Source organism: Arachis hypogaea, chromosome 14 (assembly GCF_003086295.3).
Source record: "Arachis hypogaea cultivar Tifrunner chromosome 14, arahy.Tifrunner.gnm2.J5K5, whole genome shotgun sequence".
NCBI classification, from domain to species: Eukaryota; Viridiplantae; Streptophyta; class Magnoliopsida; order Fabales; family Fabaceae; genus Arachis; species Arachis hypogaea.
Genome location: NC_092049.1, coordinates 16446545 through 16518633, shown reverse-complemented (window position 1 = coordinate 16518633; position 72089 = coordinate 16446545). Strand labels below are relative to the sequence as shown.

General features: G+C 37.1%; 4 protein-coding genes and 1 long non-coding RNA gene across 5 annotated transcripts; 3 read left to right on the top strand and 2 right to left on the bottom strand.

Moving 5' to 3' along the window:
• Positions 1-5155: 5155 nt before the first annotated feature.
• On the bottom strand, positions 5156-6301 carry LOC112742314 (uncharacterized). The gene is made up of 2 exons (XM_025791550.1): positions 6247-6301; positions 5156-5877 (listed from the first exon to the last, which is right to left on the bottom strand). The coding sequence occupies exons 1-2, from the start codon at positions 6299-6301 to the stop codon at positions 5156-5158; spliced, it is 777 nt and encodes a 258-aa protein (XP_025647335.1).
• Positions 6302-26070: 19769 nt separating this feature from the next.
• Positions 26071-27242, top strand: LOC112741696 (anthocyanidin 3-O-glucosyltransferase 5-like). Its single transcript, XM_025790767.3, has one exon. It carries the CDS (start codon positions 26307-26309, stop codon positions 27060-27062), a length of 756 nt encoding a protein of 251 aa, XP_025646552.3. The 5' UTR covers positions 26071-26306; the 3' UTR covers positions 27063-27242.
• Positions 27243-28114: 872 nt separating this feature from the next.
• LOC112741695 (protein FAR1-RELATED SEQUENCE 5-like) lies at positions 28115-32609 on the top strand. The gene is made up of 3 exons (XM_025790766.3): positions 28115-28361; positions 29932-30097; positions 30217-32609. Exon 3 carries the CDS (start codon positions 30475-30477, stop codon positions 32440-32442), a length of 1968 nt encoding a protein of 655 aa, XP_025646551.1. The 5' UTR covers positions 28115-28361; positions 29932-30097; positions 30217-30474; the 3' UTR covers positions 32443-32609.
• Positions 32610-56846: 24237 nt separating this feature from the next.
• LOC112742313 (uncharacterized) lies at positions 56847-64079 on the top strand. The gene is made up of 2 exons (XR_011871638.1): positions 56847-57879; positions 63648-64079. It is a non-coding gene; the product is annotated as an uncharacterized lncRNA (long non-coding RNA).
• Positions 62427-63798, bottom strand: LOC112741694 (pathogenesis-related protein STH-2). The gene is made up of 2 exons (XM_025790765.2): positions 63615-63798; positions 62427-62847 (listed from the first exon to the last, which is right to left on the bottom strand). Exons 1-2 carry the CDS (start codon positions 63796-63798, stop codon positions 62549-62551), a joined length of 483 nt encoding a protein of 160 aa, XP_025646550.1. The 3' UTR covers positions 62427-62548.
• Positions 64080-72089: the final 8010 nt, after the last annotated feature.

Here is a 72089-nt window from a genome sequence, read left to right as displayed (position 1 = left end):
GTTGGTGGAAGTAAGTAATGAATCTATCCGGGCGGCGAGATCTTGTAAAGTGGCATTCAGACCATTTAGAGTAGAGTTCAATGTAGTCTGCATGTCTTGTTGTCCTTGTGCAAGAGAACAAAGCATCTCGTCATTTGATGAGGAAGTAGGATAAGTGATTTGTGGGACTTGTTGTTGGTTATGATAGGGTCCTTGTGACTGTCTTAGGTGAGGAGCTCTGTAAGGCTGGTTCTGATTCTGCTGTCTGTTGTTGTTATTCTACCTCTGATTTCCTTGGTTGTCTCTGCCTCCTCTATTATAGTTATCCCTCCAGCCATGGTTGGAATTATCCCTCCAACCTTGGTTGGGGTTGTCCTACCACCCTTGATTATAGTTCCCACCTTGGTTGTAGTTGCCGCCTTGTTGATTGTATCCTTGATTATAGTTCCCACCTTGGTTGTAGCTGCCACAGTGTTGTCTTCTTGTTGGAGTTGCGAGCATTCATCAGTATAATGACTATAATTAGCACATATTCTGCATACTCTTTGGGGAACTAACTGTTGGCTTTACTGAGGTAGGGAAGGCTGAGCTTGTTATTGTTGATTCAACTGCATTTGCTTCAGTAGGTTGGTCATTTCACATATACTCTGTGTAAGAGCAGAAGTCTCAGTGCTAGAGGAAACTTCTGCAACAGCTTTTGAGTGGCTGCTCCTGTGCCTGTGATTCCTGATGGACTCAGCTAAGTCGCTGATCAGTTGCAATGCTTCATCTGTGGTCTTGTACTTCTTTAGAGAACCATTACTAGCACCATCCAGTGTAGTTTTATCCCGAGGCTTCATGCCTTGAGTGAAATAGCTGATCAATACTAGCCTGTCAATCATGTGATGGGGGTCTTAAAGCGCTCCCAGTACTCATAGAGAGTTTCTGATTCACCTTGAACAATACAGGAGATCTCTTTCCTCAGTCTGTCTGTAACTTCAGCTGGAAAGTATTTTTCTAAGAATTCTCTCCTGAGCGTATCCCAGTTGGTAACAGTTGCTTCAGGTTGGAAGTAGTACCACTCCCTTGCCTTTCCCTCAAGAGAAAACGGGAAGGTGGTTAACAGAATAGAAGTTTCATTTGCACCATGACACCTAACAGTAGAACAGGCTGTCTGAAAATCTCTGAAGTGCTTGATGGGCTCCTGAGCGGGTAAGCCATGAAACTTGGGCATCAAGTTGATTAGTGCAGTCTTCAGTTCAAAATCTACAGCTAGAGTTGGATGATGCACTTGATACGGCTGCAGTGTAAAATCTGGGGATCCAGCTTCCTGGAGAGTGATCCTCCTAAGTGCTGCCATGTTATCTGCACGTGAATTAACTGAATCAGTAGTAAAGGAGCTTGTTTCACTCTCAGATGGCGGTTCAGATTCGCCCTCAGATGAGACTGGTGAATTGATAACAATCACTTCACCACCCTCAGAGGCTAACCTGCGTCGAGCTTGCCTAATACGTGAAATAGTTCTTTCAATTTCAGGTCAAATGCGGCTAAGCTCGGATAAGAAAATGAACGCATCATTCAATGAGAGAAACATATAGCTCATAGTAACAAAATAAAATAAAATATGCAAATAAAAATAAAATATGTACACTAATTAATAATTTAGTACACAATTGCAACGCCCCGGCAACGGTGCCAAAAATTGCTGCGAGGCAGAAATTAGACCAATTAAGAGATTGTAAGATAAGAACAGCGTTGCGAGTATAGCTCTTAACCAGCTGAAATCTGCCGCATCAATTTAGAAAGGTGTCACAAAAATTAGAATAAAAATACTGGGAGTATGAGTCCCAGGTCGTCTCCCAACGAGTTGCTAGAAAGGGTGCTAAGTTATTAATCAGGAGTTTTCCGAGAACTTTGAGAGTTGAATAACAGAAAATAAACAATTGTAGTTTAGTGCAATGAAAATTAAAAGAAATTTATATTATTCAAAATAAAAAACCTTGACTGGGGGAATGATTAATTGGAAGTTCTGTCCTTGTTGGAATTCTCTCAAGTGTATTGTAAAGAGGTTGTTATTTTTACTTAGTTAACCCTTACTAAATAAAGGAAAGTCAAGTGATTGAGCTAACTCTTATTCGCAAATCCTAGTCCTCTCCCTTGGAAAGGTCTAGCGTTAGTAAATACAGAATTAACCAACAACTTCCAATTTAACTAACCACTTGAGCATTCCAACTCAAGTGTCTCCTTTTAATCAACCCCCATGTCAAGTAGGGAATCTACTCTATTGACATGGATACCATCTTCGTTATTGAGAGTTTGGAATAGAAAAGAGACATAATAATTTAAATAAAATAGAGATTCAAAATAATTAAAAGTAAAAGTAATCATTTGCATTAACAATCCATGAAAATAATCCAATTACCACTCTAAACAAGAATTAAGAATATGGAATAAATAAATAAAAGAGTAAGGAAACAAACTAGAATAGTATCTTCAATGGAGGTGATGACTCTTCAATATCCAAAAGCAAAAGCAATAAACTAATAAACTATGAATGTAAAGAAAACCTAGAGGAAGGGTAATTTCTTTCTAGATTCAGATCTAAAACCTAAAAACTCTCCTAATGAAAATGTGTGAATGTGTGTTGAGTCTCTGCATGTTCCCTGGCTTTATTCTGTGTTTCTGGGCCGAAAACTGGGTCAAGACGCGGCCCGAAATTGCCCCCAGCATTTTCTGTTATTTCTACAGATCCCGCAGGTCACGCGTACGCGTCAGTCACGCGTTCGCGTCATTTGGCAAATTCCCTTGTCACGCGTATGCGTTGTCCACGCGTGCGCATCTTTTGTGCAGACTCCAATCCACGCATACGCGTCAGGCACGCGCACGCGTCGCTGCAATTTTCTCCATGTCGCACGCACGCGTGAGCCATGCGTGTGCGTCGATGCTCGCTGGTCATCCCCTTAGTTTCTTGTGTTCCTTCCATTTTTGCAAGCTTCCTCTCCATTCTCTAAGTCATTCCTACTCTATAAAGCCTGAAACACTTAACACGCAGATCACGGCATCGAATGGTATAAAGGAGAATTAAAATACACAAATTAAAGATCTCTAGGAAGCAAGTTTTCAACCATAGAATAAAACTAGGAAGGGAAATCTAAAACCATGCAATTAGTATGAATAAGTGGGTGAAGACTTGATGAAACCACTCAATTAAACACAAGATGAACCATAAAATAGTGGTTTATCATTGCTATTGCGGCCACAGGTCATTGTGGTTCTCATCCTGATGACAAGTTTGATCCAAACGCTCTTCCACATTTGGATTTTATCACCTTGAAGGGTGTTATTGGCAGAAACATCACTGTTGCCGGAAGCTTTGCTAGAATAGAAGAATCCCCTTTCAGCAACATATGCCTTTCCAACATAACCTTGTCTATAAACTCTATTTCAAGGGCCTGGGAATGTTCAAATGTCTTAGGATCTTCGGATTTTGTCAATCCTGAACCTTGTCCAGAACTTTGGAACCCTACAAACTCTTCCTTGTCGTGTTTCTACTTACTGAGTACAAGTGGAAGAAAAGCCTCGGCACTGTGATTCTCTTTTACTTCACCAGAAGATTCAATCTTCTTGGGTATCTTGTTTGATTGATGTCGATGAAAAAAGTGTATGGTCATCCACCTTCTAAGATTTTGGTTCAATATTCTTTGAAAATAAGACAGTCCAATAATTCATTTGTTCATCCCTTAGATTTACATTCTTGCATGTTGTGCGAAAACACATTATTTGTACAGTTTCATTTCTTCATTCATGTGTAAGGAAATTTTGGTAGTGTCATCACAGGAGAACTCAAAATCTAATAGTTTTGTTTTTTCGTGTAAAGCATGAGGTGGATTTGGATGATACTTCGATTAAAGAAAATATATTTTGAGCCATAATTCTGCGTTCTAATAGCTTGATCAAGCGATGCTATTCTCCTAATTTTTAATCACAATTTTCTTTTTAAAAATGTTCTTTGCTTATTTTTTTCTTTGTTATTTTTTTCACATTGAAATTTATGTTAATTTGTGTGGCGCAATCAATTTGTCTTGTACTAAAAGATCACAAGCTCAAAGGTTTAATTTCCGCACTTAATTGTTTCACACAGGTTCCATTCTGTGGTTTCTCAAGTGTTTTGAACATCTTATGGATGTGAATTGTAGCTTGCATACATAGAATCAGATATGAAAAGTAAAATATACACAGAATAAATATTATAATAAGTGCATGCAGAAATTAAAGGGTGAGAAACAGTGCAGAAATTTATTTCATTGAACTATAATCATTTTTATCTGGAGATTTTAGTATGGTCATTTTCTATTTGATGCATTTTACGGCATCACAAGCATGATTATGCTTACCCATAGAATCAGAATGATGCAATATATTAACTGAATGGATTCAGTAGAGATAGCAATCATCATCATTCTAGACTTAAAATTCACTAGGAATCTAGTATTCTACTTGTTGAGCATGTTCTCATTTCTAGGATTTGCAAAGATAAAGTTTTCAAATAAGGAAAAACATGGGACTATGGGAATAGTACTGCAAGTCATCAATAATATCTTTGTGACTATATGATTATGTTTTGTTTTATGAAAAATAAGGTAGCATGCATTGTTTTCTCTAGGGAAAGGAATCTAGAATCAGTTCTTCTGGCACATCCAAAAGATGAGAATCCGATTCTTGTTTTCATCCCTCACTTGCAAAACCAAAAATACATTATTTTTTGGTAAAGTATACTTTTTGTCCTTAACGTTTATGATTTTCTTTAAAATTATCTCTGATATTTAATTTCATTCAATTTTGTTCCTAACGTTTTCAGATCATTCAACTTAGTCCCTAACGTTTTTTATTTGTGTCAACACTATTCCTGGATGTTTTCAATTTTATCCCTAACATTTTAGATGAAGTTAATATTTAGGGACAATTTTGACACATTAAAAACGTTAGAGACATGAAATTAAACGTTATAGGTCTTTTTGGAAAAAAATGCAAATATGAGACAAAAAACATACTTTATCCCATATTTTTGTTTTTCTGAGCTCAAATTTTGTTGTTTTACCGAATTGCCATGAAAAACTTGATGGCATCGTCTCAAGTTAATATTATTTTTGTCTTGAAAGTTGAAACACTTACCAAGAACAACCTTAATGTTCTTCTCCTACACTATCCTACATGAATTTGGGTTCTCATCACTAAACATGGATGTGATGTTTCCATTTTTATTGCCATTGTAGTAGGAGTGATTGTAGTCTCTAGTAGTGTAGTATTCCATCCTATTATAATGTATGTACCTTGGCGATGACCTAACATACTCATATTCAGTGACATAAGGTGATGGCCTATAAGCATTGTAGCTATGTGTCACATGAACATGTTGGGGTGGCTCTCCTAGAAACATTGGCATATTCCTATTCTGGTATTGAAATCTATCCGAATATCCTACATAGTTATGGCCAAAATCATATCTGTTCACATAGTTATATGGGTGATGTTGGTGCATCACATGAACCTCTCCAACATCTCTAGTTTCTGGGGTGCTAGGTGGTGGATTCTGGCAATGACATTCATTATTATTCTCTGGAGGTCTTGGTGATGTTACCTTGGTTGGTGGTTCGCCTTTCAGAGGTTCCTCTGGTAGTGGTGATGCTTCTTCTTGTGCTGGTTCAGGTGCCTTTTTTGAATTTGCTTCAGGTTCTGGTTGTTGTGTTGGTTCTACTTCTTCTTGTGGTGGTGGTTGCGGCTCATCGGTTAGAAGATCTATATTGGAAATGGTGGCGATTTTCCTTGTCTTCTTGATCACCTTGAGAATCTTTTCTAGATCTGCCCAACCTATGATTGTTATCTTCTGTTGCGGGTAATCAATATATAGATCATATATACCTTCATGAACATGAAAGCTTTATCTATCAAATTAGGGGTGGGATAGGGTAAGGTAGGGTAAGATTTAAGCTCCACTGTAATTCTACCATGAGTTTAAACCCCTCAATCTGTGTTCTTATCAAAAGAGAAGAATTTGGATTTAAATCTCCACTCGTTCATCATATGTAAATATATATTTTTATGACCATGCATATTATATATTAAGAGTGCCGGTTGGACAGATAGGATTGGCCCTATTGGATTGCCAACCCACTGTGATCGGATTAAATGAATGGTTAATGATAGTAGCATTGTTGCTTTATCATATACAATAGTTTTGTTGGTTAGGGAAATTAATCATACATCTGGCATGCATGCAAGTGTTCTTACCATTGATGCCGGAGAGTGCTTTCTTGATCTTCTGCACGCATCCTTGACAGTCCATTCGAACATGTACCTATGTTACTCGAGGTTTCTGCAGCATCTGCATTATTTCATGATGGGTTAGTAGTGTGAATGAAAGACATAATTGCATTGACATGTTTATAATCAATTATATGTTATGTACCTACAATTCAGCTGGAACCATGGAAGTGTAGATTGGATTGAATTGAATTGAATTATACAAGTATATTCTCAGGAATTTTGATATGGGAATATCTTATTCCCATGTTTGGTTCAAGATTTAAAAAATTATTCTTGGATATGTTTTATTCCCTGGAATCAAAATCCAACCCATTTCATTCCCATTTCTCCCCTAATTATCTTTAATTCCAATGGGAATGGAATATGTATAATAAAGTGAAAAGACCAAAATACCCTTGTTAATTTCACTCCAACCCTTGTTTTCAGATTTTTACTCCTCGGTTGACCAGAAACCCAGACCCTAGCAGAGCCCCTCTCCCATCGAAACTAAAACCTAGCCGAGCTTCTTCCCCAAATATATGGAAGCTCCACCAGCGTCAGACCGTCTCGCCGCCGATTTGAGTTTGCACGACCACCCCTTACCTTATTCTAGAAGGAAATTCACTTCAATAGTTCGTTTGCGTTCGTGTTCTGATGAGCGGATATTTTATACGCTTTTTGGGGTTAATTTCATATAGTTTTGAGTATGTTTTAGTTAGTTTTTAGTTTATTTCCATTAGTTTTTAGGAAAAATTCATATTTCTGGACTTTACTATGAGTTGTGTGTTTTTCTGTAATTTCAGGTATTTTTCTGGCTGAAATTGAAGGAGCTGAGCAAAAATCCGATTCAGGCTGAAAAAGGACTGCTGATGCTGTTGGATTCTGACCTCCCTGCACTCAAAGTGGATTTTCTGGAGCTACAGAACTCGAAATGGCATGCTTCCAATTGCATTGGAAAGTAGACATCCAGGGCTTTCCAGCAATATATAATAGTCCATACTTTGCACAAGGATAGACGACGTAAACTGGCGTTTAACGCCAGTTCTCTGCCCAATTCTGGCGTCCAGCGCCAGAAAAGGATCAAAAGCTGGAGTTGAACGCCCAAACTGGCATAAAAACTGGCGTTCAACTCCACAAATGGCCTCTGCACGTGAATTACTTAAGTCTCAGCCCAGCACACACCAAGTGGGCCCCAGAAGTGGATCTCTGCATCATCCATCATAGTCTACTCATATTTTGTAAACCTAGGCTACTAGTTTAGTATTTAAACAACTTTTAGAGACTTATTTTGGATCTCATGACATTTTAGATCAAAACTTTGTATTCTCTGACGGCATGAGTCTCTAAACCCCATTGTTGGGGGTGAGGAGCTCTGCTGTGTCTCGATGAATTAATGCAAGTATTTCTATTTTCCATTTAAACACGCTTGTTCCTATCTAAGATGTTCATTCGCGCTTAACTGTGATGGAGGTGATGATCTGTGACACTCATCACCTTCCTCAATTCATGAACGTGTGTCTGACAACCACCTCCGTTCTATATACGATTGAATGAGTATCTCTTAGATTCCTTAATCAGAATCTCCGTGGTATAAGCTAGAATTGATGGCGGCATTCATGAGAATCTGAAAAGTCTAAACCTTGTCTGTGGTATTCCGAGTAGGATTCAAGGATTGAATGACTGTGACGAGCTTCAAACTCCTGAAGGCTGGGCGTTAGTGACAGACGCAAAAGGATAGTAAATCCTATTCCAACCGGATCGAGAACCAACCGGTGATTAGCCGTGCTGTGACAGAGCGCGTGAGCGTAGTGTTCACTGGAAGGATGGAAGGTAGCCATTGACAACGGTGATCCACCAACACACAGCTTGCCATAGGAGGACGTGCGTGCGTGAATAAAAAGACAGAGGAAAGCAGAGATTCAGAAGACAAAGCATCTCCAAAACTCCAACATATTCTCCATTACTGCATAACAAGTAACCTTTAATCCATGCTCTATTGTCTATTTGCAATTCAACTGATAAACATAATTGCCTTCCTGACTAAGATTTGCAAGATAACCATAGATTGCTTCAAACCAACAATCTCCGTGGGATTCGACCCTTACTCACGTGAGGTATTACTTGGACGACCCAGTGTACTTGCTGGTTAGTGGTATGCGTTGTGAAAAGTGTGATTCACAATTCGTGCACCAAGTTTTTGGCGCCGTTGCCGGGGATTGTTCGTGTTTGAACAACTGACGGATTATTTTGTTGCTTAGATTAGGAAAAATCTTTCTTTTTTTTGTTTAGAGTCTTTTATTATTTATCCCTTGTTAAAACACTTTAAATTTATAACTCAGTTAGTTAGAACGTGGTGTTTATGTTCATGGTAACTGGCTATCATATTTTTTAAACCTTTTTCAAAAATAATTTTTCTATTAAATCCTGTGCCAAACTTTAAGTTTGGTGTTTTCAAAAATAATCTTTCTTAAAATTTTCGAAAATTTCCATAACTCATTTGGCTAGAGCGTTAATCTGTGTCCTTGGTAATTGGGTTAGAGTCTTTTATATTCTTTTCAAAACCTTCTTTTTCATAAATAATATTTTCTCTATTAAATTGTGTGCCAAACTTTAAGTTTGGTGTTTTTCAAAGTGTTCTTAAGTTTTCCTTCTGTCTTGATCTTAAAATTTTTAAGTTTGGTGTTCCTTGGTGTCCCCCCCCCCAAAATTTTTGAAAACAAGGAACCTCAGATCTAAAAATTTTAAATCCTGTGTTATCTTATTGTTTTTCTCTCTCCTTTAAAAAAAATTCAGATTTTTATTTCAAAATTTAAAACCTTTTTCAAAAATCATCATATCTTTTTCAAAATCTCCTAACCACTTTCTCTCTCCTCACTTTTTCGAAAATCATAATTTTTGTTATTTTTATTTTTGGTTAAGTTGTCCTCTTTCTATAAAATAAAATAAATAAAAAGGTAAATCAATCCAAGTTATATCCCTTTATCCATCATGGACATAAGTGGAAATGAACAGTCCAGGAGGACTCTGGGGTCATATTCTAACCCCTCTACTGCTTCATATGGGAGTAGCATCTGCATACCCTCCATTGGAGTTAGTAGCTTTGAGTTGAATCCTCAGCTCATTATCATGGTGCAGCAAAGTTGCTAGTATTCCGGTCTTCCACAGGAAGAACCTACAGAGTTTCTGGCACAATTTTTACAAATTGCTGACACAGTACATGATAAGAAAATAGATCAGGATGTCTACAGACTATTACTGTTTCCATTTGCTGTAAAAGATCAAGCTAAAAGGTGGTTAAATAACCAACCTAAGGCCAGCATAAGAACATGGAAACAGCTGACAGAAAAATTCCTGAATCAGTATTTTCCTCCAAAAAGGATGACACAGCTAAGGCTGGACATCCAGGGCTTTAAACAAGGAGATAATGAATCTCTTTATGATGCCTGGGAGAGATACAGAGAGATGCTACGAAAATGCCCCTCTGAAATGTTTTCAGAGTGGGTTCAGTTAGACATCTTCTACTATGGGCTTGCAGAAGGAACTCAGATTTCTCTAGATTACTCAGCTGGTGGTTCTATCCACATGAGAAAGACAATTGAAGAGGCTCAAGAGCTCATTGATACAGTTGCCAGGAATCAGCATCTGTACCTAAGCAGCAACCCTTCCATGAATGAAGAGGTTAAAACAGTAACTGCTGAATTCAGTACTGTAAAACAAGCTGCTGAATTCAATCAGCAATTGGATTTTCTAACAAAGCAGCTAGCTGAATTCAAGGACAGGCTACAAGAGACAAGGATAGCTAATATACATATGGACGAACAGTTTAAGCAAACAAAGCAGCAGCTATCAAGGCAAATAGCAGAAGAATGCCAAGCAGTTCAATTAAGAAGTGGGAAAACATTAAATACCCCACCTCAAGGCATCAAAAATTCAAGAAATGAGCAACCCACCAAAAATTCACCTGAGGACAGTAAGAGCCCAGGGAAAAATAATTCTGGCACTAAAACGCCAGAAAATGGGTGGAAGGCTGGCGCTGAACGCCCAGACCATGCCCAAAACTGGCGTTCAGCGCCAGAAACAAGGTAGGATTGGCGTTCAACGCCAGAAATGGGCAAGAATCTGGCGTTGAACGCCCAAATGGGGCAGAATCCAGCGTTGAACGCCCAAAATGGGCACATTTCTGGCGTTCAGGCGCCAGGAACAGACAGTGAGCTGGCATCTAACGTCACTCCAGCTTCTGACTCAGGCACTCAATTGCCAGTGAGGGATCAGACACACACAAGTGCTGATAACAACCCCTCTAAAAAGGCTTCTTTAACCACTAAGGTTGAGGAATATAAAGCCAAGATACCTTATCCTCAAAAACTCCGGAAAGAAGAGCAGGATAAGCAATTTGCTCGCTTTGCAGATTATCTAAGGACTCTTGAAATAAAGATTCCATTTGCAGAGGCACTTGAGCAAATACCTTCTTATGCCAAGTTCATGAAAGAGATCTTGAGTCATAAAAAGGAGTGGAGAGAAACAGAAAGAGTTCTCCTCACTGAAGAATGTAGTGCAGTCATCCTGAAAAGCTTTCCTGAAAAGCTTAAAGACCCTGGGAGTTTTCTGATACCATGCATATTAGAAGGTGATTGCACCAAGACAGCTTTATGCGATCTTGGGGCAAGCATCAACCTAATACCTGCATCCACTATCAGGAAGCTTGGCTTAACTGAAGAAGTTAAACCAACCCGGATATGTCTCCAACTTGCTGATGGTTCCACTAAATACCCATCAGGCATGATTGAAGACATGATTGTCAGAGTTGGGCCATTCGCCTTTCCCACTGACTTTGTTGTGCTGGAAATGGAGGAGCACAAGAGTGCTACTCTCATTCTAGGAAGACCCTTCCTAGCAACTGGACGATCCCTCATTGACGTCCAACAGGGGGAAATAACCCTGAGAGTCAATGATGATGAGTTTAAGTTGAACGCTGTCAAAGCCATGCAGCATCCAGACACATCAACAGACTGCATGAAAGTTGATCTCATTGACTCTTTGGTAGAAGAGATCAACATGGCTGAGAGTCTCGAATCAGAGTTGGAAGACATCTTTAAAGATGTTCAGCCTGATTTGGAGGATTCAGAGGACATGAAAGAGCCTCTGAACTTTCTTCTGAAAGAGGAAAAACCTCCTAAACCCGAGCTCAAGCCACTACCACCATCCTTGAAATATGCATTTCTGGGAGAAGGTGACACTTTTCCAGTGATCATAAGCTCTGCTTTAAATTCACAGGAAGAGGAAGCACTTATTCAAGTGCTAAGGACACACAAGACAGCTCTTGGGTGGTCCATAGGTGACCTTAAGGGCATAAGCCCAGCTAGATGTATGCACAAAATCCTATTGGAAGATAATGCCAAACCAGTGGTTCAACCACATAGGCGGCTAAATCCAGCCATGAAGGAAGTGGTGCAGAAAGAGGTCACCAAATTACTAGAGGCTGGGATTATTTATCCCATTTCTGATAGCCCCTGGGTGAGCCCTGTTCAAGTCGTCCCAAAAAAGGGAGGCATGACAGTGATTCATAATGAAAAAAATGAACTGGTTCCTACAAGAACAGTTACAGGGTGGCGCATGTGTATTGACTACAGAAGGCTCAATACAGCCACCAGAAAGGATCATTTTCCTTTACCATTCATAGACCAGATGCTAGAGAGACTAGCAGGTCATGATTATTACTGCTTTTTGGATGGCTATTCAGGCTATAACCAGATTGCAGTGGATCCCAAGGATCAAGAGAAAACAGCATTCACATGTCCATCTGGAGTGTTTGCTTATAGAAGGATGCCCTTTGGGCTATGTAATGCACCTGCAACCTTCCAGAGATGCATGCTCTCTATTTTCTCTGACATGGTGGAAAAATTTCTGGAAGTCTTCATGGATGACTTCTCAGTATATGGAGACTCATTCAGCTCCTGTCTTGATCACCTGAAACTTGTTCTGAAAAGATGCCAAGAAACCAACCTAGTTTTAAACTGGGAAAAGTGTCACTTCATGGTGACTGAAGGAATTGTTCTTGGGCATAAAATCTCAAACAAGGGAATAGAGGTGGATCAAGCAAAGATAGAGGTAATTGAAAAATTACCACCACCTGCCAATGTTAAGGCAATCAGAAGCTTTCTAGGGCATGCAGGATTCTATAGGAGGTTTATAAAGGATTTTTCAAAAATCGCAAAACCTCTAAGCAATCTGCTAGCTGCTGACACGCCATTTGTGTTTGACACAGAGTGCCTGCAGGCGTTTGAAACGCTGAAAGCTAAGCTGGTCACAGCACCAGTCATTTCTGCACCAGACTGGACATTACCATTTGAGCTAATGTGTGATGCCAGTGATCATGCCATTGGTGCAGTATTGGGACAGAGGCATGACAAGCTTCTGCATGTCATTTATTATGCCAGTCGCATTCTAAATGATGCCCAGAAAAATTACACAACCACAGAAAAAGAACTACTTGCAGTGGTTTACGCCATTGACAAGTTCAGGTCATACTTAGTAGGATCAAAAGTGATTGTGTATACTGACCATGCTGCTCTTAAATATCTACTCACAAAGCAGGATTCAAAACCTAGGCTCATCAGATGGGTGTTGCTTCTGCAAGAGTTTGATATAGAAATAAGAGACAGAAAAGGAACAGAGAACCAAGTAGCTGATCATCTATCCCGGATAGAGCCAGTGGAAGGGACGTCCCTCCCTTCTCTTGAGATCTCTGAGACGTTTCCTGATGAGCATCTATTCGCCATTCAGGAAGCACCATGGTTTGCCGATATCGCAAACTATAAAGCTGCAAGGTTCATACCCAAGGAGTACAACAGAATACAAAAGAAGAAATTAATTACTGATGCAAAGTACTACTTGTGGGATGAACCTTATCTCTTTAAGAGATGTGCAGACGGAATTATCCGTAGGTGTGTGCCTAGAGAAGAAGCACAGAGGATCCTGTGGCATTGCCACGGATCTCAATATGGAGGCCATTTCGGAGGTGAGCGAACAGCCACCAAGGTCCTCCAATGTGGCTTCTATTGGCCCACACTCTATAAAGATTCCCGAGAGTTTGTACGTAATTGTGACAGTTACCAAAGAGCTGGTAATCTGCCTCATGGTTACGCCATGCCTCAACAAGGAATCTTGGAAATTGAGCTGTTTGACGTATGGGGAATTGACTTCATGGGACCTTTTCCACCATCATATTCAAACACTTATATTCTGGTGGCAGTTGACTATGTATCAAAATGGGTTGAGGCTATTGCCACACCCACCAATGATACTAAAACAGTGCTGAAGTTCCTCCAGAAACATATCTTTAGCAGGTTTGGTGTCCCTAGAGTGTTAATCAGTGATGGGGGCACTCACTTCTGCAATAAACAGCTTTACTCTGCCATGGTTCGGTATGGAATTCGCCACAAGGTGGCCACTCCATATCATCCACAAACCAATGGGCAAGCTGAAGTCTCTAACAGAGAATTAAAGAGAATCCTGGAACGGACAGTAAATACCCGTAGAAAGGATTGGGCACGGAGCTTGGATGATGCTCTGTGGGCTTACAGAACAGCATTCAAGACCCCTATAGGGACCTCTCCATACCAACTCGTGTATGGTAAGGCATGCCACTTGCCCGTGGAACTGGAACATAAGGCCTACTGGGCAACCAGATTCCTAAACTTTGATGCCAAATTAGCAGGAGAAAAACGATTGCTTCAGCTAAATGAGCTAGAGGAATTCAGATTCACAGCTTTCGAAAATGCCAAGCTTTATAAAGAAAAATAAAAAAAATGGCATGACAGAAAGCTGTCATCTAGAATCTTTGAACCAGGACAGAAGGTCCTGTTGTTTAACTCTAGACTCAGGCTATTCCCCGGGAAACTGAAATCCCGGTGGAGGGGACCATACGTGATTACAAGTGTGTCACCATATGGTTATGTGGAGCTTCAAGATATTGATTCTGATAAGAAGTTCATTATCAATGGACAGAGAATCAAGCATTATCTTGAAGGCAACATTGAGCAAGAATGCTCAAGGCTGAAGCTAGATTAAAAGCTCAGCAAGGTCCAGCTAAAGACAATAAAGAAGCGCTTGCTGGGAGGCAACCCAGCCATGGGGCAACAATCCTCTAAGCATTTTGCCCTATTTCTAATTTTATTTTTTTATATAGAGTTCATTGACAACAGGGTAAATAATCATTTACAGAAGACCTCGGCACACAAAACAGAGAAAAAGATCTCACTGGCAAGAAAACGCCAGTAATGATAGCAGTTGGGCGCTCAACGCCAGAAAGGGGCACCCACTGGGCGTTGAACGCTAGTAATGGCAGCAGCTGGGCGTTGAACGCCCAGGAGAGCAGCAATTGGGCACTGAACGCCCAAAACAGGCAGTGTTTGGGCGTTCAAACGCCAGGAATGCAGGGAGGAGCCAAATTCATCTTTTCCACACGTATTTCCATTTTAATTTCAAATTTCATGCTTCAATGCATGATTTTTTTTTTTACATAAACATGTCAAGAACCCTGATTTCTAAATTCCATAATTTCTAAAAACCCTACCACAAAAAAAATTTTTTTTTAAATGTATTTTAATCCATAAGCACCAGGCATCTTTGCAAATTCAATCTAACTCTTTTCAAATCTTTTCTGAAAACAAATCCATCTTTCCAAATCAAATCCATATCTTTTTCAAACCTCCATATTATCTTTTTCAAAATTCAGATTTATCTTTTTCAAAAATCTATCATATCTTTTCAAAATTAAATTATATCTTCTATCTTATCTTCTTCAACTCAATCTTTTTATCTTATCTTTTCCAATTTTTCGAAAACCCACCCTCCCATCCCTTTAAATTTGGGTTCGGCCACCCCCTCCTCCATCAACAATTGCACTTAGCTCTCCTTCTATCCCTCTCCTTTCTTTTCTTTTGCTTGAGGACAAGCAAACCTCTAAGTTTGGTGTGATTATCCGAGATCACTAAGATCATGGCTCCCAAAGGAAAACAACCCACTCCAAGAGGAAAGAAAGAGAGCGTTCCAAAACCACTTTGGAATCAAGGGAAGTTCTTATCTAAAGAACATTCAGACCATTATCTTAAAGTAATGGGTCTGAGATCAGTGATCCCGGAAGTTAGATTCGATCTGAAAGAAGATGAATATCCGGAGATCCAGAAGCAAATTCGAATCAGGAACTGGGAAGTCCTAGCTAATCCTGAAACGAAAGTAGGAAGGAACATGGTCCAGGAGTTCTATGCTAATATGTGGCAGACTGACAAGCAAAAACTATCTGGAACTGCCTTCTATGAATTTCGGACCATGGTCAGAGGGAAGATTGTTCATACCACCCCTGACAAGATCAGAGAGATCTTAAAGCTACCTCAACTAAAGGATGATCCAGACTCCTTCAACAGGAGGATGATGAGAGCAGACATTGACCTGGATAAGATTCTAGAGGACATATGTATCCCTGGAGCCAGGTGGACCACCAACACAAAGGGTGTCCCAAATCAACTCAAGAGAGAGGATCTCAAACCAGCCGCCAGAGGATGGCTGGACTTCATTGAGCGTTCTCTGTTGCCCACTAGCAACCGATCTGAAGTCACAGTTAAAAGAGCAGTGATGATTCATTGCATCATGATGGGGAAGGAAGTGGAGGTTCATCAGCTGATTTCCACTGAACTCTACAAGATTGCTAACAAAAATTCAAAAGAGGCCAGGTTAGCTTATCCAAGCGTGATTTCTCTGCTCTGCAAGTACGCTGGAGTAAGGATGGGAATAACTGAATATATCCTAATTGAAAAGTCAATCACGAAAGCATCAATGGAGAGACAACAAGCACAGGAGGATCCCATCAAGAAGAGAGCACAGGAATTCCTCCCAGAGATCCCTCAAGCTGAATACTGGGAATATCTTGAGACGTCCGTCACCAAGATACGGGAAGCTATGGAGCAAATAATAAAAGAACAGAAGGAACACAGTCAAATGCTGACCTATATGTTTAAAGAACAAGAGGAGCAGGGGCGTGACTTAAGGGAACTGAAGCGCCAAAAGTCTTCTCTTGTAGGACCAAGCACCCCAAGGATCAGAGGAACCCCCGTGCCCCCAGAATAAAGGTTGTTAATTTCCAATTTATGCCTTAACTCTGTGACAGTGTCCTTATAAAAGTTTACCTTAGAAGTCATATAATAGTAATTAGTATCTATTTGATTTTATCTCCAATTAAGCTATAGTTTATTTTTCTCATCATCATTAAACATGAATAAAATAGTAGATCTTTTGAATAAGAAGCAATAAAATTTCGAGTTTTAATAAGAGAAATTCTAATTAGTTAAATGTGGTGGCAATGCTTCCTATCTTCTGAATGAATGCTTGAACAGTGCATATGTCTTTTGAATTTGTTGTTTAAGACTGTTAAATATGTTGGCTCTTGAAAGAATGATGAACATGAGACATGTTATTGATAATCTGAAAAATCATAAAAATGATTCTTGAAGCAAGAAAAAGCATGCAAAAAAAAAAAAAAGCAGAAAAAGCCAAAAGCTCTTAAAACCAAAAGGCAAGGGCAAATAAAAAGGATCCCAAGACTTTGAGCATCAGTGGATAGGAGGGCCTAAAGGAATAAAATCCTGGTCTAAGCGGCTAAACCAAGCTGTCCCTAACCATGTGCTTGTGGCGTGAAGGTGTCAAGTGAAAACTTGAGACTGAACGGTTAAAGTCAAGGTCCAAAGCAAAAAGAAGAGTGTGCTTAAGAACTCTGGACACCTCTAATTGGGGACTTTAGCAAAGCTGAGTCACAATCTAAAAGGTTCACCCAATTATGTGTCTGTGGCATTTATGTATCCAGTGGTAACACTGGAAAACAAAGTGCTTAGGGCCACGGCCAAGACTCATAAAATAGCTGTGTTCAAGAATCATTATACTGAAATAGGATACTCAATAACACTATCTAAATTCTAAGTTCCTATAGATGCCAATCACTCTGAGCTTCAATGGATAAAGTGAGATGCCAAAACTGTTCAGAAGCAAAAAGCTACTAGTCCCGCTCATCTAATTAGAATATGAGCTTCACTCAAAAACTCTGAGATATTATTGCTTCTCAACTTATTAGTCTTCTATTTTATTTGTCTAAGTTGCTTGAGGACAAGCAACAGTTTAAGTTTGATGTTGTGATGAGCGGATATTTTATACGCTTTTTGGGGTTAATTTCATATAGTTTTGAGTATGTTTTAGTTAGTTTTTAGTTTATTTCCATTAGTTTTTAGGAAAAATTCATATTTCTGGACTTTACTATGAGTTGTGTATTTTTCTATAATTTCAGGTATTTTTCTGGCTGAAATTGAAGGAGCTGAGCAAAAATCTGATTCAGGCTGAAAAAGGACTGCTGATGCTGTTGGATTCTGACCTTCCTGCACTCAAAGTGAATTTTCTGGAGCTACAGAACTCGAAATGGCATGCTTCCAATTGCATTGGAAAGTAGACATCCAAGGCTTTCCAGAAATATATAATAGTCCATACTTTGCACAAGGATAGACGACGTAAACTGGCGTTCAACGCCAGTTCTCTGCCCAATTCTGGCGTCCAGCGCCAGAAAAGGATCAAAAGCTAGAGTTGAACGCCCAAACTGGCATAAAAACTGGCGTTCAACTCCACAAATAGCCTCTGCACGTGAATTACTTAAGTCTCAGCCCAGTACACACCAAGTGGGCCCCAGAAGTGGATCTCTGCATCATCCATCATAGTCTACTCATATTTTGTAAACCTAGGCTACTAGTTTAGTATTTAAACAACTTTTAGAGACTTATTTTGGATCTCATGACATTTTAGATCAAAACTTTGTATTCTCTGACGGCATGAGTCTCTAAACCCCATTGTTGGGGGTGAGGAGCTCTGCTGTGTCTCGATGAATTAATGCAAGTATTTCTGTTTTCCATTTAAACACGCTTGTTCCTATCTAAGATGTTCATTCGCGCTTAACTGTGATGGAGGTGATGATCTGTGACACTCATCACCTTCCTCAATTCATGAACATGTGTCTGACAACCACCTCCGTTCTATATACGATTGAATGAGTATCTCTTAGATTCCTTAATCAGAATCTCCGTGGTATAAGCTAGAATTGATGGCGGCATTCATGAGAATCCGGAAAGTCTAAACCTTGTCTGTGGTATTCCGAGTAGGATTCAAGGATTGAATGACTGTGACGAGCTTCAAACTCCTGAAGGCTGGGCGTTAGTGACAGACGCAAAAGGATAGTAAATCCTATTCCAACCGGATCGAGAACCAACCGGTGATTAGCCGTGCTGTGACAGAGCGCGTGAGCGTAGTGTTCACTGGAATGATGGAAGGTAGCCATTGACAACGGTGATCCACCAACACACAGCTTGCCATAGGAGGACGTGCATGCGTGAATAAGAAGACAGAGGAAAGCAGAGATTCAGAAGACAAAGCATCTCCAAAACTCCAACATATTCTCCATTACTGCATAACAAGTAACCTTTAATCCATGCTCTATTGTCTATTTGCAATTCAACTGATAAACATAATTGCCTTCCTGACTAAGATTTGCAAGATAACCATAGATTGCTTCAAACCAACAATCTCCGTGGGATTCGACCCTTACTCACGTGAGGTATTACTTGGACGACCCAGTGCACTTGCTGGTTAGTGGTACGCGTTGTGAAAAGTGTGATTCACAATTCGTGCACCATGTTCCATCATCGCAGCTCACGTCGGTTCACCGCCACTGTATGCTTGCCGTCATCGCTGCCGCGCCTCTAGCCGGATCCTCCGCGTTGCGTGCTCGTGTTTGGTCTCCCTCCTCCGTCTGAGCTCGATTGCTACAACATTTTCTGAGGTTTTCGGTTTCTACTAGTTCATTCAAAATGAATTTATTTACGTCTTTGAATTGTTGTTTTAATTGATACATCCTAATTCCTTTTTCATGATATATAGATGCTGATTTGTTTTTTCAGTGGTAATATTTGTTTATCTTTGTAATTTGAACTATGTTTATTTTATTTCTCAAATAAATTGCTAAACTCTATGGATTGAACTCTATTTATTTTTTTCTGAAACTCTTATTTGAACTATGTTTATTTTATTTCTCAAATAAATTGAGGGTTTTTTAATTGTTGTGGTGCATATAGTGTTATAGCATATATTAATCTGTAAATTGTTGTGGTGCATATAGTTTCAGCTCTTGATCAAAACTTGAAGATCACTTTCTGTTTGTTGTCGTTTTTCTTTGAATCTTATATTATATAATAATTGCTGAATTTTGATCTTTTGAATTTGTTAATGTTTCTTTCTTTGTCTTGTTCTGATGCCTAATATCGTTGTTACTTTGATGTTTCAAGAACATTTGATTAGCCATGACATTGCCATTAGTTTCATATTGAAAATTGGGTTTCCATGGTGTAAAAGGTTATTGGTTGTGGTATTGTTTAGTTTTGATGGAAGCTTTTATAATTGGCATAACTATTTGTTAATATTTGTTATTTGTCTAAGTTGCAGCATATCTGTCACAAATTCTAAAATTCTCCTAATAGAAGATAGCCAACTCCAGAAAGCCAGTTTTGATTCTAACAGATGCAATCGCATGCATATTGTCTACAATCCTAGAACATCCGATATTACCTAAATTTTATTGCATAAGGCATGATTTTCATTAAAATGGCATAAACCTACAATGTGAACTTTGGCTTCTCTTTAGTCCTGTACCTACTAACACAAATTCTGTATAGTTCGGCAGTGAAGGAAATTAACTCTACAAACAATAAAACATTCTTTCCAGTTCTCTTTCTTCCTTCAATTATGGGCTGTCTTAATATGAGAAATTCTCATGGATTGATTCTATTTTCAATTTGTCTTGGAACATATTGGGAGAGGGAAGGGAGAAAGCAATACAGTACTTAAAGGAGAACACACACATTTTAGAGGAAATCGAAAAGGTTGGACAGTCTGAACCTTCCATATGCTATTTGACTTAAGTGTATGGTAAACTAGGTTCTTGTTTTTCTTTATGGCCATGAAATGTGAGCTTGCCTTCTGATTTATTCATAGCTTGTCTCTTTCTTTTTCCCCACCATCTGATAGAAAATTGCAATTTGAATTTACCTCGGTAGCCGAAAATTAGATATTAGTTATAGTATTCTAAATACATTGGTCACCAAGTGATAAATTGAAGCATTATTCTGGTCTCAGACAACAGTTGCTACATTATGTGCATATTTGTTTAGCATTGAAAAGCTAGGAATGTTTTTGAAAGCACCTATAAAGATATACTTTTCAAAAATAGCTTGTGTTTTTCAAAGTTAAAATATCTAATATAGCCTTATAAATTATTGAACATTTAATTTTTGTCTTTGTTACATTTATACCTACTAAATTCATTTTAAATATTAACAACAATTTTCCCAAACACAATTTTTGTAGCTTATGCTTATTGAAAGTCACTATCATTTTTATTTACCAAATATAGCTATTACAATTTTGGGAAAACTAAATAAGCCACTTTTGAAAAGCCAAATCTTTAGGTCATGAGCTTGTCTATGGTTAGAAAGAATTGTAGCCTATGAGGAAGAAGAATGGTTTTCAATTCCTAAAATAAAATTTAGAAGTGGTCTCGGCAGCTGTCAATTAGTCGGTTGGTTTTAAGGGAAAGCTAGGGTTAAACAGATTAAGCTTTGTGAAGTTTGGCACTAGAATTCTTCCAGATGAAAGTTTGCACATTTGCTTTATTCCCTAAAATATAGCAGTAATAACACTCACAACGAAATTAGGAGGGGTGTCTAATTAATCAAATGGCAATAACCAATAATGATAACGGAAACTGTTTCACCATGATGAGTTGGGGACATCATTTGGAACAGGAAAGCACTAATGAGTAATTACTTCAATTATGACATTGTATACTCAGGAAAGTTTTCACTGTTTGTATATGCTTCAGTTTTGGATGATAGTTTTTCTGCTTGATTTATTTTTGCTGATGCATCTTTATTTTAGTACACATTTTTGCATAACTGGGTTTCCACAAACAATTTCAGAATTTTAGCTCCTTTTGAGTATCACAATTTGTTAGCAGCCATTGCTCGTATCTCCTTCCTACTGTTTTTAAAACAAGTGAGAAAAAAAATCATTTTTAAAAGTTAATATTATAATTTTCCTGATCTTAGGAGATGAAAAGGCCCACATGAGGGATTGCTGACAATGGCCTCTTTCTGATTTACATTTTGCACATTCATGGAGTGCACCTTTACCTCCTTTTGTACATTCATCCTATGCCAATACTCTGCATCATTAATTATCAACATAACTCCTCCTCCTCCTTTTCCCCTTCATTCATTTCATATTTATTGTATGCTTGTTATAAGATACTGTAGAATATTATAATTTTCACTTTAAATGTAATATATATACTACAAACAAGACCACCTAGTACATCTTTGTTTTATTTTATTTTATAATTACTGTTCTTTTCATACTTGTGTGATTCCTTGCTTCAAGATGATGAAAATGGGATTGCAGTGATTCTGTGATTGGCCTTTAATTACTGTTCTTTTCATGCTTGTGTGATTCCTTGCTTCAAGATGATGAAAAATTGTCTTGTGTTATTTTCTGCTTCTATAGAAAATGAAAGAGAATACTCGACCTAATTCAAAGCAAACTAAGCGTCAATGGACGCCACACGAAGATGCAAAATTAGTTGAGTGTTTGGTAGAGCTTGCAACTACTTCTTGGAAGTGTGACAATGGCACATTTAAATCCGGTTATGAAAAACATTTGAAAAAAATGCTGCATGAAAAGATCCCTGGATGTGATCTTAAGGTACAGTTTTTTTACATAATACTTGTTTTCTTTGTTTATAATTCTATATTTGTGTTATAATTGTATAGTTTACCTTATTTATAATAAGTTGGTTATTCAAAAACTGAATGATTATTATTGCTCCATACATTCACTATATTTAGTTATGCTTGGATGAATTGTGGTGTCATATACAGAGTAGTAATAATTCTAAATTGTTTTGCTATGTTTAGGCTAATCCACACATTGAATCAAGGGTGAAATTACTAAAAAGACAATATTTTGCAATAGTTGAGATGATGGGCACGGCTGGGAGTGGATTTGGTTGAAATGACAAAGATAAAATGATTGTAGTGGAGCGACAAATTTTCAATGAATGGAAGAGTGTAAATTCTAAATAACTTTTTTAATACAAGTTTATTTATCTTAGCTTTTTAATATTAATTGCTTATTTATTTTCTTTTAGTTTTAGTCCCATCCTAATGCTAATGGCCTCTATAATAAACCATTTCCACATTTTGAAGAGTTGGGAATATCATTTGGTAGAGATAGGGCTCAAGGAGGCAATGCAGAAAATGCAACTCAAGCAGTTGCTACAATGGAGGCTGAGCGCAAAGCAACCTTGAGTGATCGGCAAGTGAATGAAAACACCCAAGTAAATTTGGAAGAGACCGAAATGGAATATGAAGCTGATTCTCAAGTACGTAAGCATTTAACTCTAATTCATGTACATAAATTCACTTATTGTTGATCCTGCTACTATGTATTTTCTTGGATTTTGGAGTGATTCTTCATTATTTCATTTACTTTAACCTGTGCCTGTGACTAGCCTTAACTATTCCCATCATGTTGAGCATTTAGATAGAAATACTGATCTTCATTTCTGTGGAGTATAATAACAAAGAAAAAAAGGATATGAATGTAATTATGCAAACAAAATTAGAATCAGGGTAGTTAATATTCTATTAGGTTCTGTTTAGTTAGTTAATATTGTTAGTCTTGCTGGCCAAGGCAGAGATAATGCTTGTATATACAAGTGTAGAGCATGTACAATCAGTTAGGCTACTTGTTCTTCATTTCTATTAATATTGAATAATCTTCTGGTGTTCCTGCTGGTGTTGCTTTCAATTTTTAGGAGCCTTCAACTCCTGGTGTTCCTGCTGCTCCCAGTGCTTCTGCTCCTAGTTCTTCTGCTGCTCTTAGTGCTTCTGTTGCTCCTAGTGCTTCATATATAGAAAGGAATAAAAGAAAAAGAGGGAGCAAAAGTGAGGAAGTGATTGACATAGTAGTAGAATCAATGAGAGATATGAAAGGTGCTTATCAAGAACACACAGCTGTTTTAGTTGATATGGTTTCTTATTTTAAGCATGAGAAAGAAGGAGCTGATGAGCGCAGAATGAAGCTAATGACACTGTTGAGAGATATTCCTGGTTTGAGTGGTGATGATAGAATGAAGGCTGACCTTAGCATTCTAAGGGACAATAGTCTGATCGACATGGTGTTCCAACTTCAACTGGAGGAACTTTTGCCATTTTTGAAGAAATTGCTTTAAATATTGCTATTTTTGAATTTTTATTGAATATTATAGTGACTTGATAGGAAGACATTTGTGCCAATTGTTGCTGTTGTTTTGTGAGGAATATAAGCAGCTAAAACCCTAGTTCCTGGTGCCATTATATCAGGTTTTAAGATCCATGGAAAACTAGGTAAGGTTCCTCTTGAACTATAATGTGCAGCAACTGGTGATGGCTTGATTGATCTAAAAAATGTTTGTTGAAAATTGATGGTGGCTTTTGGATTCTTGTTGCTCTTGGCTTTTCGATTAGTTTTATATTTAATTTTTTTAAATTTACTAAAGATATTTGATATTAGGGGTATTTTGATAAGTTTAAAAAAATTTAGAGTCAATAATAATTTAACTAAAGATATTTGTTATTAGGAGTATTTTAGTAAATTTTAAAAAATTTAGAGTCAATAATAATTTAACTAAAGATATTTGTTATTAGGGATATTTTAGTAAATTTAAAAAAATTTAGAATCATAATAATCTTAATTAAAGATATTTGATATTAGGGGTATTTTAGTAAATTTAAAAAAATTTAGAGTCAACAATAATTTAACTAAAGATATTTGTTATTAGAGATATTTTAGTAAATTTAAAAAAAATTTAAAATCAATAATAATTTTAATTAAAGATATTTGATATTAGAGGTATTTTAGTAAATTTAAAAAAATTTAGAATTAATAATAATTTTAATTAAAGATATTTGATATTAGGAGTATTTTAGTAAATTTAAAAAAATTTAGAGTCAATAATAATTTAACTAAAGATATTTGTTATTAGGGATATTTTAGTAAATTTAAAAAAATTTAGAATCAATAATAATTTTAATTAAAGATATTTGATATTATGAATATTTTAGTAAATTTAAAAATAAAATAAAAATAATATTTTATTATATTTATATTTATTTAAAAAATTAGAGTCTAAAAAATTTAATTAAAAATATTTTATTTTATTATATTTATATTTTATTATATATATTTACTAAATTTAATCATTAATATTCTAATTAAAAATTATAAAGGTATTTTAGACAAAATATTCACAATTCCCAAATATATTAAATATGAACCAAACCAAAACTAAAATATTTCTAAGCATATTATTAATATTTCATAAATTTTATTTTTACAAATCAAACATAGAAATACTATATACTTGATAATATTATTCCAAGAAATTATATTCCTAATAATGATATTTTTAGGTATAAAAATTAATCCTCGAACCCACACACGTAAGAGAAACCAATTGAGATTTGAGTTTGAATTATGGTACTTGAGAATATTGTGAGTACCATTTATTTGTATGGGGAAGGGAATAAGTAAAAGGCAAAAATATATGTAAGAGTATGCAAAGAATTAGGAATTTTTTTTTTTTTTTTTTTTGTGGCATGGAGAGGGAAGAAAACAAAAGATAAATTGTATTGCTTCATTGGTCCAACAAAGTCATTGTCTAAAGTCAAAGGCTATAAGAATATTTAAAATTTTAAATACAATACCTCTTTAGATTTGAATGTTTAATACAATTTGGAAATAATTAATCTAAATTCTAAAGGAAACAAGTAGTCGAAAAACTAAGACTCTTCAATTAACCAATAACTTTTGTAGAAAAGTGAAAAATTTTCTCACCTCTTTCTTGTTTTTTTTCCTGTCTTTTACTTTTGACTTTTTGACAAGGGCTATTAGTGGTTTGATTACTTCTAAATATATACATAGCATTGTTCTAGTCTAAATACATATTAAAAAATAATAATAATAATAATAATAATAATAATAATAATAATTTATTTTAAATTTTAAATTTTAAATTTTAAATTCTAATCTTAAATATTATTTTTTTAAAAATAAAAGTTAAAAAATAATTTTACAATAAAAGTAAGCTAATTTAGAGCATTTTGTATAACAAGGGAAGCAAAGGGATTTCACTTTTATTATGGATGGCATATTGGTACTAATCTTGACATGATTTATGAGTAAAGTTGGATGGATATCCAATGCCCACTTAATTTTGAAAGGATCCAACATTGGCAAACACTTGCTAGTTGCTACACACATCAGTCACAATTTTTTTCATTTTCAGGCAAACTAATGCTGTTGTTTGTGTCTTAAGCAATAAATGTGGTGAGTTATAACATGCACCTATCAAAATGAGGTGAATAATACACCTTGTCCTTTTTGTTTTGTTGTCCCTTTCAAATAAATGACACGTGTAAAAATCTTTTATCATGTGACAAAGTACAAGTTGCTTTATTATCGTTTATCGGGTGTGCAAGTTTTATATGAAAATTTTATTTTTAGTCCAGTAGTGTCTATTTTGTAAATAATAAAAAAATTATAATACAAAGTTCGAAAATAGAAAATACATGTTTTTTGGTATCGTATGAAATACATATTTATTAAAACATTTCTTCCAGCATCGTTTGGGTCCTTGTTGTTCAAATATTGGCTTCCTGTTTTTTGAAGCCCAAATCAACCCATTGATCCGCACTCTTCTTATCCTTCTCCTTGTTCTTCCGTGACAGCGCTGATAATAACAAAGCCTCCGGCGAGTTTCTCCGATCCAACTCCCCGGCGGTTGCAAACCTCTCATCATCAGAACTGCTGATCTCCCCCTCAAGTACAATCTCGATGATGAATGGTACCGTTATCACATCAACAGGATGTCCAAGGTTTCTGGAATCTTGCTCAACACTTTCGAGGAGCTCGAATCGGAACCACTTCGAGCCATCGGAGAAAATAGTTTCTACAAAGAGATAGATACGCCACCGACTTTTCCGATCGGACCATTGGTAAAAGAAATCGAACCGGTTTCCAGAAGTAGAGAAGAATGTATTATGAATTGGCTTGATAAGCAGCCTTCGGGTTCTGTAGTGCTTGTGGCGTTTGGAAGCTTCGGGAGGTTATGTGCAGAGCAGATCAGTGAGCTAGCGTGGGGACTGGAGCTGAGTCAGCAGCGGTTTCTATGGGTGGCGCGTGCAGAAGAAGAGAAGGATCTTCCAGAAGGGTTTGCTGAGAGGACACGTGGGACGGGGATGGTGGTGGATTCATGGGTCCCGCAGGTGAGGGTGTTAGGGCACGTGTCAACGGGTGCGTTCTTGTCGCACTGCGGGTGGAACTCGGTGATGGAGAGTGTGTGCAACGGGGTGCCATTGATTGCATGGCCACTTCACGCTGACCAGATGATGAATGCCACCATGATAGCGGAGGAGATTGGGGTGGCTGTGAAGGTGAAGGTGTTTGGGAGGGAGGAGATAGGGAGAGTGGTGAGGGGTGTAATGGAGGGTGAAGAAGGGAAGGCGGTGAAAGAGAGAGTCAAAGAGGTCAAAGAGAGTGTGTTGAAATTGTTGGCCAAAGGTGAGTCAAGTTACGAGGCACTTGATTCTCTTATGCTTCTACACCGGAAGCTAATCACATGACAAATTTAATATTATGCATCTATTGATTACGGGAGTGTTTGGTTTAGCATTTTGAAAACACAGCAAGTATGTTTAATTTTTTTTTTAACGTCGGAACTTTTTATATGGTTATTTTTTCTTTTTCTGAACGCAAATATTATGCATCTATCGATTAAATCATCCCAGCAAAGTTTGCGACTATGTTACTCTATCTACAAACAACAATAATCAGCAGATATAATTAGACAATTGAATTAACTTTGAGTTATTAAGACAGCAGTATTTTTGTTCCCAAATTTTATATTATTTGGCTGCATAATCAGCATTCAGCAAGTCCATTATAATGTCTAATTAAAAAGTATATAAGTTATTATTGTGAACAAATAAATGTTACCAAATCATTTATCACATATAAAAGAAAATATTTATCACATATATTTATTTTTTGTTATGCTAAGTGTACATTAAATAAATTACCAAAATTTTATCTATATTTTGTTGGATCATATGAATGTACTAATAGTTACCCAAAAAAAAATATGAATGTTATTCATTATCAAAAAAATGAAGGAACACTCAAATATGACACTGTTTTTTGGGTTTGATAGCTGGGTATGACTAAACAAAAATGTTTTAGTTTGTGTTTTTGTTCCTCTAAGCAAACAGTCCAACTGTTCAAAATGGGGTATTTATGCAAATATTAATTTTTTAAAATGTCACTATATAATATATAATAACTACAGAAGTCTTTGTTTAAATAATAAAAAAAACCTGACAACAAGGCACAAACAGATGTCAGAAATTATTGGTGTATCATTCACCTCATCTTGTCAGGTGACAGGTGTAGGTTATAACTCACCCAATAAATGTACGGAAAATTATCACCTGTTCCACGGTATCTGACTGGAACATCAATGTTTCCAGTACGGACAGGTCAACCGGTTAAATTTGTCGTTTAGGAAAATAAGAAATTACTATTTGGTCTTTTAAATGTGTAATGGAAAAGTCTTATTTGGTCAGCTGGTAACATTGTTTAGTGATAAATAAGTTAATTGGCTCGGCGAGGCTTCTCTAACAAATAAACATATTTAATAAAAAATGAAATTCCCTTGTGAGCGCGCTGTACTCGGTTTTAGAGTGGTGTCAGAGTGAGTTTATTGAAAAAGATAGATGATGATTTTAAGGATACTCGTGTTTGGCCATGAATCGGAAGGTGAAGAATGCTATTAGGAGAAAATATTACCGCTCCGGCAATGTTACCTGAAGAGTGGGATATTATTGAAACCAGAAAAAATTTAGTATGATGCTTGGCGATTTGAGGTTAGTAAGGCAAATAAATGGTCATGAAAAATGATGAATGTAGTTAATTTTTCTGTTAATGTTTGGGTATTTTTTCAGAAATTTAGTTGTTGTATGAGCGGTGTTTTGGGGGTTAGGTTTTTCCTGTAAAAGAGTTGTTTAATGGGAATAAGGCGTGAATGTGAAAAAGTTCATTTTCAGATATACTGTTTGGATTTGAATGATTAAGTTTGGTGTTTGCATTGAGCAATTGGTTTTATGGCCATAGGCTGAATTGATAATAGGGCAATGTGTGAGTCATGTTTTAGCCGATACTGTACTAGTTTTGTGGCCATTGGGGTTGTTTTAGATGTAGTTTGATTTGCTTAGTTTTGTATTTTTTAGTAGTTTGGGGTATTTGAATAGTGTATTGCAGTCATGTAGGTATTTTTTAGCAGTGAATTGCATAAATAGAACAGTTATGAAGTGGTATAAAGATCTGATTTGTTTATTTCATATATTAGCTCTGGAATTAGATCTGTGATTTTTATTTTAATACCAGTGAAGACAGCGTGCATAGGTTGATTTAGAAATAATGATATTTATGAAAATATTAGAAATGTTGATATTCAGAGAATTTGTAATGCTTTAGTTTGAGTTTATTTTGCATCGTATAAAGTGTTACATAACTATTTGTGAGACTATTTATCATAAAAGTTGAGAGAGAAACTAAATTTGAGATTTGTTACTGTAATGCTTGTCTTAGTTGAATTTAAATTAAAAATATTTATAGTTATTTTAAATAATTTGAATTAATCAATAGCTGCTAAATCTTCATTGTGAGAAAATCCTGAATATTGTGTGCTGTATTAATTCAATTGTAGTTTGGATCGATGAATTAGAAATTTTAACAGCTTTAGTTTAAAATGTATTAGTTGGTGTACTCATATTTTCGACTATTGAATTAAATGGGGGTAGATAAAGAAAATGGAGGTGATTCTGAATTTTGATTATTTGAGAAAATATAACTTGTAAATTGGATGGGACTTGAAATTGAGAAAGAAAATGAGTATTATAATTTTGTCTCATTGGATTAAAAAAATTTTAATTGAAAAATTTTAATTTAATGGATATGAGGAATAAAAATTTTGTGAATTTATTTTGGGAGGAAAATTTTAAATTTTGTAAATAGTTAAGATAAGAATTTGAGTTAAATAGATTTGGATCTATTTTTTTTTTACCAAATGTATATGAAGATGATAAAAAAATAGAATAATAAATTATTAGAATACAGCTGAGTACATGTAATATATTTAAATATATTTTGATTGAGTCTTCGTTATAACAACTTTAGAATAATAATGTTTTGAAGTTCACTTAACGAGTTTAATGGAAATTGCAGCATTTGAAAGATCTATCATCAAAGTGATAGGGTCTCTTATTACTTATACAAGTATGATTTCGAAAATATATGAAATGTAAACATAAATTTTAAATTATTTTGATCATTAAGGAATTCAAAAGTGATACTGACAATGTTGGAGTTGCATTTATGATGGAAATGATAATTATGCATAAACAATTAACGTCTCAACATATTGTGAATTTACAGGTATATTAAAAGGGAAAACTGAAGGCACCTAGATCATATCGTTGGACGTTTGTGGAGGCAGGGGAAGGCACTGAAGAAAATGGAAGATGGTCCGACAACTATAGTTGACAATCTTGCGGGCATTTCAGATGCATTTGATACGGTTGATAGTGGTGGCTACTCAGAGGTGCATGTCATAATTATTTATAAATCGAATGTTATCTGATTAAATTTGTGACATTGTATTTGGCTTTAGAATAATTAACTCCTAATGAGTTTTTTTTGGTTTAATTCGTATATGTGCAGGACGTGACATCAGAAGCATTGAAGCAGACGCAGGAAAATGGCAGTATGTCTGTTGAAGGAATTTCTTTAACTGCCGATGATATTATACAGATGGAGTTTAGTGATCCTAAGCAGGCAGCACGTTTGTATGAGGAGTACAGCCATGTGAGAGGTTTTGGTATCTGACAAGGGAAGAAAATAAGAAACAAGAAAGGTGAATTTTTGCGATTCACTTATCTGTGCAACCGCGAAGGCTTTAGAGATAAGAAATGGCTTCAGATGCATCATCGTAAAAGGGAGCATAAGGTTGTTACTAGGTGTGGGTGTCCAGCTGAGATGCGGATAAAACCAAGAGATAGCACCGGAAAATGGTACGTGTCACGTTTTGTGGACAATCACAACCATGATCTTCTACCTGCCAAGTTTGTTGAGTACTTGCCTTCACACCGTAAAATTTCAGATGTTGACATAGTCCATTTGGATAGCATGAGACAAGTTGGGATATCAATTCCAAAAATATATGAGTCGATAGCTGCACAAGCTGGTGGTTTTAATCGAGTTTCATTTACTAAGCGAGACATGTACAATGAAGTTAGGCGGCAGCGAGCCCTTCAAAATGGCGATGTGAATGCTGCCTTGAGGGCGTTAGCCAATGCATCAAGGATTGATGATAGAATGTTTTGGCGGTATGAAGTTGGGGTTGGGAATCACATGTGTGATTTGTTTTGGAGCGATGGACGTAGTCAAGAAGACTACAAATTATTTGGAGATGTTCTTGCTTTTGATGCAACATATGGACGGAATAAATACAATCTTCCGGTGATTGTTTTTTCCGGGGTGAATCATCACATGCAAACTTGTGTTTTTGGCACTGCAATGGTTTCCTGTGAATCACAATCTTCATACGTGTGGGTCTTGACGAAGTTCCTCGAGTGCATGGGTGGAAAACCACCTACGGCGGTTATCACTGACGGGGATAGATCTATGCATATAGCAATCCAGCAAGTGTTTCCCGAAGCTCACCATCGGCTCTGTGCCTGGCATTTGATAAGGAATGCGACAACCAATGTTTGTAATCCAAGATTCACATCTTTGTTCAGACATTGCATGCTTGCAGACTTTGAGGTTGAAGAGTTTGAAATGCACTGGCAAGCAATGGTCGAAGAATGTGGGACAAGTGACCATGAGTGGGTTAAGGATTTGTACACGAAGAAGTCTAGCTGGGCAACGGCATACATTCGTGGTTCTTTCTTTGCAGGGATAAGGACAACCTCCCGGTGTGAGTCATTGCATGCAAAGCTTGGTCGCTTTGTTGAGAAGAGATATGGAGTCCTAGATTTTGTCACAAACTTCCAGCGATGTGTTGATTTTCTCAGAGACAATGAGGACGAGCTAGAGTTTCGTTCATCTTATGGCACCCCAGTCATTCAGACTCAGTTTCCAGAGTTAGAAAAGTCAGATGCGTTGTGTTATACAAGGGAAATTTTTGTTAGATATCGTGAGTCTCTAAAACGGTTGGTTCGTGTTACGATTGTGGAGTGCATCGAAGCAGATGATATTTGCGTTTACATCACACAGAAATATCGTCGGCCGGATAGGACATGGAATGTCACGCAGAATTCATCACAGGACACATTTCATTGTACTTGTCTCAGAATGGAGTCCTTTGGCCTCCCTTGTGTACATATCATTGCTGTTCTTGTTCGGTTAGACATTACTTCGCTTCCCAATAGTCTGGTTCTGCCGCGGTGGTCCAAGATAGCGAGAATGGATTTGTGCCGGGATAGGGTATGTAACCCACACATTGATCCAGAAGCAACTTATCGGGCAAGGATTAGAGCCCTACTTCAACACTGTAAGCAGCGTTTTGCAAAGGTTGCTTGTATGAGGGAGGAAGACTATAAAACATATTGTCAAAAGGTTGTGCATGAGACAAATATGTTGGAAATAAAGAATGGATTGCAATGTCAAGCTACAAGCACGCATTCTGTACCCTGGGAAGGGGGAGTAAAGGACCCAATAGGCGTTAGGACGAAGGGAACCGGCAGAGGCAACGAACCTGCAGGGTCTAGAGGCATTAAGCGAAGGAGATGCAGCACCTGCGGCGTTCTCGGGCATCGTAGGACGCGATGTCCAAATGGGCCCACACCATCGCGGCAATGTGCTCAGGAGCCGGATATACATCCTTCAACAGAGACATTTGAAACAGCAAGTCTAAACCCATTCAGAAATGATACTACATTCTAAGTTTCCTGAGGTTTACGTATTGGAATTGGATACATATTTATAAACTTCGCACTGAGTGGTAGATTTTAAGGACAAGGTAATGTGAATCGCGTATCTTGTGGCCATGTAATGGCTATTACACTTTTTCAAAACATTCTCAATTTTAAAATGCAGCTATTATTCTGCTATCTTGTTGTTAATTGTTTTCAAAATGATTTTAAATTTATAACTCTCTTGCTACTAATCGATTGATTTTTTCTTTTGGTGATCACTAAGATAAAGACGTCTATTTCATCTTTTGCTAAAGGTGTTTTCATGTTGTGTTTTAATTGGTTTCTGTATAGTTTATTCGGTGTTTCTCATCACATATCATTAAATTCCTCAAAAAATTCTTTCCAAAAAAATTACAAAACATTTAATTTGAACTAAAACAAAAAATGTTATAGATTAACTATTAGATTTTTTTAAAAAATTATTTATATACAAAAATATATCACATTCATAAATATATATATATATATAAAACAAGCTCTTAAAATTTTTATAAATAAAAAAATAATTAATTTATATTCGTACAATATATAAAACAATTACTATATTAATATTACATTATAGATTAAAATTTAGTAATTTAAATTTTGTTTTTATTTTTAATATAAGCATTAAAAATAAATAATTTTTTTATAACAAGATTTAGTGTAACAAAATATATATAATATTAATTAGTTTTTAAAAAATTCTAAAAAAATGGTATTTTCTAGTAAAGTGTTATTAGAAAATTAACATTATAAAGGCTAACGTCAACTAATATGATATAATAGGTTATTAAATAAGTTTAATACAAAACACATTGAATATAAACTTTTTTTTGAGTTTAAATTTTAAATAATTTTGAATTGAATTTCGAATATTTTTATTTTAAAGAGTTATAATATTTTAACATCATTTTTTTGTATCTTTTTAATTTAGTCTTTGATTTTTTAAATTATAAACCTTATTTATAATTAATAGTAATATTTTAACACCACCAATTAGTAACACATATAATAATATAAGAATAATTCTATTGTCATAATTATAATCTAACTTTATAAGCAATACAATATAATGAGGTAATATATAATTAATATAACTAAATTTTATCATCATCTATAGTCGCATTTCATGAATAATATAATTAAATTATATTATGTTTATAATTAAAATATCATTAAAAATACAAAAAATTATCATGATGGTTACTTTTTTCGTTCATAGGTTTTTAATTATTTTTGTTGTGAAAAGTCTATTTATTTTAATAATTAATTTTTTTCAAAAAATATAATCGAATAACACAAAAAATTCTAATGAAGAGTAATTTATTTATATATGATTAAAAAATAATTGAGTAATTATATGCGGTAAAAAATTAATATTATAAAAAAATTAAATTAAAATTTATTTTAAAATTAAAAATATTTTTTTTAAATTAAAATTAAAAATCCTGTTTTAATTTTTCAAAATTTATCTACAAGTAATTCTATAAATATTTTAGGATGAATAAAAATATTAAACTCGTAATAAAATTTATTCTAATAACATTTATTTTTATTGAAAAGAATTTTGTTTCCACCATTAGAGAAGAATGTCAAAGTTCCATACTTTTTGCCGTTCAACTTAATGCAGTTAAAATTTTGAATACTTTAAACTAAATCTTCCTCAATTCAATCTGGTTCTAATTTTCTTTAAATGGTTTATTTAATATTTCTAATTCCAATTTGTTTTGTATTTTGTATTGTTCAATTCATTTGACTTGTTACATATTTTAACTATATATCATGTATATGTTGTCGATTTGATTAAGATATTCGTACTCTAAATTTGTTTGACGGAGTACACTTTCACCCACCAGCAATTCATAGGTGGCAATTGATGATGAGATTTTGCATAGGACCACAACTTCTTATGGGCAACTAATTTATAACTAGTTTCTTAAATCATTAATTTTTTAGGATAATGTTAAAGGTTTAAAGTAAATCATAAAATATGTAACTTAAAGAAATTTAGTAGACAAAAATCAGCATTCAATTTTCATTGAACATGTTTACATAAATTTATATTATTTTTTCAGAAACATTCAATATAACTAATTGCCTTTTCATGAATTAAGATAAAAAGATAATCCAAGAATATATTATATGGAGCCACAAATTATAACCGATTTTTCTTAATGTATTGTAATCATATCTTACGCTAATAGTAGATAACAAAATAACCTAGGCTGTGAGTAAGAGGCTGTTCTATGTATAAAAAAAACCTTGATTTTTTTCTAATTAATAACAACCAGAAAATGACGTTACTTTACTTTTATAATTTTTTTTACCATATTCATGCTTTTGTTTTTTTAAATATATGTATATAAATATATATATATTCGACATCACTTCTATAAAAGCAGTGGTTACATGATACTGATATTTTAAAATCAATATAAGGTGATTTTCCAACAAAGTCACATTCATACTAAGTCTTGTTCAACACAAGAAACAAGTTTTACAATAAATCTTTTTCAACACAGTAAAAAAGTATACAAATTCACGTGGCAAGTTTTGAACTGGCCTTTTCTCAAAACAAAGAGAATAATTTTGTTTAAGAAAAAAACCTTTTGAGAATGTTAAATATGTTTCGATAACCTTGTTGGAGTAACTTTGTATTTGCTTCCACGATACTCACACATTCCATATAAAGTCAGTTATACTCATATAAATAAACAAACTGCACACCATCAAAATGCGCAGATGCTACAAAACCATGCACACTACCAAGATGTGGTAAGACTAAAGACTGAGAAAGCTGCCTCTAAGCAAAATAACTCCGTCAACTCTAAATCACATGGCCACTACCATGGCCATAACTATTCCAACTTACGTTAAACACGTAAAACCGCTCAGTGAGAGCCAAAAGAAAGAGACACGATTATTTCATTAAGCATAACAGCAAATTTTGAAAGAACTAGTCTTCCAAACCGTCTCGGTAGTTGTGAAAACTTATTTGTTTGGACCAGCAAGGTCACGCCAAGCCAGCCCTGCCTTCACCATAACATAACCTCTATGATGGTTGCCGTCCGACTGGATTATCTTGATTGCTGTCTTCATCCTAATGGTGTTAGTGTTCACCTAGTTTTGTTCGACGAATGTCCCCGAATGGTACGTTAATAATATGAAACATTCAAAGACAAAGATGGATCTAGCAGTATGACAAAACCTCCACAACAGAGTTATCTTACCTTTTGAGTTACTTTGTAGGTGTTGAAGGCTCCTTCATGTTGTAGCCAAGACAAACACCAGATGCCAGTATCCTTGCTACAGTTCGAAACATTTGTTTTATAAAAAATCTGTTTAACAATTCAATTTGGTTAACAATTAAAGTTTGACATACCTGCTTAGATTATTTGGGAGACCATCCGGGTAATGGAAGTTGCCCCAGGTTGTTGGGTCTGGGTTGGCATGCCTGAAGTTGCCGATGTTGCGGCTAATCATGAAGATCCTTCCCAAAGCTTGACACTGTAACCACATAATTTATCATAATCATTTTTTGGGTAAATTCAACAGATGTGAAAATAATTTTTAGCATGATATACTTAAGTATGAATTAATTTTTTAGTTACTCACGATGCGCCTCATATTAGCCTCTCTCCTAACCATAGTCTCCTAACCATAGTCTCAGTAGTTCTGCAGACGTCCAGTACATGTACTTTCTTATCCTTTACATCTATAATCATCAGATACCAGTCATCAGCAGCCTCGCAAATCGGCACCAAGACCTGCAAACGATACGTACTTAGAAAGATGCAAACATGATGTTGGAACTCATTATATAGATGTCTTCAACTTACATGGTGTAGATCGTTTGTCTCGTGCATCCACATCTTCTGGTAACTATTTTGAAGCTGCTCAGTCGATTTCTCACACAAGGCATCTCGGGCAAACACAGAGGGAAGGTACCATGTCTGAGGCGCCGTGTATTTAAGTGCTGCAATTGACCCCATCATGCATGTGGTGTTTAGAATCTGTGAAAACGAGTGATGTTACTACCAACCAGAGTGGAGTGCGTGTGATCATATTCGAGCTATGGTAGAAAATAGGAGTATCAGTTCGACGGATCAGATATAACGGCTTACTGACATCGGGGTGTACCGCGTGCTCTGGGCACATGAAAACTCCTCTGGCCATCTCAAACTCGTTGTACTTGAAAAGCACCTCCCTAAATTTACATAGGTAAAGGTATCATACATGGCTACTTTAATTTTGCTATGTGACAACAATATTAGAAATAGATGGGGACGTGAGATACAAAAGGGCAATACTTCGTACCCTAACTGATGTTCTCCTCCGAAAATATATGCAGCCACCTTATTTTGAACCATGGTGAGACACATTTCATTTGTAGGCCTAAAGCGCATCTCATAACTCTGGAAAAAGTTGACCATTTAAGAACATGGATAAACATAACCAGGTAGTTAAATTCATGTAACGTACAAAATGATAGATTTGGTCAAGGAAGGCTACCACCGGGATGGTTGGAAGTGCACAGATTAGGAGTACTCTTGCGTTGACGAAACCCTGTTGTTTACCTAACTACAGGAAGCATCTCCATTGGTTTCGCTTTGGACGCCGCCATGATCTCACGCAGCGCAGAAGATGGAGTCCATTCATTACGTGTGACAAAAACGCTTTCCAATTTGGGTGACTTTCGTGGCCTAACTGCACCTGGTGTAGACGAGTAAAGTCCAGCAACCTCTGACGTCGGCTCGAATTCACGCCATAGTGGCAGATTATGGAGTTCCTATACAGATGACACACCGTTGTGTATTACAAGTTAGTTTTTAGATAATTAGCAGATAATAAGACAAATGAAATTAATTTCAATAGACACTTAGAAATTGCACAAACCTTGTCTTCTAAAGATCTCTGCTTCGGTGAATTTCCATCAGTAGGTGAATTGAACATCTTCGGGATACCCCCGGCCTGTAAGGGTTCATGTAAGTTGGTTGAGCTACATCGGTTGAGCTGGTGATAATCCTTGGCGTGGACCTCAGCTCGTCGATGAGAAGATCATCATCTCCGTCGGGTGAATCACGGGCAATCATATCCAAAATTTGACCTTCTGGTGTAGCGAGCATCTGGCCTTTACCTTTATCCCGTGAAGAAAGAGTATGTGTGTAAGCCCTCCGTTTATGTGATGCTCCTTTCGTGTGGCTTGCATCAATAATAGCTACATTTGTGGCAGCGTTTGTTAGGTGTATCCCTTTCAAAGTCATGTCTGACTGGGCGGTAGGCATTTTAGATTGTGGATTTGGAATCATGACAATACTGTCATGGCGCTCGATATGAGTCCGGAGAAGTGCCACTACTTGCAACAATTGACCCTCCGTAGTCGTGCTACGCTTGTCCAGGATGTCATGATATTGCTAATGTCTTCAGTCTTGGTGTCCAGTGTCTGTGGGTAAAAGACAATCAAAGTTAAACCGTGTGGTGTTCCTGCTACACCATGCAATTATAGTTAAAAAAATGAAATGCTTCACGTTGACTAACTTTGTAACCATCTTTTGAAAATGTTGTCATCGCCTTAATTAGTTTGTCAGAGTACATGGTTCGGAAGGGAAAAAAGCATTCTAAGACAATTATTGTAAGATCCAAGACGAAATGAAAACAACGAAAGCCTTTTTTTGCAGGCAACAAATAGTTGTACCATGACAGTCATAAAAAAACACCTCATACAAGGGAAGAAAAATGTGAGTACTCAAATTTTAATTTATATGGTATAGCCATTGTGACACACTAAATCGTTTCATATACTTCCATGGGTGAAGTGATTCAGGAAAACCTTATTGGTTGCTTGTTTTTTCTACGAGACGACATAGTTTAACCTACCTTGATGGCCATCATAACTCGGTTTAGTAACTCCGTTGTAGCTGGATCTTGCTCTGTATGCATTGGGTTCTGCGTAAGTTGTTCTGGTAGTGGCTGAAAAAAGTAACATCATTAACTCGGTGAATATGTTGAAGGTGGTGGCGTAGGACGCACAGTATACAAACAAGAAGAAACTTTGGTAATGACATTAAGACCCCTAACAATGATAAATTACATGAGCTGCTTGGTTATGGTGATGACAAAACTGACTTACAACATCAATAGTGAGTTCAAGGTTCATTGAAGAGGTCGCATCTTGAGTTGGCTGAGGCTGATTACGAGTAACATTCTCATCGGGGGAAACTACATCAACCGACACTTGAGGCTGTGGCTTTCGTGTATGATGAGAGGGGTTGGAGTTGGAGTTGGGTTTTATAGGCATCAGACGATGGGTGACAGAATAAGATATGATCAATGCCCCATCCCCCTAACTACAAAGGAAAACCACTTAATTTTTTTACGTTCAACCTAGGTTTAGGTTATTTCCCGCCAATCGTAGTGTACAAGCCTCCTCAGTTACCAGATTGAGGCTTCTCCAATGGTAGAGAATGGTAATCATTTCATCAAGTTTCCCTCGACTGATAAGTTGCATTAAATGCAAGCTATCATACGGTTTTACTTTCAAGGCACGTGTAGTTAGTGAAGAGTCATGCGTAATATATGAAGAGAAGATGTTGGATTCGCACTGATATACTTTCAAATTCAATTACGATTATATAATAATTAAATTCAGTTTTATATAATAGTGAAAAAATTTGGATATAACATCACCTTAGTTCTATTTTCGCCGAATCCTTAGACGGGATACGATGAACGTTAAAGTTAGATGCATAAATTGAATCGTGCATAACCATAACCTAATGGCAGTGTCATTAGAACCCACGCATGGCACTTGTTATGAAATTTGCATGGAAGTTCATCCTGGATGCATATTTTGGAAGAGTGGATCTTTACCGTATCGAAATGTCCTTGAGAAATCAAAGCCAGCTGAAACATGTTACAGCCACAACAAAAAAAACACTATGGAACCAAGCACAACATAAAGCAACCTAGGTAACTCATTATATTTTTTGGAAATCTGAAAAAATAAGGTACTGTGGAAATAGATCTTGATCTTAAAATTTAATTTTTATTTAGGAGTCATTTTTTTAATATAAAAATTGATTTACTTTTTCAGAAAAATGATTTCTTATGTATATTATACAAAAATCATTACGACCAAAAATTTATTTTGTAACATTTTAAAGGATTAATCTTATTTTCAGTAATATAAATCTCTCCAAATTATACAGACGAATTATCTTTGCAATTATTTTCATTATAGTAAAAAAAATATTACAAAAAAATAAAATGTTGAATTTAAAAAAAAAAAATATCAAAATTTACTAATGTAAAGGGTGTTGATCATACATTTATTAGAATATTTTAATTAGTAAAAAAACATGAAAATATCAAAGAGAATAAACAAAAAATTAATGTAATTTATTATAATGTTATTTTTTAATTAGCGTACTCATTAGCGTACTATTGGTCAATACATTGGTAAGCACCTTGTAATTAAAGGAAAAAAATGAGACATTTTTTACTTATTATTCTTTTCTTTACTAACTCCTTTGTACTAACATAACATAAGTAACATTTACCTTGTAATGTTGAGATGATTTAAAATAAATGTTAATTTTTTATGAATAACTGATGTCACCGCCGTTATACTATAATTATCATTATTGTAAAAATAAAATAAAGCATTAAAATTTATGAGATACGAAATATAATTCCATGTAATATCGATCTATATATATTAATGCAAGAAAAAAACTTTTATAGAATAATAAACTTAGGTGATGAACCTAAGTATATTAATTGGAATTATATCATTTTAACCAGTTGAGCTCATTTGTTTTGTTTAAAATGGAAATACTTATAAAAGTTTTGTGGGGCAGTGGCCCTATTGTCCCAACAAAGCTTCACCAATGGTTCAACGTCGAACAGAAAAAAATATGGAGCTATGTTGGATATAAAATTTTCAAATGAATGGATTATTTTACTAATTTAAAATATATTTTTTGTTTTTAAAATTAAAAATAACATATTTAAATTATAATACATAATCAAACAAATGCATAAAATCTTTCGTCTAATGTTATATCTGCATTAAATTAAAAAATATACAACAAATTTAATTATTTTAATAAAATAAAGAAAAAATTGTAAATTATGCTTCTATTTTCTTATGAAGACATACTTTTTATACACAAATTTTTTTTTATCATTTATATAGAATACATTCATATTATAAATTTTGGAGTATTATTAGTTGCTATACTGTGTTAATTGATTCATCTCATGGTTTTTATTTATACATTCAAATTTAAATTTAAGGTTCCAACTCTAACTCCACACCATCTAGGGTGAGCATATTGAAAATTTGTATTGTGACGTTTGAGATGATCATGGCAGTTGGAAACTCTCCCAAGAAGAAAAAAGATTTCACAAATCCTTTGCAATCTTTAAAATAGTACCCTATGACAATAGGCTCTACTTAATGATTCGGTTAACGTGAAGATCTTTTTGGCACGCAAAATCAGCACATACACCAAGAAAGCTCCGAAAATATAAAAGGGTGTGTAGTTAAATACTCGTGACTTGCTAAACTATACATTGGTTAACTCCATATTAACGGCCCAAGGTTGACGATTGTCTATGGTTAATATTCTTTTTTTTAATGGAGTTCTACTTGTCATGTAAATCACTTTAACTGAGAAAATTTGTATTAATCGTGACAAAATCGATGCAAGTTGAATTTTTTAGAAAGACAAATTTAACTTTTTAAGTCAAGTGAGTTGCACTTAAAAAAAATAATATCACCTGTAAAAAAAAAATTAATTTCTCCAATAATTATCCATTGTTTAGTAATGTATTTAGTTTTTATCCTAAATTTGTAACTTAAAATTATAACAGTTAATTTCTAAAATTTTACAAAAGAAAAAAAAATTTTAAGTTGGTATTATGTTTTAAAAACGAAGCTTTAACAAAATCTCAAATAATGTATCATTTGGAGAAATACAGATTGACATATTCCATTTGCAATAAGATTAAGAATTATTATAAATATTAGTAATAGTAGGAGAGTTACTTAGTGTTACGGATCCGGCCCACGGATCCCGCGCACCCGGTCATCCGGGAACAACCCGTTTCAACCCGAAGGCCCAGAACCGGCCCTTCAAAGCTCCTAACCAACTTTCGAATTCAAATATCTCTCTTATCTTAATCAAGCAAGATAAGATAAGATAATGGCCATCGCCTATAAAAAGAGGACCCAAGTCCCTCCAGGTATTATTCATTCCTCACACCTTCTACCTCTTAGATCCATTCTGACTTGAGCGTCGGAGTGTCTTTGCAGGTACCACCCTCCATCACTCCAAGTCAAGCGATCCGGCTCCAGCCTGGCCCGTAGGTTCCCGATCCACCCTTCAAACCCGTACCGGAGACATCTCGTACATTGGCGCCGTCTGTGGGGACCTGCGCCAGCTGGGCCCGATGGGGGACGTCCTGGAGGAAACTCCCTCAAGCCAGGATGACTCTCAACCGATTAACCCAACCCCCGAGCACCGGGAGGTCACAAACCAAGCAAGAATAGCGAGTACTGTCCAACACGCGAACGACCATGACGTCACGGACCGACGACATCCCGAGAAAGCTAGGGACAAAGCAGCACAGATCATCCAGGATCTCTGCCTCCGAGTCCAGGAACTCGAAGGCAAATTAACCAGCAGAGAAAAACATAACAACGAACGCGGAAGCCACGCAACTTCCAGATCAAAGTCTCACCGCGGCAGATCGCCAACCCGACTACACGACAGTAGAAACGATCGCAGTGCCTCACGCGACCACAGACACGAGAAATCGCCAGAACGGCGATACAACAAGAAACACGACCGCAGCGCTTCCCGAGAACCGAGTCACCAACACTACTCGAATGAAGATCGGAGGTACCGAAACACCAAGCGCACGAGAAACGACCATATAATAATGGGAGCTACACCCTTCACAGAGAGAATCTTAAGAGCAAAACTCCCCAAAGGTTTCGACAAACCTACTGACATGAAATACGATGGAACCAAAGATCCCCAGGAACATCTAACGGCCTTTGAGGCCAGAATGAACCTGGAAGGAGCGGCCGATGCGGTCCGATGTAGAGCATTCCCGGTAACCCTGGCAGGATCGGCGATCAAATGGTTCAACGCCCTCCCAAACGGATCCATAGCCAATTTTCACGATGTAACGCGAAAATTCATGGCCCAATTCACAACCAGAATCACCAAAGCCAAATACCCCATCAGCTTACTAGGGATCACGCAAAAACAAGACGAATCCACAAGGAAATACCTCGATCGCTTCAACGACGAATGCCTGACGGTCGACGGACTCACGGACTCCGTCGCAAGCCTTTGCCTAACCAACGGACTCATGAATGAAGATTTCTGCAAACACCTCACCACTAAACCAGTATGGACCATGCACGAGATCCAGAACGTCGCAAGAGATTACATCAATGACGAAGAAGTCAGCCAGGTCGTCGCCGCCAACAAACGGCAACACGGCAACACCCAACACGGCAACTCGGTTTCTCGCCAAAACCCACCACCCAGGGAAAACCAAAGAGACCACCCCAGACCGACAAATACCAGCCGACCACCAAGAATCGGCAAATTCTCTAACTACACGCCCCTAACAGCACCAATTACCAAGATATATCACCAAATAGCAGACCGAGGTATAATTCCGAAAGCCCGACAACTCAGGGAAAGGATAGGAGGCAACAAAACCCTCTACTGCGACTACCACCGGGGTTACGGTCACAAAACACAAGACTGTTTCGACCTTAAAGACGCCCTCGAGCAAGCCATACGAGACGGCAAACTCCCAGAATTTGCCAAAATCATCAGAGAACCAAGACGCGCGGAAAGAGAAAGGTCGACGGAAAGAGAAGGGCGTAACCCAAGAACCCAAAAGCAACCCCCCAGGGAAAGCCCGGAGGAAGATCCAACCATCATAGTAAACGTCATCACAGGCAAGGACGTATCAAGTAAGTCAAAACTAACAATGAAAAAAGACCTCAAAGTAATGGCCGTCAGAAACCACACCCCACCTGCTGCGGCCGACAACATGATAACTTTCTTACCCGAGGATTGCCAGCACGGCACCTCGGCCGAGGATGCCCCCTTCGTCATCTCGGCAAGAATCGGAACAGGACTAGTGCGAAGAATACTAGTAGACACCGGGGCAGACTCGAACATCCTTTTCCGAAGAGCCTTCGATAAACTTGGGCTCCACAACGGCAACCTCCAAACACACCACAACGGCGTCACGGGACTCGGAGACAACTTTCTCAAACCAGATGGCTCAATCACACTTCCCATCACCATAGGAACGAGCAACCAGAAAAAGACAATCCTATCTGAATTCGTAGTCCTAAAAGACTCCACAGCCTATAACGTGATTCTCGGAAGAAAAACAATCAACGATTTCTCTGCAGTCATCTTCACCAAATACCTCCTCATGAAATTTAGAACCGACGACGGCTCAGTCGCTACCATCCACGGGGACCGAGAGGTCGCAGCCGAATGCGACAACACCAGCCTAGCCCTAAGGAAAAAATCCCGAGACGCAGTCGGAGTATTCCTAGCCGACCTAGATGCGCGACAAGACGGCCAACCCAGGCCAGAACCAGAAGGAGACATGGAAAAGCTACAAATAGGGCCAACCAAGGAAGAATACACCTTCATTAATAGGAACCTCCCATACGATCTTAAAGAAGAACTCACCCAACTCCTGAAACAGAACAGAGACTTGTTCGCATTTACACCAGCCGATATGCCGGGAATAAACCCCGACCTAATGTCCCACCGTCTAGCCGTGGACCCCAAAGCTAAACCAGTAGCATAAAGGAGAAGAAAAATGTAATCAGACCGAGCCACCGAAGTCAAAAAACAAGTTAAAGCCCTACTTGAGGCCAACTTCATCCGGGAACTCCCCTACACGACCTGGCTAGCCAACGTCGTACTAGTGAAAAAATCTAACGGGAAATGGCGAATGTGCGTCGACTACACGGACCTCAACAAAGCTTGTCCGAAGGACGCCTTTCCCCTACCAAATCGACGGATTGGTAGACGCTGCATCCGGTCACCGATACCTCAGCTTCATGGACGCATATTCCGGATACAACCAGATTCTGATACACCGACCAAACGAAGAGAAAACATCGTTCATCACCCCGGACGGGACGTACTGCTACACAGTAATGCCCTTCGGCTTGAAAAATGCTGGAGCAACCTATCAAAGACTTGTTAACAAGATATTTCGAGACCTGTCCGAAAACAAATTAGAAGTCTACATAGACGACATGCTCACCAAGACCGAATCCGGCGAACAACTAACCAACAACCTCAAGGTCATAATGAACACCCTACGAAAGCACCAAATGCGACTCAACCCGGCAAAATGTGCCTTCGGAATGGAGGCAGGGAAGTTCCTCGGCTTCATGATTACGCAACGCGGAGTTGAAGCAAACCCAGAGAAATGTCGCGCCGTCCTCGAGATGACAAGCCCCAAAAACCTTAAAGACATCCAAAAGCTTACCGGCCGACTGACGGCATTATCGCGCTTTCTCGGGGCATCGGCTCAAAAGGCGACCCCTTTCTTCAAACTAATGAAAAAGGAGCCCCTTTCAAATGGGAGACGGAATGTGAAGAAGCATTCCAACACTTCAAGAGGGTCCTAGCGGAACCACGAATCCTCGCCAAACCCCAAACAGTGGAAACACTCTACCTATACCTCTCCATAACGGAAGGGGCACTCGCAGCAGCACTCATCCGTGAAAACGAGAAAAAGGAGCAAAAACCCGTATACTTCATAAGCAAAGTCCTACAAGATGTGGAAGCTCGCTACTCACGCTTAGAAAAGCTAGCTTTCACACTCCTTACAGCCTCCCGGCGCCTACGACAATACTTCCAAGCTCATCCCATGACGATTCGAACCGACCAGGCGGTCAAGCAGATTTTGCAGAAACCCGACCTAGCGGGAAGAATGCTAGCGTGGTCCATCGAACTATCTCAATTCCAGATCAAATTCGAACCCGAAATGCGATCAAAGCACAAGCTATGGCCGACTTCATCGCCGAGATGACTCCGGGAAAGCTCACCCCCGAATCATGGAAACTACATGTCGACGGCTCATCAAACTCCACCTACGGAGGCGCCGGAGTCATACTCGAAAACCAAGACGGGATCACGATCGAACAGTCGGTACGATACGAATTTCCAGTATCAAACAACCAAGCAGAATACGAGGCCCTCTTGGCAGGCCTATCCTTAGCCCGGGAAGTCGGAGCAAATGTTCTAGAAGTAAATATCGATTCACAGGTAGTCAGTTCCCAAATTAACGGAGACTACCAGACACGAGATCCTCTACTCCAACAATACCTCGCCAAAGTAAACGAACTAAAGGAAGGATTCGAACACGTTACCATGCAGCACGTCCCTAGGGAACGAAATGCCAGAGCAGACCTACTCTCCAAGCTAGTTAGTACCAAACCCGGACACGGTAACAAATCGCTAATCCAGGAAGTCATTAAGACACCCTCCGTGTCAACAACAACCAACGCTCACCTGACAATCTCAAACCAGGAATCTTGGACCTACCATATCCTGCAATACCTCCTCGATGGAACACTGCCACCAGACCCCAAAGAGGAAAAACGAATAAAAAGGGAAGCCGCCAACTATACCATTATCGCAGGACAGCTACACAAACGCGGATTCTCGCAACCCCTGCTCAAATGCATCGACCCGAGAACACGGAGTACATACTCCATGAAATCCACGAAGGCTGCTGCGGTCACCACGTCGGAGGCAAAACATTAGCCCAAAAAGTCATCAGAGCAGGCTACTTCTGGCCCACGGTTATCCGGGATTCCATACAAATAGTTAAAAACTGCGACAAATGCCAAAGGCACGCCAATATCCACCAAGCCGCACCACACCAGCTCAACACCATATCGGCAGAACGGCCGTTCGGCACCTGGGGCATCGACCTCGTCGGACCCTTCCCTACGGCACCCAGCCAGCTTAGATACCTCATCGTCGCCATAGACTACTGCACTAAATGGATCGAAGCCGAACCCCTGTCCTCCATAACGGCAACCCAATGCCGAAAATTCCTCTGGCGTCAGATCATCACCCGATTCGGGATCTCCGAGATCGTTATCTCGGACAACGGAACCCAATTTACCGACAAAAAATTCAGAGAATTTTTAGAGGGGCTACGTGTATCTCACCGTTTCAGCTCGGTAGAACACCCTCAGACAAACAGACAGGTGGAATCCGCGAACAAAATAATCGTCAAAGGACTTAAAAAGCGGCTCGACGAAGCCAAAGGACTTTGGGCCGACGAACTCAGATCGGTCCTATGGTCATACCGAACCACACCTCAGACGAAAACGGGAGAAACACCTTTCCGACTAACATACGGCGTTGAGGCGGTCATCCCGGTAGAGATCGAAGACCCAAGCCCCAGAAAAACGGTCGGAGGTAACGACGAGGAAGCAGAACGAGACCTCATCGACGAAACAAGAAGCATAACCCATCTCAGGGAGCTAGCCCTAAAGCAAAGAATCAGCCTAAGATACAATCACGGAGTCATCCGGCGAGAATTCGCGGCCGACGACCTCGTCTTACGACGAAACGATATCGGTCCCCCGACCCCAGGAGAAGGGAAGCTCACCCCCAACTGGGAAGGACCATACAGAATCAAGGCTGTAATTGGAAAAGGAGCGTACAAACTCGAACGGCTCAACGGCGACGAAGTCCCGAGAACATGGAACGCCGCCAACTTACGACGATACTACGCCTAGACCAACCTAAAAAGGTCGCACCTTTGTCCTCATTTCTGTTTTTGTACTTCTCCTACCAGTTTACAAATTCTAAGGTTTTTTTTTCATCTAAGTTTTAAACTCGGGTACTCTTTCCCGCCATCAACGGAGGGTTTTACGAGGCCCAACCATCAATAAAAATTCCATTAAAACAGCTATTTCTATTTTCCTAAGTGTCCCAAATACGGAACAAAAACACGGCCGCAACTGGGGGACTGATCACCCCCCAGGCCCAAAAACGCGGATATCCACAAAAGAACCCGACCAAACGACGGTCCGAGGAAACAAACGAAATATACACGGAATAGCCTAAAACGGAATGTATGATAGGCCCGGACGGCCCAAAAACAATGTAACAACGGAACATACAAAAGGCCCGAACGGCCAATAAGCACTATTAAAACGAAAATAAAGTGTTCCGAAATCAAAATACACGGCCCTTGGCCATCCGAAAATATCCAAAACACAGTTCAAAGAAAAACCCAAAGAGATAAAAGCTACTCGAGGTCAACGATCTGGCCATCACGAACAGTCTTGAAGGCCCCCATCACGGACATATCCACGCCAGGAGCTAGCACTGAAGCTTGAGCCCTCATCGTTTCCCCGGTAGCCGCAATTGCATCCTTCGCATCAGCTAGCAACTCCGTCTTCTCCCTCTTCAAGGCAGCGACCTCGGCCTTCAGAGCCTCCGACTCGGCGAGAAGCACGGCAGCCTGAGAACCCACATCTGAAGCCTGCTGCCGCTTCTCTGCCAACTGAGAGAGAAGCGAAGTTTCAACCTCGGCAAGTCGGAGAATCTCTACCCCGGCATCCTCAGAAGACTTCACAGCCCTCTCCCTCGCAGCTTCGGTAGCATCAAGTTCCCCCTTCAACTTGGCTACCTCAGCATGAGAATGACGAAGCTTCTTATCCAGCAAACCAACCTGAGCCATCACAGGCTCAGCCTTCCGAACAACAACGGCAGACCGGAGGAGAGCATGATACACCGACTTGGCCTGGAACGAAACATCGCAGCCATCAAAAAACGGCTCCGTTCCAGGCATCAAGTGTTGATCAATAAACCCCGGGGCATCGAAGCGTCGATCTATCACGCTGGGCACAAGACCCTCATCCTCAAAAGTCTCACTGCTCGGGTCCTCAGGCCTCTTTCTCTTCCGAGAAGCCTCAGCAGCCGTCACCACGACGACTTTAGGAGAGTTCGCAGGACCAGGGGAAACTTGAGCATCGGCCCGCGCACCCGAGTAAATCACCTCCTGAGAAACCGGCTGAGAATCCACGGCAGGATTAGAAACAGGAGTAGCCGGGGACGACGACCCCTCCTCCTGGGCCATCGCCGCCTTCAAGCGCGCCAAGGATGTCAAGCCACCAGCCATCTCAACTGCAAGGAAACAAGAAACAAAAATCCCAAGTTACGAAAACGGGAAACAAAACATAAAAACCGAGAAAAGAACAGACACACACGACACACACCAACATACGACCGGCAAGCAACCGGATCACCCATCACGTCCCGAGGATTAAGAGGACGCTCCCCAAATAACTGCCACAAAACAAGGGCGATATCCCGCTCCTCCGGGGACAGAAACTCCTTCGAAACCCGAGTAAACACGGATGGACCAGCCTTAAAGTTCCAATAAGTGGGGAACCGACGTTCACCCTCCAACGTCAACCAAAAAGGATGATGCCCCCTCGCAGGACGGACTTTAAAATAACCGCTCTTAAAACCATGGAAGGAATCTTCATGCAAACCGAAAACCCGACGGTGGGGCTGAGCTCGGAAAGATACATACCCCTTCTTATGCTTCCCCTCCTTAGTCGGAAGAGTACACAAGAAAAGGAAAAGAAAAACATTCACTGAAGCAGGTAGCTCTAAAAAATCACAAACAAGTTCAAAAGATCGTATCGCCGCCCAGCTGTTCGGATGTAGCTGGGACGGCGCCACGGAACACCGACTCAATAACTGCTGGACAAACGGAGAAAAGGGAAGCCGAACACCGAGCCGGGTAAACATCGCCTCATACACCCACATCCAATCCGGCACTGTCGGGGAGTCGAGATTGGTATAGCAAACCCTCTCGTCAACCCCAGGGAGGGAAAGCTCGTAGTGGCGTTCGGCATCGCCACCCCCACAAATAGCCCCTCCATCACGGAGCCATTGGAGGTCCGCCTCCGTCATCCGTGACGGCGTCCCCCAAACATCACTGGTGACCCAGGAAAAAAGATCAGGGACACCCCCCGCCGGGGCCACCGGAGCCCTCACACCCTCCATCCGTCAGCGAGCCATACCTAAAATATCGACGAGCACCACCGTCAGCCAAACCTCACGGCAGAAAACGACGGCGGGTAAAAACCAAAAACAAATACCGCCACCGCATACCACCAATTATACGGTGGCACTCGCCCCAACCCTTTTTTAGAATCCCAACAGAACTATTTAACCACCATACAAACACCACAAAACTACTCTAAAACTACACTTAGCAAAAACAAAAACAAAACACAGCAGAAAACAGAGCAGAAGAAGCAAAAAGAAACAAGAGAAATGCTAACCTGATAAATTGAAGGAAGAAAACCCGAAGGAAAAATGCCGCAGAAGAAGACCAACCGAAACCACAGAAAGCGAAAATGGAGAATGGGAAATGCTCTGATTGGAAAAAGAAGCAATAGAGAAGTAAAAGCAAAACGAGGGAACTGAAGAAGGAAAACCAAAACGGTTTTTGAAAAAGGTAAAACGACGAAAATACCTTTAGAAAGAAAAGCAAACGCGAGGGCAAAAAAGAAAAAACGCAGCTTGCAATAAATACCCCCTCGAAAAAAGGTAACGCCTCGAAGAACGCAACAGACGCGACTGATACTGAAGAGTCACGTCAGGCCTAAACGGTCAGACAAATCTTCCACGATACGAAACCGAGGCACCGACCTCATCTCGAAGAAATCAGACGGGCACCCGAGAAAAAATCGAAGCCCATAACAGACGTCTCCCAGCGACAGACCGATCTCGCTCGCTCTCCCGCTGCGGGGGCAACTGTTACGGATCCGGCCCACGGATCCCGCGCACCCGGTCACCCGGGAACAACCCGTTTCAACCCGAAGGCCCAGAACCGGCCCTTCAAAGCTCCTAACCTACTTTCGAATTCAAATATCTCTCTTATCTTAATCAAGCAAGATAAGATAAGATAACAACCATCACCTATAAAAAGAGGACCCAAGTCCCTCCAGGTATTATTCATTCCTCACACCTTCTACCTCTTAGATCCATTCTGACTTGAGCGTCGGAGTGTCTTTGCAGGTACCACCCCCCATCACTCCAAGTCAAGCGATCCGGCTCCAGCCTGGCCCGCAGGTTCTCGATCCACCCTTCAAACCCGTAACGGAGACATCTCGTACACTTAGCAATGTCATCCATCTTATGAGTCAATTGTAGATATTAATAGTAACTCTAATTTCATTGATTTTTAAATTTTAAATTCAAAAAAAGTGTATAAAATTTTTAAAACGCAATAAAAAAGCGACTCAACAGATAAAATAGAGATTGACATTAAATTTTATACGCATTACAAAAAAAATTTAACGAAATTTATAAAACTATAGTAATTTACAATATCTGTAAATGCGTTATAGCCAAAAAATATTTATATTTTTTAAAGAGAAATTTTTACTTTCCTCCTCTAAGAGATATTAAAATGACATTCCCCTTGTATTTGTAAAATGTACATTCTTTTCTCTTATAAATCTTAAAAAAAATTTTCTTTAATCTATTTTAAATTGTTTGTGTTAACTAATATTAACTTTCTGATCTCCATTTTTCGATAAAAAATAAATTATTCATTACAAAAATATCCTTTAACAAGAATTATAATTTTTTGTTATTAAGTTTTGATTACCAAAATATCGTTTAATAAATTATCTAATTATTGATTAAATTATTTTTTTACTAAAATATTTTTTAAAAATCTAATAATTAAACTATTTTTTTCTAAATTACTCTTAAATAATTTTTATATTACTAAATTGTAATTTATCTAAAATTATTGTTAACAAATATTTTTAAAATATATTAAAATAATAATACCATTCGAGAACGAAATTATTTAAAATAATGACTAATTTTTCTTACATAAAGACAAAAATAAACGTAATACTTTTAATACATCATAAAATTAGTTTTGAGTTATTCACCTAACGTAGATAACTTCTAATAAAAAATTAGAGTATAATATTTTTTAAGTTATCTTCCATGCCCCAATTTTAAACAGAATAGACATTCACATTATATAATTATGTGTATTTGTTGTGTATTCAACTCTAACTTATTTAAAATTTAAAAGGCACAATAGCTGCTACAGCTATATCATAATAATGTCAAGGATACATGAATCATGTAATCCTTGGTTAATATTTATTTAACGATTTGACCATCCTAATGCATGCATACAATATGTATAATAATATTCTATTTTATCACGTATAATATTTTATGGAATTGTGACAAATCACACAATGCATACTACAATATGGATACGTCAAATATGATTTTTTATATACATATTCTTGGTTCCATTTCCTCAGCAAAAAGTTCATGATATTCACATTGCCGGCCCCACCACAGGCGTATTTTGTGGAATTGTGACAAATCACACAATGCATACTACAATATGGATACGTCAAATATGATTTTTTATATACATATTCTTGGTTCCATTTCCTCAGCAAAAAGTTCATGATATTCACATTGCCGGCCCCACCACAGGCAAGGGAATCCGATTCCGATTCCCTTGCGTTCACATCGTCAACAAAGACTCTTAAACCCTTAAATTACTAATAAAGGTTTGCACGCCTACAACAAGAAACAACTTTGATATAAACTGCCTATATAAACATTTTTACTAACACCGGCTATACACACATTCACATCAGTAAAAACACACCATGGTCACAACTAATGATAACCAACAATTTTTTTTGTGTATTTGTTGGATGGATACCTGGGATTTATACTTCATCTGAGGAGGTGGCAGAGCAACTACATGACTATGGAGACGGTGGGTGGATGGAGTTCCCAACTTTGGACAACGCGGAGGAAGCATGGGCTCTCTTCCAAGGGAATGGCAACGTCAAGAAAGGAAGAAAAATGATAGCCAAAGGCAAAGCCCCGGCAGGACTCCAACCACCGCAACGCCGCCAAATGGAGAGGATAGCGTTGAAAGCTTTACACTTACGTTTTGAAGAAGACCGTCGTCGCACTACACCGCATCCCCGCCGTAAGTTTTCTCCTTACCCATCTTCTTCCCTACTCAGATCAACACTGTAATGATAAATCCTTTTCTTTCATCTTACACCAACTTACAGCAGACCAACTTGTGCCACACAAACCTACTCGGAACCCGCTTATCATCGTCAGCATGACCAGATTGCTGTCCAAAACATGCAACAAGCTGGACATCCCCCCACCGGTTTACCGCATCATACAAGAAAACACATCAACCGGTGGCCGAAATTTCCGTCATCTTGTGTCCGTTGTCCTTCCTGGTGAATCAGAAGCTTTGGTTGTTACTAGCCGCGTTGCGTCAGAGCCGCACATTAGCTTAGAGGATTCCGCTCGCCTCTGCCTCCGCAACATGTGCCAAAATTTGAATGGTTACGTGGATGACTACAACCTTGACTTGGTTCTTGGATGGAAAGAGAGATACGTTGACCTGGCACGGGATATGGGAAAGCTACAGACCAGGCTCCAGGAGGTTACGAGATACAATGACTCGCTGCAAAAAATGGTTAACAGGGCAAACAAGACTCGCCAGGACGCCGATGAATCTGCTCATACCCCAACTCCAGCCACCGTGTAGCTTGAATGGTTTGTCTCTATGTGGAGCATTAGGCTTACGTTAACGATCCGATTGCCTTTTGCTAAACCATTTTAATTTATCAATTCATTATTGTACTCATCGTCTAGTGCATTTTAGCAACGAAAATGTGGCTTTCAACGTCCGCCTTTAGACTTAGGACCACTTCATGTGATGGTTCTTAGCCAAATATTTTTAATTAACTTTAATCAACTTTCGTCATCCATTTCGCATATTTAGGATTTTCATTTTGTAATATAATCTACCATTTTACCAAAACAACGTCTTTACCGTATTTGCCCTAATAGGGTTATGAATAAAAGAAATTAATTTTCATAAAATTTCCTGCTCAAAACTATAAGGAAAAGTATAGGGTACCAACATACTATCTGCCAACTTCTGCCAACTCTTATTTATAATTGTGTTTCATGGAAGTATGTTCGTGAATGTGTCTAATAATTAATATATTTTAAATACATATATAAAGAGACACATCTAGAAAATATATCTATAAAGACATTTCTATTAAACACAGCTATAAAAAAAACATTTTTATTAGACACATCCACGAACACACTTTCATAAAACACAATTATAAATATGAGTTGGCAGAAGTTGGCAGATATGCTGTTGGTAACGTAGCGAAACCGAAACTATAAACCACATCATAGTTCGTATAACACTCATAATGCTCATTGAGTAGAGAGACACAACATTCATGTAATAGTATGCACAAAATTATGTTCAGCTTGAAACATAAATTCACAGTATCACTAATAAGAATTCCAAAAAATAATAATGTACATGAAAAATCATAACACTACAAAAAATAATATAAAAAATTATCATGTAAATATAATAATTATATAATAAAAAATAAAAATATGAATTACAGTATTATAAATAAAATAATGTCAAATAAAAAACAATATTCTATAAATTTTTTAATATTGTCAGTACTCTTCAACTTAGTATTATTTTAGACTATAATTTTTTATTATTAATAACTTTATTGTTACTTATGATTAATTTTTTATTTATTATGTCCTTTTAGATCGGATCATCATTTTTATTGTACAAAAATTTTTATAACAAACATAATATACAATAGTTATAATTATAACTTTTACAAGGTCGAATAAAAAATAAAAAATTTTTCATATAAAAGGAAAATAAAATGTAGTACAGAATAAAAAAAACTCATACAAATACGAAACAATAAAAATTTTATAAATCCAATAATATATATTATATAAACACAAATTATAATAAAAGGTAAAAAAATTTCATATAAATAAAACAAAATAAAAAATTAAAATATTTTATAAACAACATAGATATAGTACAGTACATGATGAAAAAAAAATTATATGGACAAAAAATAATAAAAATAATATAAAATTTAATAAAAATAAAAATTCATATTAATAACATTTGTAGTAGGAATAAGAAAATACAATAAAAATAAATAAAAAAAATCAAGTGAAAAAAAAACTAAATAAAAAAAAGACTTCATAAAAAATATACATATAAAAAATAGTTTAGTAAATAATAAAAAAAAAAGCGCATATAAACTAGAAAGTAGTATAAATTCTAAAAATACAACATCAGAACAATAAATAATAATATAAAAATTAGTTATCATATAAATACAAAAATAACATAAAAAAATATAAAAATCTAAAATATGAAAGAGAGTACTAAAAAATTAAAATATTTATCTTGACAATGATTTAAACAAATATGAGAATTTCAATGAAAAAAAAATTTGAAACTAAAAACTACAAAGAAATAATGTGAAAGTATATGCTTACTTGTATCCTTTTTGTAGAAGATAATGAAGGATATGGTTGATAGAAAATCATATAAATACAAAAATAACATAAAAAAACATAAAAATCTAAAATATGAAAGAGAGTACTAAAAAAACTAAAATATTTATCTTGACAATGATTTAAACAAATATGAGAATCTTGATGAAAAAAAAAATTTTGAAACGAAAAACTATAAAGAACTAATGTGAAAGTATATGCTTACTTGTATCCTTTTTGTAGAAGATAACGAAGGAAAATAAGAATTGAAAATAAATAAATTTATCATCTAATTTTTTAATAATAATCAGTCATCATCAACGTGAATGCAAAAGTTACAATTTTTAGCTTCACGTGAACGTGAATTCAGAGATCAAACCACTTATGTGTTGAGAGGTTCCAAAAGTTGCCACACACAAAAATAAAGCGTCCAAGACAATTCAACTACACACTATTTTCTTCTCCTATGTAAATCCTAAACACACCCTTTAATAAATTTACTTCAAAGTACACAAGAATTCCACTTATACCTCATACTTTTTTAACATAAGTAAATTAAGACATCAAACATTAAAATTAATTCAATTAACTAATTTGATCACAACATTCAATTCTCAATATTAAACCCTAACGAAACTAACAACTTTACCTATGATGCAACTTCATCGTTCTTAAACATATAAATCTTTAAACAAGTTATAGAATAAAACAACTCTTCATGTTAAACTCCACCTCCAAAATAAATAATTAATCACACATAAAAAAAATTAACTGCACAATATATCACCATACATTTCATTCCATTTTTTTATAACCCGTTTCATTCCATTTATTGACAGCTTTTTAATTCACATCACCATTAGTACACCCATCATAACTAAAAAAAAATTTCATGTATTCAAATATAACAGCTCATGTTCTTATAATGGACTACTTTTCACTCATTAGCCCAAAATAAATAATGGCTCAGCTCGTTTTGTAGAACGGCTAACAAAAATCCTAATAAGGAGCCAGTTTATTCAGGACTAGAACAATAATAATAAACTATAAATTGAACACTAGACAAATGGATACACTGGTCACTTGCACTGCGTACACTTGTTTCATTAATAGTACACCACAAAACTATTCCATCAAATCAACACCATTAACATAATTTAGATTAAATCTGTACGCTGCAGAAGATTGGAACACAAAATTTTCATGTTCGTGCAGTGATACATGTGATAACCTTCCAAAATGTACCTCTATTACTATATGAGAACTGTTAGTACTATTGTTAGTTAATAATTGATATTTTTTTTTTTGGTGTATCTAATGTAGCTGTATATAGCAACCACAAATAGAGCATAGCATCAATGCACATACACATAAAATCTTCCTCATCTATGGGCCTGCGGCCAGCCAATTATTCATAGCATCCAACGTTTACAATTAGTCACATATTATGATATTAGGGTAAATTACCACTATACGACTGAATTATTTTTACATTGATAAAAATATTTTTAAATTTTGTTATCAATAAATTGTCTTCAAATAATTTTAAAATATGTCAAAAATATTCAAGCGTATCAAAGATCAATCTCATTAATAAAAAAGTGTAATATAATTTACTTGCTAATATCAAAATCTCACTCTTTATATAAGAAGTTCTATTTATTATATACTCACATTACTCTTTTCTGTTAACATAAAATGTTTCTGTTTACGTGTGTATATTTTTGTTACGTTTTTAAATAATTTAAAAATATTTTTATCGATAATAAAATTTAAAAATATTTTTATTAATAATAAAATAATTTAAGTGTATTTTTAGTAGTCTATAATATTATGATTAATGGATGTGCCCTTGCCATAAAGTAGCGCGAAAAGGTTAACTTATTTTAGTGATCAATTCATTTCTTCACGTGTCACAACTCATAATACAAACAATTAGCAGAATTAATATTCTATTAGTTGCCACTTCAAAACTTTCTGGTCCTTTTGTACAAAATTCTAGGTGGTTTCTTCAAAGTTTGGTAGGAATAGTTACCCTCTTTTATTATATATACTTGAAAAAAAAAAAAAAAAAAAAAAAGAGGTCCAATGAGACGGCGGGTCGGAGGCCTAGGCGTGCTCCAGGTTACGATCCAACAGCCAAGGAAGCTGCTGCACCTGCGGATCTCGGGAACCTAGGGGTTGCGGCATCTAGTGCAGTGGTTGCACGAACATACCTGGTTGAGAGGAGAAATGGGTCGGCGGACTCAGAACTCGCGCGGCATACAGATCCGGGAGATGACCGTTGCGAGAACCGGGCTGGAGATCATCGGGGAGAAGGAGGCCGAGTTGGTCAGGGAAGTGTCGCGAGTCCGATGGCCCTTGCGTGCCAGCCGGTTGACAAACCGAGCGCCAGTTGTGGTGGACAGAACACAGCCCGATTACGGTTAAGCACGGTAGGGGAAGGAGGAGGCCGAATAGGGTATCATGGAAGAGGAGATGTTGGGCTTCCGAAAGCCAATACCAAAACATGTAACGGAAAGGAAGACGACCACAATGGTGAACCTGATGTAGGGGTAGGAAAGCCTGGCCCGGATACGAAAGCTCTTGTGGATAGGGAATCACCAGTGCCTTACGAAGAAGAGGGATATGGCGAAGAGGAGCGGGATTTGGAGGAGGACGCTCAGGTCAACTATCTGGAAGGCAGTGACAATCAGGTCAACTATGTGGAAGCCAGTGACAATGAGGGTCTAACTTTGGAGGAGCAACTGGTAGAAAACAAAATAACTTAGGACTTAGCAACAGAATCAGGAGCAGCTCTGTATGACGAAGAAGATGACATTATGGCGATCCTTCAGCAACAGAACGAAGAAATTGCTCGGAAAAAAAGGTTGGCGAAACAAAAGGCTAAGGCGAGGAGGAGCAGACCCAAAATTTCTAAAAAGGTGTGTAATAACTTATTGAAATGATTTTTGGCTCTTGGAATATTAGGGGATTGAGGGGGGATGGGAAGTTGAGGATGATAAAGGACTTGAAAAGAAACTTTAGATTAAACATGTTAGGCCTAGTGGAGACAAAAAGACAGCTAGTGACTAAATTTGATGTACAAAAAATTTGGGGTATTAGTTGTGCGGGATGGGATTTTGTTGAATCTAATGGTGCATCTGGTGGGTTGCTGCTAATATGGGACGATGATTTTTTTAAAATAAGAAATAGCCACAAAGGGGAGAGATGGATGTGTGTTGAAGGGGAATTGTTGAAATATAATTTTTATTGTGCTTTTATTCTGGTGTATGGGGCACATACCAGGCATGAGAAGCTTGTTATATAGGAGGAGTTAAGCTACATAGCTGGTTTATGCCAGGTCCCCTGCTGTTTCATGGGGGACTTTAATGAGATTGTACAGGTGGAAGAAAGACGTGGCACAAATAGCTTACCCCTGTCAGCCGATGATTTTAAGACTTGGATACATGACATGGGTGTGGTGGACTTGCCGATTACAGACCGGAAGTTTACATGGTTCAGAGGTCGATCATGTAGCTGTATTGATAGAGTTTTGGTTAGCCTGGAATGGCTTGAGAAATTTCCAGAGATGCGGATACGAGGGGGCCCTAGGGGTTTGTCTGACCATTGCTCTATTATAGTGGAAGACAGGGGGCAGAGAGATGGGCCGCGACCTTTCCGAAGCCTTGATTCGTGGTTTACGCATGAGGGGTTCCTGAGGATGGTAAAGGAGGAATGGAGAGGCTTAGGTGAGGCACAGTTTACAGATAAATTGAAGGCTATGACAGCTCCTCTGGGAAGATGGCATAAAGAGAACTTCGGGGAGATGGACAAGAAAATCATGAAGTTTGAGGAAGAGATAAAGAAGATTGATGATATGGTGGGTGATGGTGCCTATGATGGAACAATGGAGGCAAGAAGAAAGGCCCTAGTGACTTGCTGTGAGAAATGGTACGTTAGAAAGGAGATGCATTGGAAACAGATGTCGCGTTCTAGACATGCGAAGGACATTGATAAGAATACAAGATACTTCCACAATCTAGCCTCCGCAAGAAGGAGAAACAACAGGATTGACACTTTGCTCATTAATGGAAGAGTAGTAAGGAATCAAGCTCGGATTAAGATTGCGATCAGAGACTTCTACAAGAATTTGTATCATCAGGAGGCGTATCCTTTGGTGGGATTTAGGGACGGCTTGGTGGAAATGATTGTCGAGGATGATGCTGTGGCCCTAGAGGTACAACCGACACCTGAGGAGATTAAAGAAGCAGTATGGGATTGTGAATCATGCAAGGCGCCAGGAAGTGATGGATACAATATGAACTTTATAAAGAGGTGTTGGGCTGAAATTGGCTCTGATTTTACTGCGGCGGTGATGAATTTCTTCTTGACGTCCAAGCTACCGGCGGATGCGAATCTCACTTGGGTGGTGTTGGCCCCTAAGTTCACTGGCGCGAAGGAAATTAAAGACCTGAGACCGATCAGTATGGTAGGTTGTGTGTATAAAGTCATCTCGAAAATGCTGGTTAGAAGGATGCGAACAATTATGCCACGGCTGGTAGGCGAGACGCAGAGTGCTTTTGTCAAAGGACGGAAGATTCATGATGGGGCTCTTGTCGCTTGCGAAACTGTTCATTGGATGAAAATGACGAAGAAGGAAGGGGTAATAATAAAGCTAGACTTTCAGAAAGCATATGATAGAGTCAGGTGGAGTTTTGTAGACCTGGTGTTGCAAAAGATGGGATTCGGACAAAAATGGAGGAGTTGGATTATGGAGTGTCTAAGTACGGCTTATATGTCAGTGTTGATAAACAGATCGCCATCTAAGCCATTTAAGATGGAAAGAGGCTTGCGACAGGGAGATCCCTTATCTCCATTCCTATTTGTTCTGGTTGCTGACGTTCTACATTGGATGTTCGGGGAGGCGGTAAGAAATGGGCGTATCTCGCTGTTATTGGTGGGTAGAGATCATGTCGAGCTGTCTCATCTTCAATTTGCAGATGATACTGTCCTGTTCTGTCCCCCGGAGGAAGAAACTATAAAGAACTATAAGAGGCTACTGCGTTGCTTTGAGATTATGTCAGGGCTGTCTATAAATTTTGATAAGTCTAGCTTGATCCCTATTAATTGTGATGGTCAGTGGGTACATCGTATGTCTAGAGTGCTGGGCTGCCAGATAGCCTCCCTCCTGGTGAAATACTTGGGGATTCAACTAGGAGCGAACCCGAGGTTGGTGAAGACTTGGAAGCCCATTGTAGACAAAGTGGAGCATAAGCTGAGTATGTGGAAGGCTAAGGTTCTCAATAAAGCTGGTAAGCTGGTGCTAATTAAATCCGTCTTGAACAGTTTGCCAGTCTATTATTTGAGTTTGTATAAAATGCCGAAGGCAGTTGCAGAGAAATTGATTTCCCTACAAAGAAGGTTCCTATAGAGTAAGGAGGATGGTAGGCTTGGTATGGCAATGGTTAGGTGGGAGGTGGTACAGGCTCCCAAAAAGTTAGGGGGTTTAGGTGTTGGGGATGCTGTGGTGCGTAACTCAGCCCTTCTCTTTAAGTGGTGGTGGCGCTTCTCCAAGGAGGATTGTCCCTTATGGAAGAAGGTGGTATGCTCGTATAATAACCTCAACCCCAATGTGATGTTATCTACTCAGGTGTTGCCTACTCGGGGGGGCCATGGAAGGATATTTCCAACTGCAGTTTAAGGATCAACAAGTAAGACAGAAGATGATTAATGGGCTGTCTATGGAGATTGGCGATGGGAGAGGAACTCGATTTTGGGAGGATGTATGGCTGCGTGGTGGGTCCCTCAAAGATCTTTTTCCGCGACTCTTCTCAGTTTCAAACCAAAGAGGATCCGTTATAGGGGATTGTGGGTTCTGGGACGGGATAGAGTGGAGATGGAACTTCCAATGGAGGCGACAGCTTTTCCAATGGGAGTTGGACTTACTGAACCAGTTGCATGAAACATTGAGATTGGTTAATCTTGTATATGACAAAGAGGATAAGGTTGTATGGAAATTTGATAAACATGGTGTATTTTCTACTAACTCCTTCGTGCAAGTGATGCAGGTGGAAACGCTTTCGGAGGATATAGCGAGCTACAGCTTTACTAGGACGGTGTGGAAGGGTCTAGTCCCACCTAGAGTTGAATTGTTCATCTGGTTCGCTTTGACTGGAAGGATCAATACGAAGGAGAGGCTAAGTCGGCTGAGAGTGGTTAACCAGGATGATGTTGCCTGTGTCTTGTGTAATGAAGGTGTTGAATCTGGGTACCACTTATTTCTTGGTTGTGGATTTTCATGGCAGGTCTGGTGCGCATGGTTGTCCTTTGTTGGAAGGCACTGGGCGTGCCCAGGAACTCTAAAGGAACATTTTTAAAGTTGGACAGAGTTATTAACCAGTAAGGAGGAACGTAAGAGGTGGATGGTATTCTTCTGTACAATTATCTGGAACATCTGGTTAGAAAGGAATCGGCGAATTTTTCAGAATAAGGGAACAGGGGTTGATGATATCATCTACTAGTCCTCCGTGAACTATAAGGAGTGGATAGGAGTGGATCCCTTCTGTTGTTGATGGCAATGCCAAAGATGACAGGGGGTTTCAAAATTTAATTTCGTATAGTTTCTTTGTCTAGTTCTGTTTGTACCTTTTGCTCCACTTGTTGTGTTGAACTTGTCATTTCAAAAAAAAATTATATATACTTGATTAGATTTTGTCTCTACATGCTATGGCATTTGGTGATTAGTTCAGGTGCTAATTTAACCTCTTTATTATGATTTATGCTCTCTAATAATTCTCACATAAATTCAAATATATCTTTGCCTTCACCATAATGAATTATATATAGCATATATAGAAAATTATGGTGAAGCATTCACAATGTCACACGGTTCTAAGGGTGGACCAAGAGACAACCTCGGACATTACAAAAATGTTTGGTAACCAAAGAAAATCAGCTAAAAATAGTCATAACTTACTTTATTTAGCATTCATTAATTGTTGCGATAATTAATGAATACTAAATAAGACAAGTTCTGACTGTTTTTTTTTTGTCTACCTAGCATTACCCTGAGATTATCATGCTTTTGTCTTATTATTCTTGCAAGGTGTTTAATGTCTAAAATTACTTCCCCACAAAAAAATGGATTTAATTCAATATTTATTATTAAATGTATGAGTAAAAAAACTTTATATATATATAAATATATTTTCTAGTAAAAAACATTTGACTCAACCATCCTCTAACAGTAAATGTTGTAGTAAAGGAAAACAAACGTCTTATATCCAAAACAATGTTGAATTACCTAATAGTCTGAATTATAGTAATTAACCATGATTGAACATTGTTCTAAACCTTGGTTCTTTGGTATACGTTTTGGATCATAGCATAAGCTTTATGAGTTGCACAAGAATTCGGCAGATTTAGCTAGAGAGTTATGTATGTGATGCTGTTGGTTTATAAAATATAATCTTCATCAACTCATTGTCACTAATAAAAAAATACAAATATTTTGCCAAACCCACATGAGAAGCGAGGACTTATTAAGAATTAAATTCTATAAAAGAAAAATGGAATACATCATCTCTTATATATAATAATTAAATAAAATAATTAAGCATAAATTTGTGGATTCTCCAATAGGTAGGCTTCCACAACCCTACAAATTCCAATGGAGCTTTCTCTCCCTTCCTTTACTTCTTCCTCCTTAATTTCAGCATCACCTATGGCATTGTATTTGCTAGTCATTTTACATATGCAACCTCCATCACTAGTGGCCTCAAAATTCACCTCATAAGCTATAGACTCAAGCTTTTCTCCCAATGGATCCCCTTCAATCATAGTGTATTTGCACACCAGGTTTTCCTTATCAACCACATCAATCCTGTGTTTTAGATATTTGAAGGGGATAGCTGCATAAGAGAAACATTAACCAGGAGTTATAATATAATCAAGCACATATGGAATAAATTAAATAAATAAAATATGAATACTATACATAATGTCTTTTTTTTTTATGATTATTAAGCGATATTATGTAAGATATTTTCTAATTAATTTGTAAATTTATACACTAATTTTTCCTAAATTTTAGCTAGATATGTCACACTCAACGCTGTTCTATTTTAAAAAATGTGATACTATAATTTGATTTATTTTTAGTATTTTGTGAAAGTGAAAAAAATTTAAAAAGCATGATTTTTTTATTTTAAAATTTTTGAAGGAAAAAAAAGTAATAAGGAAAAGCTAATCAAACCTAACCCTAAGCATAAGAAAGGCTAGTATTGGCATAACAAATTAAATAGTAATATAGTAGTGTTACATGTAATAATATTAACTAATCAAATTATTGTATATATAGTGATAGTTTGGATTGACTTTTTTGGTGAAAAAAGTTTTTTTTTTTTAAAATAAAATATTTTTATTCAGTTTAAAAACTATTTAGATACGTCTTTAAAAAATATATTTTTATTAAAAAAAAGTAAATTATTTGTTTTTTCTAAAAATTAGTAATATCTTTTTTTTTTTTAATATTTTTAATACTTAAATTTTTTTTTAAAAGTCCATTCAAGTATGAAATAATTTTTGTCTGTTAAAAAAAATTTTTAAAAAATAAAAATATAAGTATTTTTTTTAAAAAATAAATCCAAATTGATCCATATGATGTCTTTTTGCTAACCTTGTGCAAAGTTAACTTGTTCAATGGTTCCAGCTTCTCCATCTCCTTGGATAATGGTGACATCTTTAATCAACTGTGGTAATAGCTTTGGAAGCAAAGTACTTGAGTCTGTGATCAAGCCCTTGAAAAGGCGTGGCGGAGCAACAGAGGAACAATACTCATGTGTGAATGTTGTGACACCCATTATTATTGAAGAAATCACATATAAGATCAATATTCAAGGGTGTGATGAGTTTTGGATTCTGATGAGAACGAAGACTACTTTATTGTTTTAATTTATAGCCTAAGATTAAGGTCTAGTAGTAGTAGTAGTTCTACCGTTTGAAGCTAAGTAGGTATACAAACTGAAAAAAAAAATTATTGGTGATTAAAGTTGACCTTTCTGGATGAAGTAGTAGTAGGTTGATCAATTTTGTGGAAACTGAAAAAAGAAAAATAATTAGTGCTTAGCTATTATTTAGAAAACGGTGTTCAATATTAGTGGCTGATAAGTTTTTCTTCTTTTGAAAAAAAAAAAAAAAAAAAAATATATATATATATATATATATATATATATATATATATATATATATATATATATATAAATTACCCATATTTTCCTATAAGATGTATTAAACAAACTTATGCAACACATATGGGCTGCTATAATTGGCAGAACAAGTCATTTGCCAACAATTTAGACTTGGCTTTTGTTCAAGAATAGTGCATTACCTACCTTGATAATGTGAGGATAGTTTTTTCATCCAACTAAAGAATCAAGATTGGTTGGATTATCTTCATAGGTTATATTTCAATTTTCATTATTATTATTATTATTATTATTATTATTATTATTATTATTATTATTTTGCATTGATATCTAAACTCTATGATAGTGTTTGTTTTGAGATATTAGGACGAAAATTGAGAGATTGACACTCAATATTATGTTTGTTAGTCTAAAGATTGGTATTAAAATTTCAGTCTTTGTCTTAAAAATTTCAGTATTTTAATACTTCTAAAAAATGGAGACACATAGGACTAAAATTCTTAAAGACGGAAACTGAAATTTTAATAACATTTTTTACCTAAAATACTCTGATTTCAATTAATTAATTTCAACGTTACTGTTTGTGCAAATTAAATTAGAGCGTCATTCTTATTTCAATTTATATTTTTCACTTTACATCAAACACAATATTAAAAGGAAAAGCTTAGGGGCCAGCAACTTTGTTAAATTCTGACCAGCATGTAACCAACAAAGAAAAGTGAGTCATTGGATGAAATTTCACACCATTAAAACCATCATTAATGACTATTTGATGGCTATAAATCACAAAATTGTTGGTCCCTAACATTCCTCATATTAAAATTCAATCTTTATTTCTCGGTCTCTCTTTCAAACGTTACCTATGATAATTCAGTTTGAGAAATTAAAATATTCTTTTTCAGTTAACTTTTTTTTTCTTTACTATAGTTGAAATCATAAATTTATGAATCACTCATATCCAACCTAGTATAATTTGAATCACAATAAGATTTGAACCAATTTGAAACAAGGAATAATATAGTGAAAGAAAGGAATATAATGAAAAAGAGCCAAACATAACTTCATTCTTTATCCCTTAACACAGCATTATTATTTAGCCTAATCATGTTAACAGAAATAAAATACAGTAGAAATTAATTTGCATGAGATCAGAGTAATGATTGTGACAGTGACACAACCAATGGAATATGGAATCACACCAAAGACTTTGCCATATGCATGTTGTTGGATACATAAGACACATAAATCTTAATGTTACATATGCTTTTTAATAATTAGCACGTCTATGTGGAAACTTTGTCTCACTAGGGAAGAAGGAATTATTCAAAGGAAAGTTTTGCTGTCATTGTGTTTCATCCTTATCCACTTTGGGTACCTTTTATTTTCTTCTTCTTTTTTGTCCCAAGATAACATATGAATTCCATTGATGAAAATTCATTACAATAGATCTCATTGGCTTTATTTGCAGTATCTAAAGGTGTTTCGTCGATAAACGCTCTCTATTAATTAAAGAGGGTTATAGTTTTCGTTAATTAAATAAATTTTTATTTTTTATTTATTATATTTTATAATAATTCAACTTTAAAATTAGAATTTATTATAATTTAAAATTTATGATAGTTTTTATTTTTAATTATAATTTAATTTTAGAAAAACATTACCATTAACATAAAATAGTAATTTACTTGTTTCAGATTAGCATTGACTCTAGAAATCTAGGCCCTGTATAAACTTGTTACGTGGTAGCCATAAGCTCCAAATTACAATTACTATGTAATTAGAAAATTTAAGAATAGAGAAAAACGTTTATTGTATATTTGAATATAATAAATTGAAACGCAGCCGTTGAGAGTTCAGAGCAAATAGTTGTTGGTCATAAAGTTGGAATCTTAGAGATTTAAAACTCGGGCTAAAAATAGTCAAGAGAAGTGTAGCCATTGGAGGGATTAGTTCGGGTTAACTGTTTGAAAGTGACCCGCTTCCGTCTTGTTTCAGGTTGGATCGGGTCTATGGCCCTACACACGACCAAAAACCAATATCACAATGTTCCAACAAAAAATCAATCAGTAAGGACATAAGGTTGGGGCTTTATCGTCAAATAAAAAGAAAATAAAAACACAACAAAAAAAAAAGGTTTTTTTATTGAAATAAATAAGAAAAATTCATTATTTTTCTAAATACACACCAATGAAAATTATTATCTAAATGCGTAGTACCATTTCTCAGCCATCACCCATAAAATGGGTTTAGCCTCCAACTCAAGCAAGGCGCCCACGAATTGGACCAGGGTACCATTATGAGCCAGGCGCCCAAGAAATGGGCATTTAAGGCAGCGCACCTACGAATTGGGCCATTTTTTAGGAGGTACAAACGAAATGGCAATAAGTAGTATACTATTTACTCCACATTATTGTATCATATATCCTTTTGAAATTACAATAATGTGCACTACAAATAATTTATGTACACTACTTATCTATCATTGACACTAATTTTCCGTAGTAAAAAGAATAGAATAGCTATGCACATGCATAATCTTAGTTATACGGTGCATATGTTTGAGATGATGTCACAAAATCAAATTAATTGACTTTTCTACCTTGGTCCAATTCGTGCCCATTTCTTGGGCGCCTGACGCATAATGGCACCCTAGCCCAATTCGTGAGTGCCTTGCTTGAGTTGGAGGCTAAATCCATTTCGTGGGTGGTGACCAAGAAATGGTGCTGCGCATTTAGATAATAATTTCCATTAGTGCGTATTTAGGGAAATAATGAATTTTCTTTATTTATTTCAATAAAAAGGCCCAAAATAAAATATCGATATCTGAGATGAAAAGAAAGGTAGTTGTAATTTTGGTTTACTCCTCGGTTATTTGGTTATGATTAAATTATAATTCTTGAATTTTTTTTTTTTGGTTGCCCACGGTATCTTCCATCCTGACAGGTCAAGGACTAATTCGTCACGGATCTAAGCTCCATTTAAGGGTGTGCCGCTGGCCAATGGGTTGCTGCATGCATAAGGCGGGATTCGAACCCCCGGCCCCGACACTTACTTAAGCGGACGAGTGAGCTGACCACTTGACCAACCCAAGTTGATTTTTTTTTCTTGAATATTTTTTAAAAAAAAAGAAACAAAGCTATATTAAGTAGAGAGGCCCAAAATGTCATGTTGGACCTGGTTACAAATCTGAGATTGTGTTTCCTCCAACCACACAACATTTGGTCTGATAAGAATTATGTTAGCTAGTGTATATGCAACTAAGTTTTCATCTCTTTTCACATGTGAGATTTATAAGTTCTAAAGCTATACAAAAGGGCTTTACTATTAGAAACAATCGGCCTAAAAGGATTATCCTTTATATATGTATCTAGTAAAGTAGTATTTGTATGTTATCAGAATACTAAAAAAAAAACTTGTATGTTATCAGATTTTAAAGTAAGGTCCAAAAAATAGTCTTGTCTAACAAAATCTAGGCCCAAAAAGACAGCAGTAGCCTCTGCTTACCTATCAGAGAGAACGGTTGGGAGAAGAAACATGGCTGCAGCGACAACCTCTCCGTGGTGGTTGCAGACAATGACGCCTCCCCGTGAAAAAGGTTGGTGGTGGTGCAGTCCAAAACGCGAGGCTATGGCTTCCTGAAGGCGGAGATCTTAGCGTTGCCAGAGAAGAAATTGTGGAGGTTATAGCAGCGGTGAACTTGGAGAACTGTTGCTGCGTATCCAATGCTGCATGTTCAAGTAATTTGGTCTCATTCTTGAAAAGAAAATGATTCCTCTCAAACCAAATTTGATGAAGGCAATAAAAGAATAAACCTATGTGTTCCTTTCCAATTTTGTAGAACATATGGGTTACCCAATATTGTAAAGAAAATGTTATGTGAATTGGCTGATCGAAGCGTAAATGGGGAACTGAACCAGAAACACTTAGGGTGTGTGTGGTTGGAGGGAATATAAGTGCATTCTCAAGAATTTTGAGATGGGAATATCTTATTTTCATGTTTGGTTCAAAGTTTAAAAAATTATTTTTGGTATGTTTTATTGCAAGAAATTTAATTACCACCAATTTAATTCTTATCTTCTCCATGGTTATCTTCAATTCCAATGGAATGGAATGTGTATAACAATATAAAAAGACTAAAATGCCCTTTAACTCTAATCCTCTTTTTTTAGATTTTTCACTCATTTCACAAAAAATCAAATCCTAGCAGAGCAACTCCTCCATGGAAACAAAACCCTAGCCAATTTTTTTCCCGAATTTATAGAGGCTCCACTGACGTCGGTGCCGCCTCGTCGCTGATCTGGATTCGCACAACCACCGAGCTTCTTATTCTAGAAGGAAGATTCACTATCAACCGTTCGCGTTCGTGTTCATCATCACATCTCACCTCCGTTCGTGTTCGCGTTCGTGTTTGTGCTCGTGCTTGCATCTGGCCTCTCTCCTTCGTCTGAGCTCGGTTGCTCGCGCATCTCTCGCCTTCGTCTCTGTTCAAGTTGTGCTTCCTGTTCGTGTCGTCTCCCTCGCCCCTCTCCCTCCTCGCATCTTCCTGTTCCTGTTGATCTTTTTCAAGCACAGGTTTGTTCTAGGTTTAAAATATTGGAATTAGAATGTACTTGGAATTGGAATTGGAATGTGTTTTATTGTTTGAATGAAATTGGAATTGAAATAATTTTCTAGATCCATTTCAATTTGTCTAAACAATTGTTCTAGGTTTTTTCAACCTTATGTATGTACTTGGAATTGGAATGTGATTTCAGTTTTTAATTTGTTTGGAATTGGATTGTGATTTGAGTTTTAGTTCTGACCTCATTGATTATTGTATCCTTAATTCTTTTGTTACACATTTCATATAAAATACCAGTGATGAATTGGATTGAAACTTGATATATGCTTTATCTCCATTTTTAATTATAATTTCTTTCAATAAATTTTATGCAGGAAATTTATCCTGACATTGGAGATTACTCGCTAGAATTTTATTATTATTTGTGGTTTTATTATTATTATAAAGTTATGTGCTTGTTGTTTGGCTGCATTATCTAGGGAATATTTTGTATGATTGCATTATCTAATGAATATTTTTTAGGGGTATTTTAGTAAATTTAAAAAAAATTAAAATTAATAATAATTTAATTAAAGATATTTGTTATTAGGGGTATTTTAATAAATTTAAAAAAATATTCCTTAGATAATGCAGCCATACAAAATATTCCTTAGATAATGCAGCCAAACAACAGGCACAGAACTTTATAATAATAATAAAACCACAAATAATAATAAAATTCTAGCGAGTAATCTCCAATGCCAAGATAAATTTTCTGCATAAAATTTATTGCAAGAAATTATAATTAAAAATGGAGATAAAGCATATATCAAGTTTCAATCAAATTCATCACTGATATTTTATCTATCAACAATTCATCACTGGTATTTTATATGAAATGTGTAACAAAAGAATTAAGGATACTAGAATCAATGAGGTCAAAACTGAAATCACATTCCAATTCCAAGTACATACATAAGGTTGAAAAAACCTAGAACAATTGTTTAGATGAATTAAAATGGATCTAGAAAATTGTTTCAATTTCAATTTCGTTGAAACAATAAAACACATTCCAATTCCAAGTACATCCCAATTCCAATATTTCAAACTTAGAATATACCTGTGCTTGAAAAAGATCAACAGGAACAGGAAGATGCGAGGAGGGAGAAGGGCGAGGGAGACGACATGAACAAGAAGCACAACTCGAGCACAACCGAGCTCAGACGAAGGAGAGAGGCCAGACGCAAGCACGAACATGAACGGAGGTGAGATGTGATGATGAACACGAACACGAACGGTTGATAGTGAATCTTCCTTCTAGAGTAAGGAGCTCGGTGGTTGTGCGAATCCAGATCAGCGACGAGGCGGCGCTGACGTCGGTGGAACCTCCATGAATTTGGAGAAAAAATTGGCTAGGGTTTGGTTTTCATGGAGGAGGTGCTCTGCTAGGGTTTGGTTTTTTGTGAAAAATCTGAAGGAAGAGGGTTAGAGTAAAAGGGCACTTTAGTCCTTTTACTTTGTTATACACATTACAGTAAAAGGGCACTTTAGTCCTTTTACTTTGTTATACACATTCCATTTCCATTAGAATTAAAGATAACCATGGAGAAGATGGGAATTAAATTGGTGGTAATTGAATTTCTTGGAATAAAACATACCTAGGAATAATTTTTTAAATCTTGAACCAAATATGGGAATAAGATATTCCCACCTCAAAATTCCTGGGAATATACTTGTATTCCCTCCAACCACGCACACCCTTAGCCTAATCGCAATGTAAGAAAAGGTGAATGGTTGATTCTTCATATTCCCAGCACTGTTGGCATAAAGCTAAGCAATTAATCCTTCACCGCTGCAGGGTAAGCTTTGTGGGAAGAGAATTATGAAGGAGTTTCTACATAAAATTCAGCTTTCTTGGTGGGGTTTTAGTCTGCCAAAATTGTTTCCAGTTAATGATAGCTGCTAGGTTGTTTCCCCCACTATGTCTGAGCTTGCTATCGGACCAACTGGTATACACTTTTAACCTGAAACTCTCCATTGTTATATTTCCAATAAAATGTGTCTTGTTGCCCCTGTATGTCGATTGGAATGGCTAGAATTTTGTCTGTCTCAAAGGAAAGAAAACTATTCTGAGTAACGTTATGGTTCCATGATTTGTCTATTGAGTTAGTAAGATTATCCACTACAGCTTGTGAATCCATATCTGACAGATTACTCCATGCTTTAAAACCATTCTGATTAGGCAGCCATGGATCACCCCATATTCTAATCGTTTTCCCTGTGCCAACCCTCCAGAGACCTTCTAGCTTTACGACACCCACTTAGAGCCATATATACTCTGCCAGGTATAGCTAGGGTTGTGTCATATATCTGAATCAGTGAAGAGTTGACATGGATAATATTTGGCTTTCAAGGTCATTGCAGCTAGAGAATTTGGCGATTTAATAAGCCTCCAGTCTTGTTTAGCAAGTAATGCATGATTGAAGGCTTTGAAACTCCTGAACCCTAAACCTCCATCTGCTTTAGCTATACATAGTTTATTCCATGCAACTCAATGAACCTTTCGGTGACCTTTGTCGGTTACCCTAGTAGAACCTACTAACCATATCCTCCAAGTGATTACATAAACTCGTGAGAAGTTTGAAGCAACTCATGATGTAAGAGGGAATGGACTGTACGACCGATTTAATCAAAACTTCTTTGCCCACCTTTGATAGAGCATTCTCTTTCCAACCTTTTAGCTTCTTCCAGACTCATTCTTGGATAAAATCAAATACTTGTTTCTTAGAGCGACCTACTACTGTAGGAAGCCCCAGGTATTTAGAGTAATGTTCGACAACCTTAATGTTCAACCAATCTTGGATAAGCATTTGTCTGGGAGGAGGTATATTTTGGCTAAACAAAATCTCTGATTTCTCCAAGTTGACCCTCTGACCTAAAGCCAATTAGTAGGACGTGAGAATTTTCATCATGGTAGCAATGTTGTGATCAGTGGATTGTAAGAAAAGTATGTTGTCATCTGTAGAGAACAGATGTGTGATCTCTGGCACAATCTGGCTATTTGATCCCGCAAATTGTGTTTCTCTCTTGGGCTCATCGTAGAAGTCCTAAAAATACTTCTGCACAACAGTGTTTTTAAATGGCGGTTATGGCAGCGCCATAACGGTATGGCGTGGTGGGTTTTGATCCTGCCACCATTTACTGGGCGCCACGATGGGGTTATAACGGGGGCGCCATGGCGGCCGCAATTGCGGTGGTGCCATGGTGGGATGCAATCAATATGGCGGAAATAGCGGGGTGTTTCAGATTTTCCAAAAAAAATTGAGGGTATTTTGGGTAATTTAATAAACCTAAGTCAGATCCCACTAACCCTAATTTTCAGCCCCTCATTCATAACTCCCTCATC

What these genes read in the sequence shown, in the direction of transcription:
- LOC112741694 (XM_025790765.2), bottom strand. Translation starts at nt 63,798, where the DNA reads ATGGGTGTCACAACATTCACACATGAGTATTGTTCCTCTGTTGCTCCG. An exon ending in ACAAGTTAACTTTGCACAAG is followed by an intron (nt 62,848 to 63,614) that starts GTTAGCAAAAAG and finishes TCTCTTATGCAG; the next exon opens with CTATCCCCTTCAAATATCTA.
- LOC112742314 (XM_025791550.1), bottom strand. Translation starts at nt 6,301, where the DNA reads ATGGACTGTCAAGGATGCGTGCAGAAGATCAAGAAAGCACTCTCCGGC. An exon ending in AGCACTCTCCGGCATCAATG is followed by an intron (nt 5,878 to 6,246) that starts GTAAGAACACTT and finishes ATGTTCATGAAG; the next exon opens with GTATATATGATCTATATATT.
- LOC112741695 (XM_025790766.3), top strand. Translation starts at nt 30,475, where the DNA reads ATGCATCATCGTAAAAGGGAGCATAAGGTTGTTACTAGGTGTGGGTGT.
- LOC112741696 (XM_025790767.3), top strand. Translation starts at nt 26,307, where the DNA reads ATGTCCAAGGTTTCTGGAATCTTGCTCAACACTTTCGAGGAGCTCGAA.